Source organism: Phoxinus phoxinus (genome assembly GCF_949152265.1).
Source record: "Phoxinus phoxinus genome assembly, chromosome: 7".
NCBI lineage: Eukaryota > Metazoa > Chordata > Actinopteri > Cypriniformes > Leuciscidae > Phoxinus > Phoxinus phoxinus.
The window spans coordinates 5,538,253-5,610,341 of NC_136882.1; the positions used below are offsets into that span (position 1 = coordinate 5,538,253).

At 39.9% G+C, this 72,089-nt stretch overlaps 1 protein-coding gene across 1 annotated transcript; it reads left to right on the top strand.

The window, feature by feature from the left end:
• Positions 1 to 16,361: 16,361 nt before the first annotated feature.
• Positions 16,362 to 54,199, top strand: adam23b (ADAM metallopeptidase domain 23b). The gene is made up of 25 exons (XM_079619898.1): positions 16,362 to 16,613; positions 17,466 to 17,662; positions 21,044 to 21,120; positions 28,379 to 28,442; positions 33,166 to 33,248; positions 33,493 to 33,556; positions 34,583 to 34,652; positions 35,673 to 35,719; positions 37,521 to 37,586; positions 38,148 to 38,216; positions 38,393 to 38,559; positions 38,643 to 38,727; positions 41,159 to 41,246; positions 41,336 to 41,387; positions 44,026 to 44,125; positions 44,615 to 44,686; positions 44,810 to 44,896; positions 47,148 to 47,228; positions 47,319 to 47,369; positions 49,458 to 49,521; positions 50,019 to 50,124; positions 50,559 to 50,678; positions 51,207 to 51,375; positions 51,503 to 51,614; positions 53,912 to 54,199. The coding sequence occupies exons 1-25, from the start codon at positions 16,532 to 16,534 to the stop codon at positions 54,004 to 54,006; spliced, it is 2,268 nt and encodes a 755-aa protein (XP_079476024.1). The 5' UTR covers positions 16,362 to 16,531; the 3' UTR covers positions 54,007 to 54,199.
• The last annotated feature ends 17,890 nt before the right edge of the window (positions 54,200 to 72,089 follow it).

The following is a 72,089-nucleotide window of genomic DNA, read 5'->3' on the forward strand; positions in this document are numbered from 1 at the left end:
TGTTCCAGTGAAGGCCCGCTCAGCTTGTGACTTAAGTCTGTTGTAGCCCTGAAACCCATCTGTTCGTCACTCACCACTGTGAGTCTGGCACCAGCGCCAGAAGGAAGTGAGCCCCGACCGTCTACTCACCTGGGATACCCACCTGTTCGTCACTCACCGCTGTGAGTCTGGCACCAGCGCCAGAAGGAAGTGAGCCCCGACCGTCTACTCACCTGGGATACCCACCTGTTCGTCACTCACCACTGTGAGTCTGGCACCAGCGCCAGAAGGAGGTGAGCTCCGACCGTCTACTCACCTGGGATACTCACCTGTTCGTCACTTACCGTTGTGAGTCTGGCACCAGCGCCAGAAGGAAGCGAGCCCTGTCCTACCTACTCACCTGTGATACCTACCTGTCCATAGACTTACCACGGTGTTGCCTCGGATTCCTGGGAAAGGAAAGAAGAAGATTTTAGATTAGGATTTTCAAATTGCTTTTAAACATTAAATAAAGTTGTTATTCTTTTATTCTTGTCTCCGGCCTCCTCCTTTGACACGCTCCTCAGGGTGATCCTGGTCTAGGGGTGGGTGCAGTCTGGCTTGGCCCACCTCGACCTGTGACAGGTTCACTCCTCCCGAAATTACGTTGTGAACTTCAGTAAGTTATAACGCCACTTCAACGATGCAGAAATGGTTGTTCCAAGAAAACTTGAAACATTTTCAATGACCTGATCATTAATAGTTAATGGCCTAATAGCATCTTTTCTCCACCGAAAATCCTTTTTTTCTTTTTTTTTACCTTCAATTTCAAATTATGGATGTAACTCCATTCAATCTATGCTGATACCTCCTTTCTGTAGTCAGATTCATTACTGTCTGTTATCAAGCCAATTATTGTAGTATCATCTGCAAACGTAAACATTTTAACTGATTCACTGTGCGAGACAATCATTAGCATACATGGAATATAATACTGGTGACAATACACAGCCTTGTGGAGCTTTTCGTTCTACGGATCGAAATATTGTTCATTTTTAATACTTGTGATCTATTCTACATTACATCCAGAATCCAAAGAGCAAGAGAGTGAGGAACCCCCAATTTCTCTAATTTAACAAAGAGTTTAGCTGGAACAATTGTAATAAATGCAGATTTATAGTCCACAAAATAGCCGTAGCATAAGTGCAGGAGTCTCAAGGTGCTGCAAAATTGAGTGAAGACACAGAGCAACAGCATCAGCCGACCTGTTAGCCTTATAGGCCAATTGATGAGAGTCCAGACAAGTGGTTGAAATACAATTTTTAAATACCAATCGCTCAAATATGGAGTTTTTATATACTCCCCCCCCCCTCTTATGTTTTGCCTTCAACGGTTTCCACTGTATTCAAAATATCTGTTTTACCGTTTTTTTTCTTTCTTTCTTTCCTATTTCATTGTGCTGGTAATGCATTTTGCATGTATTTATGTAAGTCAGATGCTCTTGTGAAGTCATTTAAAAGTATAAAATTAGTGCCGCTATAATTTAGTCAGTCACATATTTTCTACTTGATTTTGAACTTGATTTAATATTACTCAAATAAAAGTATAAGTGCATACTTGTTAGTATACTTTTAAGTATTTGAAGTCAAAGTGCATGTGGATCAGCCAATCAAAGAATACGCTTCTTTTTAAGAGATATTTATTCTTGCATGTAACAAGGAACCAAAGACTTTTCAGGGAAGGTGAAACGTAATATTTAGGGGCCAAGCACTGAAGGTGCGGGCACCTATTGTATCTGTTCCGGTTCTTATTAGGGGCCAAGCACTGAAGGTGCGGGCACCTATTGTATCTGTTCCGGTTCTTCTTCTTCTTCTTTTTCTTCCGACTGGGCGTCTATGGCAGCCCATAGAAGCGTATGCGGGAAAGTTGTTTTGGTTTGACATTCTGACAGAGGACATTCCCAACATCAAATACACCAATTTTGGTGTTTCTAACTCATTCCCTCTAGCGCCACCACCTGTCCAAAGTTTCAGAAATTGTATGCTAATAACTTTTGAACCGTAAGGCCTATCAACAAAATTCTTTTTTCCTCTGATTCCTGAGCTCACGACGATTCGATTGCACCCTATGACGTCATTTTCCGTCATAATAGTTTTCCCGCCATTTTGAATTTTCCAAAAAACCTACTTTTTCGAACTCCTCCTAGGCCGTTGCTCCGAATTTCACGAAAATTGAACCAGATCAACTCCAGACCATGACGACAAAAAATTATGGAATTCAAGTTGATTCGAATTACCGTTCTCGAATACCGCGCAAATAAATTTTACGTAGCGCTTGCAAAAACAGACGTAAGGCCGTATCTCCACAACGCTTTATCGGATTCAGACCAAATTTGGTACATGTCATCACAAGCATGACCTGAGGCTACATGCTGCGTTTCGGCGCAGCGCCACCTACTGGTCCGGAGATAAGAAGAATTTATATTTTTGCTTATAACTTCTGAACGGTTTGTCCAAAAATCACAAAAGTGGTCTCGTTAGATTCAGGGCATCGTGCTGAGTCGACTGATATCCAATTTTCCCATATCGGCCATTTTGGCTGTCGGCCATTTTGAATTATGTGCTAAAATGCTGTATTTTATGAACGCATGAACGTATCGTTACGAAACTCAGTATGGGTCATCAGTACAACGCCCTAAAAGTACTCAAAAATTTATGAGACAGCGCCACCTTTTGGTCAAAAGTTATAATGAAATTTCCAAAAATTCTAATAACTTTTGAATAAATTTGCCTATAGTAATGACACTGATCTCAATAGATTCCTTGGGTTATGCTGAAAACATAGATATCAATTTTGCCATAGTCAATCAAAGTTCCTGTCCGCCATCTTTATTTTCTTTTAAAACCTACTTTTTCGAACTCCTCCTAGACCGAACGTCCGATTTTCACCAAAATCGGATCGTGTCATCTCCAGACTGTGCCGAGTAAAAGTTATGGATTTCGTGTCGATAGACGAAACCGTTTTCGTATACCGCAGTGGCAAAGTTGAGGCATGATGCCAAAATGACTATTCAGGCTTTATATCTGCAATGCCTTGACATATTGACACCAAACTTTGTATGTGTCATTGTCACTTCACTCTGACCACATCACATCAGTTTCGTAACTGCGCCACCTATTGGTCGAAAGTGATAATCATATTTTTAGTTATTGTATGTGATTTTTCAACCATTTTGCCAAAATTCATCTTCAAATGTCTTTAATTGCTCCTTGCTGCAGTGGGTCTCACACTCCCAGCCACTTTGGCATGTCTTGTCGTCTTGCTTGCGCTTGGCCCCGGTGATTGCTGCTTGCAGCTATATTTAGGGGCCAAGCACTGAAGGTGCGGGCACCTATTGTATCTGTTCCCGTTCTTATTAGGGGCCAAGCACTGAAGGTGCGGGCACCTATTGTATCTGTTCCCGTTCTTATTAGGGGCCAAGCACTGAAGGTGCGGGCACCTATTGTATCTGTTCCCGTTCTTATTCTGCTTCTTTTTCTTTTTCTTTTTCTTTTTCTTTTTCTTTTTTTTCTTCCGACTGGGCGTCTATGGCAGCCTATAGAACCGTTTGCGGGAAACTTATGAAAATTGGCAGAGTGATAGAGGACAGGCTGAACTATCACCATAGCAAATTTGGAGTCTCCAACTTATTCCCTCTAGCGCCACCAGCTGTCCAAAGTTTCACTCATGTTTATGCTAATAACTTTTGAACCACAAGGGCTAGAAACAAAATTCTTTTTTCCTCTGATTCCTGAGCTCATGGCGATTTGATTGCACCCTATGACGTCATTTTCCGTCATAATAGTTTTTCCGCCATTTTGAATTTTCTGAAAAACCTACTTTTTCGAACTCCTCCTAGGCCGTTGCTCCGAATTTCACGAAAATTGAACCAGATCATCTCCAGACCTTGACGACCAAAAGTTATGGAATTCAAGTTGATTCGAATTACCGTTCTCGAATACCGCGCAAATAAATTTTACGTAGCGCTTGCGAAAACAGACGTAAGGCCGTATCTCCACAACGCTTTATCGGATTCAGGCCAAATTTGGTACATGTCATCACAAGCATGACCTGAGGCTACATGCTGCGTTTCGGCGCAGCGCCACCTACTGGTCCGGAGATATGAAGAATTTATGTTTTTGCTTATAACTTCTGAACGGTTTGTCCAAAAATCACAAAAGTGGTCTCGTTAGATTCAAGGCGTCGTGCTGAGTTGACTGATATCCAATTTTCCCATATCGGCCATTTTGGCTGTCGGCCATTTTGAATTATGTGCTAAAATGCTGTATTTTATGAACGCATGAACGTATCGTTACGAAACTCAGTATGGGTCATCAGTACAACGCCCTAAAGGTACTCAAAAATTTATGAGACAGCGCCACCTTTTGGTCAAAAGTTATAATGAAATTTCCAAAAATGCTAATAACTTTTGAATAAATTTGCCTATAGTAATGACACTGATCTCAATAGATTCCTTGGGTTATGCTGAAAACATAGATACCAATTTTGCCATAGTCAGTCAAACTTCCTGTCCGCCATCTTTATTTTCTTTTAAAACCTACTTTTTCGAACTCCTCCTAGACCGAAGGTCCGATTTTCACCAAAATCGGTTTGTGTCATCTCCAGACCGTGCCGAGTAAAAGTTATGGATTTCGTGTCGATAGACAAAACCGTTTTTGTATACCGAAGATGCAAAGTTGAGGCATGATGCCAAAATGACTATTCAGGCTTTATATCTGCAATGCCTTGACATATTGACACCAAACTTTGTATGTGTCATTGTCACTTCACTCTGACCACATCACATCAGTTTCGTAATTGCGCCACCTATTGGTCGAAAGTGATAATCATATTTTTAGTTATTGTATGTGATTTTTCAACCATTTTGCCAAAATTCATCTTTAACCCTCTACCGCACACATTATGCTAGACCTATAAAAAAAAATATTTGACTCTTTTTCTTTTCTTAGAATGGCTTAACTTGAAGTGCTGTAGATTTTTTTTTTGGAAAAAATATTATTCTAAGGTACTTTATGATATGTTGCCATATGGCAACAACATACAATAGTGGAAATGACTTAGAATAAGTGTAAATTTACTTATAGTTAATATTTTTGTTGTTTGTGTTGATTCAATTTGTGCTATAATAAGTTTTAACACAGTACTTATAAACAACACCTTATACATACTTTCCAACAAATGATCATTCCAACTGATTCTATTTATTCCATTCTTTTTAACTGAATAATGCTTTATATTCTTTGAATTTCATAATTTTTTTTATTAATATTATTCAATTGCAAATGTATACAGTTAGTAACAAATATAATAATGTTCATCATGTATCATACAACATTGACATAAAAACATTTACATAAAAACATTGCAGTTCATGGAAATTCAACATTCCATCCTGGAACGGCTTCTTTTGGAATGGTGGGCACTGGGCAGCTCTAACCTCTTCTTGATCTAATGAAACATAAGCAAACATGCATTAATGTTATGTGAAAAACATGTAGAAATCTACGGATGATTTGATTTCTGGACTTATTCTTTGACCTGACCCATAACTCTGTCTCTTTGTCACTTTCTGCACAAGTACAAACCTACACACGCACACACACACACATGTCTGGTTCACTATCTTTGTGGGGACTCGTAATTGTTTTTATACTGTACAAACTGTATATTCTCTCCTCTTACACTAACCCTAGCCCTAAACCTACCCATCTCACACACACATATATCTGTATATCTGATATATCTGTATTCATACTGTATCTAATCAAAAGTAAAAATGCCATGTAAATTAGATGATTTTTTTCCATAATACAAATGCCTAGGCAGTCCTTAACATATGACTAATAAACATTATATCACTGGCATTAATATTGTTATTGTTACAGCTTAACAGATTGCAGCTGACCTTTCTGGCTAGCTAAACTAATGCAATAATGTCATTCCACTATCGCACATGTTGCCGCTTGGCAACACAGACATTTGATCGATTTACCAAAAACTAATTTCATAAAAACTTTTTTGAGTGGTGAATATGTCATCATAACTTACCTGAGGTGAAGTTTCCGTTTTTTGTGTGTTTGTGATATGGGCTGGTCCTTGTTTCTGAATGACGTTTAAATTTGCTTTCAGAAACTACCGACAAGAGACGCAGTCTGTCATAAATCGCGCCAGAAAAAAAACCTGCATGTCATGTGACTTAACCAAAGCACATCATTGGCTAAACTAAGGTCTTCTCATTCCAACAAAAAACACGAGAATGTTTTCTTAAAGAGACAGTGGCAAGGAAATGAACAGAAAGAGTACGTTGCCATATGGCAACACCATGCGGTAGAGGGTTAAATGTCTTCAATTGCTCCTTGCTGCAGTTGGTCACACACTCCCAGCCACTTTGGCATGTCTTGTCGTCTTGCTTGCGCTTGGCCCCGTAATGGCTGCTTGCAGCTATATTTAGGGGCCAAGCACTGAAAGTGCGGAGGCACCTATTGTTTTTGTTGGCGTTCTTATTATTATTCTTCCGTTTCTTCTTCTTCTTCCGCCATTGAAGTCTATGGCAGCCCTATGAACCGCTTGCGGGAAAGTTGATTTTATTTGACATTCTGATAGAGGACAGTCCCAACATTAAATACACCAATTTTGGTGTCTCCAACTCATTCCCTCTAGCGCCACCAACAGTCCAAAGTTTCACTCATGTCTATGCTGATAACTTTTGAACCGTAAGGGCTAGAATCAAAATTCTTTTTTCCTCTGATTCCTGAGCTCACGACGATTCGATTGCACCCTATGACGTCATTTTCCGTCATAATAGTTTTCCCGCCATTTTGAATTTTCCAAAAAACCTACTTTTTCGAACTCCTCCTAGGCCGTTGCTCCGAATTTCACGAAAATTGAACCAGATCAACTCCAGACCATGACGACAAAAAGTTATGGAATTCAAGTTGATTCGAATTACCGTTCTCGAATACCGCGCAAATAAATTTTACGTAGCGCTTGCAAAAACAGACGTAAGGCCGTATCTCCACAACGCTTTATCGGATTCAGACCAAATTTGGTACATGTCATCACAAGCATGACCTGAGGCTACATGCTGCGTTTCGGCGCAGCGCCACCTACTGGTCCGGAGATATGAAGAATTTATATTTTTGCTTATAACTTCTGAACGGTTTGTCCAAAAATCACAAAAGTGGTCTCGTTAGATTCAGGGCATCGTGCTGAGTCGACTGATATCCAATTTTCCCATATCGGCCATTTTGGCTGTCGGCCATTTTGAATTATGTGCTAAAATGCTGTATTTTATGAACGCATGAACGTATCGTTACGAAACTCAGTATGGGTCATCAGTACAACGCCCTAAAAGTACTCAAAAATGTATGAGACAGCGCCACCTTTTGGTCAAAAGTTATAATGAAATTTCCAAAAATGCTAATAACTTTTGAATAAATTTGCCTATAGTAATGACACTGATCTCAATAGATTCCTTGGGTTATGCTGAAAACATAGATACCAATTTTGCCATAGTCAATCAAAGTTCCTGTCCGCCATCTTTATTTTCTTTTAAAACCTACTTTTTTGAACTCCTCCTAGACCGAACGTCCGATTTTCACCAAAATCGGATCGTGTCATCTCCAGACTGTGCCTAGTAAAAGTTATGGATTTCGTGTCGATAGACAAAACCGTTTTCGTATACCGCAGTGGCAAAGTTGAGGCATGATGCCAAAATGACTATTCAGGCTTTATATCTGCAATGCCTTGACATATTGACACCAAACTTTGTATGTGTCATTGTCACTTCACTCTGACCACATCACATCAGTTTCGTAACTGCGCCACCTATTGGTCGAAAGTGATAATCATATTTTTAGTTATTGTATGTGATTTTTCAACCATTTTGCCAAAATTCATCTTCAAATGTCTTTAATTGCTCCTTGCTGCAGTGGGTCTCACACTCCCAGCCACTTTGGCATGTCTTGTCGTCTTGCTTGCGCTTGGCCCCGGTGATTGCTGCTTGCAGCTATATTTCTTCTTCTTTTTCTTTTTTTTCTTCCGACTGGGCGTCTATGGCAGCCTATAGAACCGTTTGCGGGAAACTTATACAAATTGGCACAGTGATAGAGGACAGCCTGAACTATCACCATAGCAAATTTGGAGTCTCCAACTCATTCCCTCTAGCGCCACCAGCTGTCCAAAGTTTCACTCATGTTTATGCTAATAACTTTTGAACCACAAGGGCTAGAAACAAAATTCTTTTTTCCTCTGATTCCTGAGCTCATGACGATTCGACTGCACCCTATGACGTCATTTTCCGTCATAATGGTTTTCCCGCCATTTTGAATTTTCCGAAAAATCTACTTTTTCAAACTCCTCCTAGGCCGTTGCTCCGAATTTCACGAAAAATTAACCAGATCATCTCCAGACCTTGACGACCAAAAGTTATGGAATTCAAGTTGATTCGAATTACCGTTCTCGAATACCGCGCAAATAAATTTTACGTAGCGCTTGCGAAAACAGACGTAAGGCCGTATCTCCACAACGCTTTATCGGATTCAGACCAAATTTGGTACATGTCATCACAAGCATGACCTGAGGCTACATGCTGCGTTTCGGCGCAGCGCCACCTACTGGTCCGGAGATATGAAGAATTTATATTTTTGCTTATAACTTCTGAACGGTTTGTCCAAAAATCACAAAAGTGGTCTCGTTAGATTCAGGGCGTCATGCTGAGTTGACTGATATCCAATTTTCCCATATCGGCCATTTTGGCTGTCGGCCATTTTGAATTATGTGCTAAAATGCTGTATTTTATGAACGCATGAACGTATCGTTACGAAACTCAGTATGGGTCATCAGTACAACGCCCTTAAGGTACTCAAAAATTTATGAGACAGCGCCACCTTTTGGTCAAAAGTTATAATGAAATTTCCAAAAATGCTAATAACTTTTGAAATAATTTGCCTATAGTAATGACACTGATCTCAATAGATTCCTTGGGTTATGCTGAAAACATAGATACCAATTTTGCCATAGTCAGCCAAACTTCCTGTCCGCCATCTTTATTTTCTTTTAAAACCTACTTTTTCGAACTCCTCCTAGACCGAATGTCCGATTTTCACCAAAATCGGATCGTGTCATCTCCAGGCCGTGCCGAGTAAAAGTTATGGATTTCGTGTCGATAGACGAAACCGTTTTCGTATACCGCAGTGGCAAAGTTGAGGCATGATGCCAAAATGACTATTCAGGCTTTATATCTGCAATGCCTTGACGTATTGACACCAAACTTTGTAAGTGTCATTGTCACTTCACTCTGACCACATCACATCATTTTCGTAACTGCGCCACCTATTGGTCGAAAGTGATAATCATATTTTTAGTTATTGTATGTGATTTTTCAACCATTTTGCCAAAATTCATCTTTAAATGTCTTCAATTGCTCCTTGCTGCAGTTGGTCTCTCACTTCCAGCCACTTTGGCATGTCTTGTCGTCTTGCTTGCGCTTGGCCCCGGTGATTGCTGCTTGCAGCTATATTTCTTCTTTTTCTTTTTTTTCTTTTTCTTCCGACTGGGCGTCTATGGCAGCCTATAGAACCGTTTGCGGGAAACTTATGAAAATTGGCACAGTGATAGCGGACAGCCGGAACTATCACCATAGCAAATTTGGAGTCTCCAACTCATTCCCTCTAGCGCCACCAGCTGTCCAAAGTTTCACTCATGTTTATGCTAATAACTTTTGAACCACAAGGGCTAGAAACAAAATTCTTTTTTCCTCTGATTCCTGAGCTCATGACGATTCGACTGCACCCTATGACGTCATTTTCCGTCATAATAGTTTTCCCGCCATTTTGAATTTTCCGAAAAACCTACTTTTTCGAACTCCTCCTAGGCCGTTGCTCCGAATTTCACGAAAAATTAACCAGATCATCTCCAGACCTTGACAACCAAAAGTTATGGAATTCAAGTTGATTCGAATTACCGTTCTCGAATACCGCGCAAATAAATTTTACGTAGCGCTTGCGAAAACAGACGTAAGGCCGTATCTCCACAACGCTTTGTCGGATTCAGACCAAATTTGGTACATGTCATCACAAGCATGACCTGAGGCTACATGCTGCGTTTCGGCGCAGCGCCACCTACTGGTCCGGAGATATGAAGAATTTATGTTTTTGCTTATAACTTCTGAACGGTTTGTCCAAAAATCACAAAAGTGGTCTCGTTAGATTCAGGGCGTCGTGCTGAGTTGACTGATATCCAATTTTCCCATATCGGCCATTTTGGCTGTCGGCCATTTTGAATTATGTGCTAAAATGCTGTATTTTATGAACGCATGAACGTATCGTTACGAAACTCAGTATGGGTCATCAGTACAACGCCCTAAAGGTACTCAAAAATTTATGAGACAGCGCCACCTTTTGGTCCAAAGTTATAATGAAATTTCCAAAAATGCTAATAACTTTTGAAAAAATTTGCCTATAGTAATGACACTGATCTCAATAGATTCCTTGGGTTATGCTGAAAACATAGATACCAATTTTGCCATAGTCAGCCAAACTTCCTGTCCGCCATCTTTATTTTCTTTTAAAACCTACTTTTTCGAACTCCTCCTAGACCGAACGTCCGATTTTCACCAAAATCGGATCGTGTCATCTCCAGACCGTGCCGAGTAAAAGTTATGGATTTCGTGTCGATAGACGAAACCGTTTTCGTATACCGCAGTGGCAAAGTTGAGGCATGATGCCAAAATGACTATTCAGGCTTTATATCTGCAATGCCTTGACATATTGACACCAAACTTTGTATGTGTCATTGTCACTTCACTCTGACCACATCACATCAGTTTCGTAACTGCGCCACCTATTGGTCGAAAGTGATAATCATATTTTTAGTTATTGTATGTGATTTTTCAACCATTTTGCCAAAATTCATCTTCAAATGTCTTTAATTGCTCCTTGCTGCAGTTTGTCTCACACTTTCAGCCATGTAGGCATATCTCGTCATCTGCTTTTGCGCTTGGCCCCGTAATGGCTGCTTGCAGCTATATTTTTTAATTGTTATTTTTGTTTATGTTTTGGAGTAAAATCAAACTTTTCTCCAAATGAAAAAATTCTAATAAAATACTTGGCTATTGCCCACCAGTATATGTAATAGGCCACTGGTCTGTAATCATCTAAGCTGCTCATTTTCAGCTTTTTTGGCACTGGAATAATAACAGCTGATTTAAAACATGCTGGAACTCTGCATACTCCTAGACCAGATGAATATATTGGTATACACTGGGGCAAGGGCGTAGGCACTGACATGTCCTGCTGTCTTCCTGCAGTTCTGCCTCCTCAGCAGGATCCCGACTTCATCTTCTTCTGTTGTAAAAGGAGGAGTCATCGAGCTGCAGGAGCATTAGCTGACCGAACTCCATTGTATTAAATCAACTATAACACATTAAGATCTTCGGGTAATGTAATGTCATCCGAGATAACTGTAGCTTTTACCTTATAGCATGTGATCTACTCCAGACTTTTCCAGTGTCTTTGGTCTCCAACTTATTTTCCAAGTCACACTTGAATTGAACTTTTGCCTTTTTAACTGCTTGTTCAAAGTCACTTCTGGGGATTTTATAAAGCTCTGTATCCCACTCTTACTGTAAATGCCCTGTGCTTCTCTCTCCATAACATTTTAATTCCCTTATTGAACAATGGCTTATTGTTATTATCTATGGTGACTGACTTGGATAGTTCACACGCCATCTCACAAAAACATATATATGAGGTAACCACCTCTGTATACTCCCTAAACACAGACCAACCGGTGATCTCTAAACAGCCCATTAAAGTCTTTATTTCATCTGCAGACCATTTTCTAACATTTCTCCTTATTGGTAAAATACATTTAGAAATCTGGCACATTTACATGATGGACGTAAGTGCTCATGTAATTTATTGTCCCTTTAAAAAATAAATAAATATATATATATAAAAAAGAATAAACAAAAATAAACACACACACACACACACACACACACACACACACACACACACACACACACACACACACACACACACACACACACACACACACACACACACACACACACACACACACACTCACACACACACACACTCACACACACACACACACACACACACACACACACACACACACACACACACACACACACACACACACACACACACACACACACACAGTATAGTATATATAACATATACTAAGTATACTTCGGGAATTGTATATTATACATTCACTATATTTATCTTACAACCTACACTCAAAAAAATTATATGTTGGCTTTTAATTAACTTTTTTATGTCAACAGGTCACACATAACTGGATTAAGTTAAACAAACATGATTTGTTCATATGACTTCAACATCATGGAATTAAGTAATTTTAAGCGACCCAATTTAAGTAATCTCAAAGTTAATTTTTCATGATTCAAGTATTTATTGTTTTCATTTATCTATTAATCTTTCATTTATTTTAGTTACACATAACTAAATTGATAAGACTATAGCTGGCTATTTGCTAGCAGGAGCACATATTAGCATCTTTAATGCTAAGATTTACATGCTCCTTCAACCAAAGCAGTATCAAATCAGTCACAGTCAAACACAATGCTCTTCTCCACAATGATAGCCCACTGTAATTTAAATGGTTCTAATAATTCCAATGTAATTGAACATTAATTAAACACAATTACACACCATCAAATCTTCCCCTTTTCTCATTTTCTCAAAAATAAATAACATAAAATAACACTTAATTTGACCATTTATTCTCTCTTGATTCAACCATGTGCAAAGCATGCTGGGAACTAACAAGCACCGCCCAGCTTCAGTTAATGCAACACAAATCATTCATGTAATCCAACACAAACGGATTAAGTATACTTAAATTTTACATATATTTAAGCAGATTGAACACAATCAAATTAAGTTAGGGCAAAATGGCAGCTGGCGTCGCACTATACCGCCACCCTCTGGATGTAATAATTTTTTACTTAACATAAATGGTTTGTGTTTAGACAACGCGTTAGGATTTTGTACTGTTAAGTTGACATAATTTCATGGACCTTAATAGAAAAAAAATTTGAAGTCAACAAACACAATTATTATAAGTAAACTAAATATAAATATATTATGTAAAGTGCACAACCTTCCTAGTTCATTTTGTTGAGTGTAAGATTAGACATTTTAAACATCTGATAAAAGGATACTTCAGCTTGTCACGGGTATGCAGAGATGAGGAGAGTTAAGGATCTATTAGCAAGCTGGCTTTATTTCACTGGTTCACAAAGATAATGCAAACAATGATGACATTGGAAACAGGAAACACAGACAATGACCAACAAACAAAGACTGAAACACAGTGGTTTATATACACAGGCTAACAAGAAGATAACAAGACACAGGTGAGACTGATTAAACACTATGAAGACTAACAAGGGTAACTAAGGAAACAAAGGCAAACAGGAACTGAACACAGGCACAGCAAGACGGGGGGAAAAATCAAAATAAAAGTCAAGGTTCGTGACACAGGTATATGCGATTATATTTTATAGATAGATGTCACAATCATTATATTTATGGTGAATAAAGGTAAAGGGGACACTTTTCGAAAATTTGCCATTAGCAATATAAATATAATGCAACAAAATTTGATAACATAATTAATTACAATAACATTAACTTAAATGTATTCATAAACCCCAATTTGACATTGTCCAAACTTCGACACCTTAGTTTATTGTCAAAGTGGGACACACTTTTTTCTAGATTTACAGTTAGATTTACCGTTTTAATTTCCTCCTCGAGTAACATCTTCCCTCTGCTAGTCTTCCCTCTTCTTCCCTCTCCCTGTTGTGTTTGTTCCGTGCCACTGGATTCAGAAGTAAATGGATTATTATCAGTGTAGTGAATGAGTCATCATGCCAACAGAACTAGCAAACAAGCTCAACACATGGTTTCAATCTTCTAGGCTGCACTTTAATGTGAGTGTTAGGGTTGGTGTGTTTATGAAGGGAAAATCCCCCATTAAAATGACTTAAGAAAATTATTTTAGGAAAATCTTATCCACTATTGCATCCCCAACCACAAACTTCCCATCACATTTGACTGTTCAATAACCTTAACATGATTTTCTTCAGAGGACTTTGTCATTATGTTGGGTTATAAATAGTCAACTGGTATGACACCACCTTGAACTGCTCTCACTGAAGAAGCCCTTTTCATCCCATACTTGTTAGGATAAATCAATTTAAGAGGGCTTGAGCCCCCCCTATATTTCCACCTTAAATATTTGCAATTAAATTCGTGATCGTCTCAGTCCCCTTTAAAACTCACAGGAAACCGACGGCAGGCTTCGGCTCATCCCCGTATTTTAGTCCGTGTCATTCAGCGTGTTCTTCAATCCGCAGCAGCGCCAGCGTCAAAAGAAGAGGACAATGTGTATGCATTTATTCATAGATTGTTATTCATCTGCATCTGTGTAATTCTTTGCCATAAGTGCACTTCCATCCACTGTCAAATCTGGGCTTATTTATTTCATTATTTCTTTATTTTACGAAATTCCTTTCATCTAAATTGCATGAGACTTTGTGACTTTTCCTACTCATGCTATACTTCATACTTCCGTGCATTAAATATGCTCAAATTTTTTATAATATTTATTTTATAATAAATCCAAAAGCAAAACACACGAAAAGAACTATAAAAGGGAGTGGAAATGGCAACTGAGCAAATGAGTGGTCCTCTGCAGCCATCTACTGGTTATAGTGGTCCTTCATGCACACTAAAGCATGGCACATTTTCCATGTTATTTCCATATATGAAAATGATAAATGTAGATCTTCTTTAAAGTAATTTTTTTACAGCACAAATGAAGAGTAAATAAATAAATAATAGTGTTTAAAACATTACGTGTGCTGAAAAAATATTTAACAAATATGTTACCAACATATTGCCAATCTAGACAGTTACAGAAAGCCTGACATTTCCCCCAAAAGCTCAAAGTGTAAATCAACATGGCAATAATGTGGATTTGAAAACAGTTTTGTACAGTATGTAGTCGCTCAGTGATTTATACAGGACTTGTATCCGATATCTGTGTTTACATTATTTCCCGGCCAATATGATTTTTGGTGATCGTTTTACTATCCACATGGTAGACCCTGGTTTTGAATGGCTGTGCTATTAAAATGATTTATATAATTCATGTCGGGTGGTCTTGATTATTTTCCAACATGGACAATATAACAGCTGTCATGACTCACTAATGTTTTTTTGATGGAACAGATATAGTCCGGAAATAATTTTCGCTTATCTACAACTCAGATCTAGAATTCTGAAGTGAAAGAAAGTCAAGAGAGAGAGAGAGAGAGAGAGAGAGAGAGAGAGAGAGAGAGAGAGAGAGAGAGAGAGAGAGAGAGAGAGAGAGAGAGAGTGAGAGAGTGAGAGAGAGAGAGAGAGAGAGAGAGAGAGAGAGAGAGAGAGAGAGAGAGAGAGAGAGAGTGAGTGAGTGAGTGAGTGAGTAATAGTGGAGCTTGTTGGTTTAATTACAGTGAAATGATCACCTCATTGCTGAGAAATATAATGTAGCTTTCAGTTGCAAAGCTGTTTTATTTATAAAAGTCACGGGCAGAGGTTGAAAAACAGCTCCTGAATGTTTCTGTGTTCGCGCAATTTCTTTTCTTTGCAAAGATAAATATAAACTTCCCACCTCAATAAAAAGCCGTGTGCGAGCGCATACAGACACGTCTGCCTCAATACAACATTAAAAAGATATCTTTGTGAATAAATGTGTCGTTCTCTCCTTGTGGTTGCTTGAAATTCAAAGGGAAATGGGATATATGTGTTGAGACGTGGGTTGGATGTACAGATATCGGATATGTGTGTTTAGACGAGGGTTGGATGTACAGATATCGGATATCAGTGTATCAGTGTTTGCTGTATGCTAGTCTGAACCCCTCCACCTCCCCAGCTCCACCTGCCTACATTTATGTGTGTCTATGCAGCAGCATATCTTATGCTAGTCCACCAAGACCAAATTTATTAACATTGCCATATGCTAAAACTATTCTGAGAGCTGTCATGATTGAAATAAAATTATAGATATATAGCTTCTAATACTGCCAAATAGGCCTATAAAAGATCTTATACCTATAATATACCATAGAAGTAATATATTTTTTAATGAAATGTGTAAAAGACATGTATAATCTTGTTTTTTTACCATACCTGTAGTATGCATGCATATTTAAAATATAATCATATGCAAATAAGTGTGGGCAGATCAGCTGGTATAGAGGGCAGGGGATCATGTGGGCGGATGCACGGCACCTGCGCGCGGGCGGGAGCATCATTATCTGAAGCGTGCTCGCGGAGATCTCGCGCTGGCCACCGCCTTCACGCTCTGCACCATCAGGACCATCAGGACCATCAAGGACGATGAGCCCCTAGCGAGTCACCGCATCCACACGTTAATCTCGCGCGATTCCATAGACCAACTATGAATCATGTGTGTGCTAGTACTGTCAAATCTGCTCGCGTGCATCCTCGCTTCTCGTCTCCAGCCGTTCGTGGCGTCAGCGTCAGCCGGTACGTACTTCACCGTAACCGAATCACTCCGGTGAACTTGCAGGGCGAATCCTGGTAGTTGTAATGTGTTTTATAAAGGAATGCGATGTGCTTTCGCGAGTGTCCGGGTTTGGGATGTGTTCAGGGAGTTGTGCTTCTGCAAGGGCATCGTGTGTGTGTGTGTGTGTGTGTGTGTGTGTGTGTGTGTGTGTGTGTGTGTGTGTGTGTGAATGCGCAGGACAGCAGGGAGCAAAGTGTCCTGACTGAGAGAGACAGACATGTATACAGCTTCAGTGTGTCTCTGAGACTTGCTATGCTCTGGCTCACAGAGGAGACTGCAGAAGTTGAAATGCATCTATTTCTCTTTAGAGCCTCAATCTCTTCAGTGCCTCGATTGACACATTGCTTATCTTGCAGTCCTGCGCATTTTATCTTGGGAAATACACTTTAGAAATCTCACATTGTGGTTTTAGTTCTCAGAGGGAATTTCATGAAATTCAGGAATGCTTAGAGAGGGATCCCAATAAAAGTCTTCAATGGTGTAACTTATTCACTGGGCCTGCATGGGGAAAAGGCAAGGCACGCGTATCATGTCCTGCCTCTTAGCAATGCATTTTTTTTCAAACAATAATAACGGCATAATGTAAGAATTACATATTAGTCTAAATAGATCCATCTTTTCCTGATTATCTTGTGACGCATGTGTTGTAGTCTGCATACGGCACTCCTGACACCAAAGCCTTCCTGCAAATTCCTCACTGATTTCTTTGAGGTTCAGTGTCAGATTGGCCTAGTTTAGATGTGTTAGTGTCGTGCTCACCGGACGTGGAAGCGGTTTCAGTCGTGTGTGTGTGTGTGTGTGTGTGTTGTCAGTGTTGGAGGCTGAGATCCCCAGGGAAGCGGTGTCAGATGATACTACAGCGGGACAGACACACAATGCCAGCGTCCCGCAGGAGTCACAGCGGACACTCACATACCCCTCGCGCCTCATCTACTACCTGAACGAAGATTCGGAGAGCACCTACCATGACCTGAACACCCGCAGTAAGATCCCGGACACACACAGACAGGTGAGAGCAGCTTCACTGAGCTGAACACCCGCAGTAAGATCTCTGACACACACAGACAGGTGAGAGCATGACCTGAACACCCGCAGTAAGATCCCCGACACACACAGACAGGTGAGAGCATGACCTGAACACCCGCAGTAAGATCCCAGACACACACAGACAGGTGAGAGCAGCTTCACTGAGCTGAACACCCGCAGTAAGATCCCAGACACACACAGACAGGTGAGAGCAGCTTCACTGAGCTGAACACCCGCAGTAAGATCCCAGACACACACAGACAGGTGAGAGCATGACCTGAACACCCGCAGTAAGATCCCCGACACACACAGACAGGTGAGAGCATGACCTGAACACCCGCAGTAAGATCCCGGACACACACAGACAGGTGAGAGCATGACCTGAACACCCGCAGTAAGATCCCGGACACACACAGACAGGTGAGAGCATGACCTGGACACCCGCAGTAAGATCCCGGACACACACAGACAGGTGAGAGCAGCTTCACTGAGCTGAACACCCGCAGTAAGATCCCCGACACACACAGACAGGTGAGAGCATGACCTGAACACCCGCAGTAAGATCCCCGACACACACAGACAGGTGAGAGCATGACCTGAACACCCGCAGTAAGATCCCCGACACACACAGACAGGTGAGAGCATGACCTGAACACCCGCAGTAAGATCCCAGACACACACAGACAGGTGAGAGCAGCTTCACTGAGCTGAACACCCGCAGTAAGATCCCGGACACACACAGACAGGTGAGAGCACCTACCATGACCTGAACACCCGCAGTAAGATCCCGGACACACACAGACAGGTGAGAGCAGCTTCACTGACCTGAACACCCGCAGTAAGATCTCTGACACACACAGACAGGTGAGAGCATGACCTGAACACCTGCAGTAAGATCCCTGACACACACAGACAGGTGAGAGCATGACCTGAACACCCGCAGTAAGATCCCGGACACACACAGACAGGTGAGAGCACCTACCATGACCTGAACACCCGCAGTAAGATCTCTGACACACACAGACAGGTGAGAGCACCTACCATGACCTGAACACCCGCAGTAAGATCCCAGACACACACAGACAGGTGAGAGCATGACCTGAACACCCGCAGTAAGATCTCTGACACACACAGACAGGTGAGAGCATGACCTGAACACCCGCAGTAAGATCCCGGACACACACAGACAGGTGAGAGCAGCTTCACTGAGCTGAACACCCGCAGTAAGATCTCTGACACACACAGACAGGTGAGAGCAGCTTCACTGAGCTGAACACCCGCAGTAAGATCCCCGACACACACAGACAGGTGAGAGCATGACCTGAACACCCGCAGTAAGATCCCCGACACACACAGACAGGTGAGAGCAGCTTCACCGAGCTGGACAGAATATGATACACCAGTGTATGTCCATAGATATGTGTGCGGATCTAAATAAGACACTGCTGAGGCAGGATAGGGGACTTGATGTGTTTGGTTAGGATCACACTTTGGTATTATCACATCATCTTATCTTTTTACTTCTTCTCATGGACCTTCAGACCCAAGTAAACGAACGCATTCATTCGTCAGGCATAACATAATGCTTCCAGCACAATCAAACTCTGTGCATCGCTGAACACTGACTCATGCATTATTGAACCCCGCTTGAGAGAACACAACAGGAGTGTTTTAAGATAGACACATTCCCTCTTTCATCTAGCCGTGATCTGTGACATTCATACACTGAGCAATGAAGCATTTCTTTACATTAAACGCATAATACAACAAGAGTTATCTAGGAAGGTGGTCAGATTTTTTTAATTGAAAACACAGAATATTTAAAGTGCAGTGGTCCAGTCCATATATGAATGAAATTTCCGGTGCCGTTATATATGCATAATAAAGTGGGACAGTCCCATTATACCATTATAAATGTAGCGCTGAAGAACTATATACTCTTCATACTACTTTTATTAACTGCATTTAGTAATTATAAATGCCATCCGTTATTCATTACATTTAGTCAAACTAATGCTCATTGAATAATGACTGCGCCGCAACACAAACTTGTGTGAGCTTATAAAGTTGTAATGCAACTTATTTAAAGTACACTTTCATGACTGTTTCTTTACACACTTAAGTGCACTCTGTAAAACTGTTGAATTAAAAGTTTTACTTTAAAATCAATTTTAAATCATTATGTTTGAATAATCTTCTGTTGTGCTTTTAAGAATTACACTTAATTGAATGTGTAAAGGTCACGTAAAGCACTTAGTAATGTGTAATTAGAAATATCTTTTAATACACGAGATTCAAGTTTCAATAGAAATTAAATGAAAGTATGTTTTATTTAACCATAAATGCTTGTCAGTACATTAATCTGCACACTTTACCCATGTTTCAAAGACAATAGAAGTAATTATGATATTATATATAAATATGTGCTTAAGTCCGTCTGAAGTGGCTCAAAAAGCACCATAAAGTCATTTAATAAATAATTAAGCTATAATACATTTTTATTTAATTGCAATTAACACACAATTAAGTGTCCAAAATTTTTACATTTAGTGAATTCTTTTAAAATATATTATTTCCCTGATAAAAGTATTCTAACGTGTACACACACACACACCCTTTATTTGAAAATATTTCTTTAATATAAATAAGGCTAGAAATTCATCCCAAAACAATAAAAATATTACACATTTGATAAAAGACACTGCATCATTTAATTACTTTTTCTTAATTATTAACTTACTGGAAGCAAAACCAAAAGATACGTTCAAAACAACATCACATTATGCAACATTTGAGCTGAAAATAGACAGTACAACTGAGTCACATTTGTGACCCTGGACCACAAAACCAGTCACATGGGTCAATTTCTTTTTCAGATTTATACCTCATCTGAAAATCTGGGGTGAAAATCAACAAAATCTAAACATTGAGAAAATCTCCTTTAAAGTTGTGCATTTATGTTCACGATTGTGCTGCCTTCACTCACAAAAATACATGTTTTATATATTTACGGTAGGACATTTACTAAATATCTTCATGGAACATGATCTTAATATCCTCATGATTTTTGGCATAAAAGAAAAATCTATAATTTTGACCCACAATGTATAGTTGGCTATTGCCACAGATATACCCGTGCGGCTCCAGACTGGTTCTGTGATCCAGGCTCACATTTCACGAGCCCTGATAAGAAGACATGTTTGTGGTTATTACTATGATAATGACATCGCTCAGACATTGCTTTAGAATTGCTTAACAATGTTTTGATTGTTCCATAGAAATGAGTTCCTATGACAGCTCGACTTTGGTCACTGTAGCATCCAGCCGACTCTAAATGTGGACTGTGTTTTTCTTCCTTCAACAGGAGGTTCATCTCGCTCAGGCTTCATTCCAACTTCAGGCCTTTGGATCCCAATTCATTCTGGACCTCACACTAAACAAGTGAGCATTGCTAAGTGTAATCCGTATAAGAGTAACTTGTGCAGACTCTCATCGGCCACACACACACACACACACACACACACACACACACACACACACACACACACACACACACACACACACACACACACACACACACACAGACACACACACACACACACACAGACACACACACACACGCGTCTCTCATGAGTGTTGATGTGCCAGACTATTGATGTGTTGTGTCTCTGTGAAACGAACACATGCACTTATGGGAATGCAGGTCCTCTCTTTATTGTTACTGGAAGCAAAGTTTGTGTGATGGGATCCACTTCCATTCAGCTTCAGGGATTTACACTGGAAATAACTCCATATCCTTTTGTCCCCTCCACATAAAGTGGTATTGAGCGCCTGAATGGTTATTGCAGGTTTTGTAACCAAACCACTACATAACTACACCCTTCTGTCATCACACAACATCTCCACAGCCAGACATTCATCTGCAGGGAATGTGTTTGTGTGTGTGTGTGTGGTTAACACATGCACGCTCACAGACACGGCGTCCCTCCTGGACAACAAGTGTGCACGAGTGGCACTGAATATTGCGCTTGTGCAACTTCAAATCTTAAAAGTATATATTTTTTAAAGTACTTGCCGATAATATAACATTAATGAAATAAAAGGCCACTTTAGTGTACTTAAAGAGAGCACACTTTCATAACTGTTTATTAACACACTTAATACACTTTTTAAAAGTGCCCTTTGTAATACCTACAGGTGAAACTGGAAAAATTTAAATATGGTGCTTTATTTCAGTAATTCAACTTAAAAGGTGAAACTAATATATTATATAGACTCATTACATGCAAAGTGAGATATTTCAAGCCTTTATTTGTTATAATTGTGATGATTATGGCTCACAGATTATGAAAACCCCAAATTCAAAATGAGAATATTGTAAAAAGGTTTTCATAAGCTGTACGCCATAATCATCACAATTATAACAAATAAAGGCTTGAAATGTCTCACTTTGCATGTAATGAGTCTATATAGTATATTAGTTTCGCCTTTTAAGTTGAATTACTGAAATAAATGAACTTTTGCACCATATTCTAGTTTTTCCAGTTTCTCCTGTAAAGTGTACTTCTTTTTCACAAGGGATTGTTCTGCATCAATGAATTCTCTGATTGTGATTATTAGTATTTAGTGCTTACTATTGCTCAAAATGAGGGTTAGGGGTTTCTGAATATTAATAATTAATAATTCGTTACATTTATATAGTACTTTTTCTGAGACCTCAAAGTGCTTTACATAGAAGTGGGGAATCTCCTCAACAACCACCAATGTGCAGTACCACCTGGATGATGCGACGGCAGCCATGTTGCGCCAGAACGCCACCACACACCGGCTTACTGGTGGAGAGGAGACAGAGTGATGAAGCCAATTAGTATATATATAGGAGGATGATTAGGAGGCCATGATGGACAGAGGCCACTGGGCAAATTTTGGCCTGGATGCCGGGGTTACACCCCTACTCTTTCAAAAGACATCCTGGGATTTTTAATGACCACAGAGAGTCAGGACCTCAGTTTAACGTCTCATCCGAAGGACGGCGCTCTTTGACAGTATAGTGTCCCCGTCACTACACTGGGACGTTAGGACCCGCACAGACCACAGGGTGAGCGCCCCCTGCTGGCCTCACTAACACCTCTACCAGCAGCAACCTGGTTTTTCCCAGGAGTCTCCCATCCAGGTACTAACCGGGCTCAGCCCTGCTTAGCATCAGTGAGCAACCAGTCTTGGGCTTCAGGGGGATATGGCTGCTGGCTACTGGCAATGAATATTAAACTTCACTGTCTAACTTTAGCCACTCCATTTGTGTTTAGGACTTCAATGATTTCTCAAACCGTGTCGTTTGCTGATGACAAGAACTATTACTTTCCTAAGCAATCTAACTTTGCATTTTTGCCTGCTGCAGAATGATAAATCCCTGAGTGCCCGAGTCAAAACAACTAGCTGAAAGTTATAGTCATGGCTCCGTTTCTACACCGTACGCTTGAGTTGATTGAAGAGGCGATCTTGACACGAGAGGCTAAAAATACTGTAATTGTAAAAGAGAAGTGTCAGTCTGTCAGACGCTTTGATTGATATGCGGTTTACCCTGCAGACTCACGGTCTCTCTCACAATGCCTGTGTGTGTGTGTGTACTGTGCACATGTGGCCAGTGTTACGGTTTGCGATAGTTTTGATCTAAATATAGCCGTCCCACAGCATGCAGTGACTGTAGATCAGAGGCTCTCACTGCACCTGTACAAACATCACTCCTCGCATCCCTCCGTCTCTGAAGTAAAACTTTTCACTTGATATTATTACAAAGTGCACTTTTAAAAAATGTACAGGGTTACACTTTATTTTGATGTTCCACTTTAGACATTCAACTAGCTATAAATAACTTTGCAACTATAAGTCAACTAACTCTCATTAGAGTATAAGTAGACTGTTAAGTTAAGGTTAGTAGAATAAGTTGACATATAGTTGTAAAGTTACTTATAGTCAGTAGAATGTCTGTTGAGGAGCATTAAAATAAAGTGTTAGCAGATATTAAGCAGACAGTCTACTAATACTCTAATGAGAGTTAGCTGACATGTTGTTGCAAAGTTACTTCTAGTTTAGTAGAATGATGAATCACTGTTTCCACAAAACTATGAAGCAGCACAACTATTTTCAACTTTGATAATAATCAGAAATGTTCTTGAGCAGCAAATCAGCGTATTAGAACGATTCCTGAAGGATCATGTGACAAACAGCTCTAGGTCCCACTTTATGTGAATTATTTAAGTAGCTACTATGTTCTAACTTTTAAATTATTAATTTGATACAATGCACTTATTGTGTACATGCTTTTAAATTTTACTTAGATGTTTTAAAAATACCTGTATGTAAAATAGAGCTGTATATAATTTCTGTAATTACATCTATAACTAGATTAAAAAGTTTGTCAAGACAGCTGGACTTAAACTTTGATGTTGGCTTGAGAAAGCCTGACCAGAAAGTTTGAGGAAGAAAGTTTTAAAAGCTTGAAGTTTGAAGGATTTCAGTTTGAAGATATATAGGCCTACTGTAGATAGGTTTATACTAGCAACTTGCTAGTGTTTAACACATTGCTAGCATGTTACTAACATGATTTACCACTTTACTAACAAATTTGACTAATGCTAACATCTTCCTAGCATGAATTTTAGCCTGCAATGCTAACATGTTTTAGCATGTTGTTAGCATTATTTAACACACTGTTAGCATGAATTAACACATTGCTATCATGTTTTAACATATTGCTAACTTGTTTCTAGCATCAGATAACACAGACATTAGCATGTTGTTAGCACGAATTAGCAAATTGCTACCATGTGTTTGCATGTTTCTAACATTAATTAGCACATTGCTAACATGTTATAACATGTTTCTAGCATGAATTAACACATTTCTAACATGTTTTAGGAATTTTCGAAAACATTTTACCAGGTTGCTACTAGCATGTTTCTAGCATTAATTAGTACATTACCATGTTTTAGCCTTTTTTTTGTTGTTGCATGAATAAGCATGTTGCTAGCATGTTTTAACACATGGCTAACATGTTTTAGCATGGTGTCCTAGGCTAGTTGTTAAGCATTGATATAGTGACAGAAAGCTTAAATACTCTTTATATAATAGTTTAATATGAGAGTTATTGTATAAAAGTTTTGAACCCGTCAAGTCTTTAGGAATATGGAATTGTTCGAAAGCATTTCCAAAGTCAGATACATTAGAAAATATATAGGAATGTGAGTCAGAACATTCTAAATGTCTCACCCAAGTTTGGTAGTTCTAGCTTGAAATCTGTATGAGAAACTTTGGTTTCAGGAGAAGAATAATCATTTCGTCCTCAAGCCAACATAATTACACTGTTGACCCTGTCTTATATCTAAATACATGGTAGCCTACTGGTCAGATGTTGATTCCAGATGTTGTTCCAGGGAAATAAATATTTTCCTTTGTAATAATTCATGACAATCTAACAATTCCTCTTGGCGGCTAAGATCACCTAGATAGTTGATCACTGTTTTATCTACAGTTGTAAGTAATTTAGCCTCTCTAAAATCTTGCCAACTGTTAATGAACAAATTTAATGTCAGTTAATGTTAATGTATAAAAGGTTACGGCAAAAATAGCACATAACAAGTGAGTACGTTGAGATTGTGTTATTGTTGAGTTACTTTATCAGTTCATGATGGATTAGTTTGGAAAACTGTGTCACACTGGGTTAATAGCATTGTTATATCAAGGCCATACACATACACGTACACAGTAGAGATAATGATGTAGTTCAGTTTCTATCACAATGTGTCCTGATATTCCCTCACATATGCACGCGCACTAGCCTAACCCCCAATAATGCTAATATTATAATATTCTGATCTGAGCCTTCAGATGCTGCTACAGCCCTGTTTGCCCCTGAGGAAACCTGACTGTGTGTTTGAGTAATTTCCACAAGGTTACAGGAGAACGCCATTCTGGCAGAAAGTGGCCTCTCTTGAAGTGAGCAGTCAGCTGAGAATGAGACAGCTAGTGGTTTGTCAGCTAGAGTGTGTGTTTGTGTGTTCTGCCTCGCTGACTCAAGTCCAGGCTTGTGATGATTAAAGGGCGTTGAAGGTCAATCAGTGTCACCTCCTGACACACAACACACACACTAAACACGGCCTACCTTCGTTTTACACAAAAACAAACAGAGATGAAAGTGTTAGTCTCAGCCTAAAGCACCTCTTAGATTCGTCTGTTTTGACACAGCACATCAGTTGTGCGATGACAAGGCAGACAGCTACAGTATGTGATCCTGAGTGTGGCCAAAGAGTTCCTTTCAAGGAAAGTCTATTCACACAGCGGACATATTTGCAACACCTCCGCACAGCTATGTGCCAATTTAAATGGGGAATTAGTAAACTTTGGGTACACAACTAGTTTTAATAGCTAAGTTCTTCTTTTGTATTGTAACTAGGGCCGGGACTCGATTAAAAAAATTAATCTAATTAATTAGAGGCTTTGTAATTAATTAATCGAAATTAATCGCATATAAATATTTGACCTGAGAACAGTGAGAAGTAATTTTTTTCACATGGATTTTTAGTATACCATTGAATATTGACTGAATACATAAGCTTAAGCAACAAAATATTGTTTATTTTTGTTCAACCAAGTCCAGCAGACCAGTGCTATTTTTGCCATTAAGTGTAACAATAGCCGTTCCGAATTCCTTGTTGCACAGCTTGCACACAACCATGCTCTTATCGACGCTTCCATCCGTTCGTTTTTTATAACAAAATGTCCCATCCACGGGGCCGACCAAAGCGGTCTCGTCAGCTTCTTTGTTCATGTTCACTGTGGTTTGTTGTTGTCTGAAGTTATCAAGTTATGAATATGAACGCTATTGGTGCTCCAGTATAATCGGTCCGCCTAAACTCATCCAGTGAGAAACGTTCCGCGGTGCAAAAATAAGTGCGATTAAAATGCGTCAAAAAAAAATAATATTTTTTATCAAACTAAAATATAGTATTAATTTCATTAAACATGAAAAACTGTGTCAGTTTTAGCCTCTTTCTCTTTCAGTGCTTCACATCGCCACCTAGCCGCCTGGAGTGCACACTACATCGAATTTCACACACTTTTGCGTCACCATATGCACGTTATTTTTTGTGTAATTAATTAATCTTAATTAACGCGTTAAAGTCCCAGCTCTAATTGTAACTACTCTGAACTATGCTGTTAGTTTACTGTCTACTGTATACTTCTAGCCCGCTTTTTATATATGAAAGTTCATGAAGTATTTTCTCGGTAAACTACAAATTTAATAGTTTTACTATTAATAGTTTGGCATGGCGGGACGTCATAGATGGGTGATGTCATGACCAGAAAGCTATTAAGTGCACCCGGCCCAAACAATATCAGCTTCTGTGCCTTCAGCAAGTGCTCTATGTGAAATTGTCTCTATTTATTGTTTGTTTGTCACAAGCACTATATATTTCAAGATATGTGTGCTGTGGCAAGCTGGTCCTCTCCACACACATTTGTGGGGTTTTTTTTAACCTAGACTTGGGCTCTATACTAGGGTCCCAGGTGCTCATATCTTAGTTGTGCTCGCCATGATTTCACACTAGACAGTCACTTGTCAGTACGTCGTTGTGGGTATTTCATTTCCATAACGTCGCTACTATGACGCAGCGTGAGTTCCTTCGAAAGGGAACGTCTCCGGTTACGACTGTAACGAGACACTGTGTTGCCCTACCGTACGTCCTCCTCCTGTTATCTACTTGCTTCGACATATCAGAAGCTGACATTTTTTAGTGCGGGTGCACTTTATAGCTTCCTGGTCCCGCTATGATTTCACATGTGGTTCATGACTCAATCACACAGAGGTGTTCCCATAGCGTCACTAATGTTACACAGTGTCTTGTTCACTTCTCAGGGAACAATGGTTAGAGTCGTAACCTGAGACATTTCATTTAGGTAAAACTTAACATCATACTTCTAGGGTTCCTATTTAGATTTTTTCCTATTTTTTCTATTTTTATACTTAAAATAATAAACCATAAACTGTACTTGAATTAGAATTTGTTAACTCCTATATTTACACTGCCTATAAGTTATGCCAAATTATTAATGTATTACATAAAGAGGCTTGCTCTATTTGCTAGTTAAATACAAACTAAAAATGTTAAATACAACTACAAGAAAAGTATACTTTGAATACTTATTTATCATTTTCTTAAGCATATCTCAATCACAAGATTAAGTACAATTATAGGCTAAAGATACAGATGTTTCTGAATAGGCTACTTGTCAGTATAAGACAATCATTTTTGTTAAGTATATCTCTGATAAATACAAGACTATCTTCTATACTGTGTTATTTTTTGTTTAAAATAAGTATACTAATAGCACTTGAATACTTCTGTGTATAGGTATGTTACAGATGTCAAGTTTCAGAAAATATGCAGAAAACATGTGTTGCACATGAGTGTATGTTGAACTGAGTGTATTGAAGTTTCAGCTGAATTATAGGCTCTGGTTCAACAAAATTGGATTCAGATACTTTCCTTTCAAAGCAAATACTCTTCAGCCGAAGGTGGCTGAGAAAACAGTCCCTATGTGTAAACCTGAGCCAAAATACCAGTCTTCTGATGTCCAGAATAAACAGAGGATCATAAGTTCGTACCAGTTCATATTTGTGTGTGTTTGTGTGTTCCAGTGACCTGCTGTCCTCAGACTATGTGGAGATACACTATGAGGAAGGGAAGCCCATCCTCGAGAAGGTATAAACTAGGCATTTTCTATTTATTGTTTGTCACTTCACTCTGAATTGTATAGCCGATTTTCCCCTGTTGGGTCAAACTGTTCTCGTTGCTTAACCTTTCAATTCCGTGCTGATCCGGTCCAGCTGCTACGGAAATGGTTTCATTTTACATTGTGGGTCTGATAAAGAAACTCTTTGGAATGTAATACAAATGCGTCAGTCGATGCTTTGGTAATGCAAGAGTTTATAGATGGTATGAGATGTAAATAGCAACTGTGTTATGAAGGACGATCAGATATTTCTTTTAATTTGATCATTAACTTGTGTTTAGTTTGTTAGCCAACTGTTCTGAGAATTCCAGGCTATGAACGGTTTGTAATCGAGCCGTGCCAAACAAAGCTCGAGTGGAAATATGACTGGAATGTAACTGGACTGTGGAAAAGCGGCTTAAAGAATAGTTAGTCATACAATCGCAATTGGAATCAGTGTAATAATAATAATAGCCATAAAATTTCATTTGAAAACCTTTCCGCTGAACCTCAATCACAGAGTATCGTAACTACAATTGGGAAAACAATCCCAGTTCATTTGGTTTCGTACTTAAAATGTATACTGTGTAAAAGTTTGTTGTTTTCGGTGTGCCCTGTAATAAATCCTCTTTTGTTTTTCCTGTTGATAATATCAGTAGTAAATCACTGGGACTCAAATGAGAACGTGCCAATGGAATAAACTTATAATTACTTCCTGACATTCAAATGTATTAAATGAAGCTGCCGCGAACTGGCTTGGCATGATCATTCACATTCAAGAGGCTGGATGCAGATGGATGATGAAATCACATTTAATAAACACAAGGAACAATAAAAAGAAACACCAGCGAGATTGCGACATTAACACAAGACAATGAACAGACAAGAGGCTAAATAAAGGACAAGTGTTGGTGATTAGTTCACATGGTAACAAACAAGGATATCTAACAAGATGGCAACAAGGGCTGTGTCCGAAATCGCCCCAATATCCTTAAATGGGGAACTATTTTAGTGAACATCCATTTGTAGTGGTGTCTGATATTATAGTGGACTTTATCGAGTGCACTCATTCAATCTCACAATGCACCACAATAGCGAGTGTAAAGGTGATGATACACAGGGCAACTTTATGAGAGAGAGAGAGAGAGAGAGAGAGAGAGAGAGAGTGTGAGCGAGTGAGTGAGTGAGTGAGTGAGTGAGTGAGTGATTGAGTGAGAGAGAGAGAGAGAGAGAGAGTGTGAGTGAGTGAGTGAGTGAGTGAGTGAGTGAGTGAGAGAGAGAGTGAGTGAGTGAGTGAGAGAGAGAGAGAGATGCTGATAAGTGCTGATTCCGGTAAATCAAGACTTCACTGCTGAATCAGCACGGCTTGTTCACCTGTGGGTCACATTACCAGCAAACCTTACGCCACAAGAGCTAAGCAGAGAGAGGCTTCTGCTCTGGCACCAGTCACTGTGGCCTTCCTCGAAGAATCACGTTTATAGTAGATACGAACATCAAACTGTACATTTGCATTCATTTGTACACAGATACCCACCATACAGGAAAATATATACAAATCCGATCGTCACTTCCCACGCTATATGCAAATTTATGTCAGTGAAATTAACAGATAATCGAAAACAATCAGCTTATTCCAAGATCAAAGAATACAGTAGGGGAGAGATAAAAAAAAAAAAAAACATTTTTGGAAGGAAAAGACTAAATATAAATCAGTACATAAAATGCTCAACTTTAAAGATGAAGAGAAACAGTGAGTGATTGTGTGTTGGCTTGATGAAGAGATACTGATCTACTTCTCTGTGACGGGCCATATTGCTTGTACACAGATATATATCTTGAATTATAGGAAAGGTGCTGACCGCTAATATAACTTCTCCTCTATCCAGGGCCGGAGTGGGGCCACTTTTTTCAGCCCGGGAGATTCAGGCCCAAGACCGGCCCACTTTTTCCATGGTGGCAGTTTTCCAAATTAGCATTTTTTTCACATTGGATAAATGAAGCAACAGTTCAGCTCTTACTATTGTGTAGTTTGTATTAATACCATGGTTCAACAAATAATGTAAAGGTTAAATAATAATTCACAGAAGAAGTTAACAAAAAATATTCCACTATTCCAGAAGAATAGGTTGATAAATTAACAAAAGCAGAAAGAAAGAAAGAAAGAAAGAAAGAAAGAAAGCATTTGAAATGTATCCCACTCTTCCACAAAGAGGCATATTGAACTAATGTTTACAGTTCTGCTGCTCAGAAGCAACAACAAATAATGAAGAGGTCATTTTACTGCATACACAGATCAAGTTTTGTTATCAATATTAAATTGCATAATATTTGCAAAGTCTATGAATCGCCATGACATGTATTGAGTGATACAAAAAGGCAAATATTTTAATTATCTTTTATATTTTGCTTGTGAATAGGTTGACAACGATACAACGGTATTAGCCGAATAATTACGTTGCAGCGTAATTGCTAATCATTACTAGGCCTATCTCTCTTTACCTGCTTGCCACTTGTGTTTGTCCTCTTGAAAATAAATCTGTAAGCTTGGCACATTTGGCAGCATCCTCCTCCAATGCCTTTCTTTTTTTCAACCTGGCTTTTTCAGCCCCTCCTGGCCTCTTCCTCCCATCCATCCTCCCTGACGCGTACCGTTACGGTAGGGCCGGCCCCGCTATCGGTACCTGAGAAAACGTTGGTTTTGGAAAAGACGCGCTATATGGACCCAACCAACTATAGGGGAGGGGAGAACTGCCTCACATGGTACAACCCAAGCAGAGGATGCGCGCTGCGGTGTCCGAATGCAGAACGCGTGTAGCCTAATATTGTAACTAACGTGACAAATGTTAAAAAAAAAATAATAATTATCGACCAAAAGTGAAGCGGCCCACCGGGAATTCTCCCGATTACCCACCCCGGGCCTGCCTCTATCTTGCTGCAGACACTCTTGTCTCCAGGATGTAGCGACGGATCACGTGACTTCACTCTTATTGAGTGTCGCTCCTGAAAGTCGCTTGTCATGTCAGAGTTAAGGTGTGTTTGAGCTGAAGCAGCGCTGTGCAGACCAATCGGTGTGTATGACACAAAGTCCCGCAAGAGCGATTTGAAAGCATACAAAGCTTTATTTGAGGTAATCACGAACACAGCATATCTCAATGCTGGACACACATATATCTTGACGCCAATGGCCAAGCCACGGTCACTCAGTGACATGATCCTGTTCATTTCAGTGGAGAGCTGGCAGTATTCATTGACCTCTGGCGACAGAATGTAAACAATGCGACAAAGTTGAGATATGTTTAACTTGATGCAAATGAAGAGTGAACTCAATGGAGCGCACGACCGCACCTGTTCCTTCACTACATCCTGTACATTCAGTGATCAAAAACATTCTCTATGATTAACCTGACCTCATACTCGCCATGCTGGCAACACCGAGCTTCAATGGTTTTGTGAGCACAGATTGACCAGCGATTGCACTTTTGCCCCAATAGCCGCGACGGCAAAGAGCACTCGCTGTTTCTCGTTCATCTTTAATATTAAAGTCCCCCTGTGGTGAAAATCAAGCTTTTATATATCTATGTGGTGTTTTTAATCTGCTTTAAGACACACCATGTGTAAGTTCATAAGTGGACAGCATTGCTGAGTATTTTCTGCTTAAAACTGCAGTGAACCAAAGACAGTCTCAAAAACACGGTTTGAAATCGCTGGTGTTTCTGACGTCACACACTACCTTGTAACCAATCAGATCAACGTGTGATCGTCAACCAGTGGATCTCTGAGTGAGTGAGTGAGTGGAGGCGGGGCTCATTTGCATATTACTAAACTAAGCAAGGGTGTAGAGTTACATTTGAGCTATTTTAAGGCATGACAAAATATTTTTTTCAAGGGGTGATCAAAGCTGAGTTTTAAGGGATACAATTATTGACTACAGTGGGACTTTAAGCATTTTAAGTATTGATTCTATTTATATTTAGTCTTTTCCCTCCAAAATGCTTGTTTTATAGCAGCTAGAGAACCTATTCATTGTGTACAACATCCGTGACTGTCATTGCAGCCGAGCTCTCATACTTTAACATATTTGGAAGGAGTAAAATGTACATATGTGACCCTGGACCACAAAACCAGTCACGTGGGTAAATTTTTTGAAATTGAGATTTATATGGTTGATGTATGGTTTGTTAGGATATGACAATATTTGGCATTTGATTTGAACATCTGGGATCTGAGGGTGCAAAAAAATCTAAACATTGAGAAAATCTCCTTTAAAGTTGTGCATTTATGTTCACGATTGTGCTGCATACACTCACAAAAATACATGTTTTAGATATTTACGGTAGGACATTTACAAAATATCTTCATGGAACATGATCTTAATATCCTAATGATTTTTGGCATAAAAGAAAAATCTGTAATTTTGACCCACAATGTATTGTTGGCTATTGCCACAGATATATACCCGTGCGACTCCAGACTGGTTTTGTGATCCAGGCTCACATATGGCTTTAACAACCGGATGCATTTACACTTGTCCAGTTTCATCTCGTCTCAGATCTCCTCCTGAAGTGGTTTGAGTGATCAGATTTATATCTCGAATGCATTTCTGAAGGCATTTACACCTGGTCTCTTCACGATCGGATAGCTGTCCAATCAGAGAAAACACATGAAGTGACCAGGTGTAAACGTGTCCTAAGGCCTCAATGTGTGTGTTGTCAGGGTGGAGAGCACTGTTACTACCACGGCCAGATCAGAGGGAATGACGACTCGCACGCCGCTCTGTCCACGTGTAACGGTTTACAGTGAGTCCAACTCGATCCAACACTTAAATCATGTCTCAATACTGACTTATTCAGCTGTGTCTGTATTTATTCCCAATTTCATGTTCATTTGAGTAATGTATGTTTATGCTACAAATTATGTTCCTATAACTCATTGTACTGTGGTTTGTAATGTGTCTGTATGTTTTCCACATTTCTAAGTTGCTTTGGATAAAAGCAGACAAATGAATCAAAATAATTGTGTCTCTCTCTCTCTGGCACCCAGTGGCATGTTTGATGATGGACTCCATGTGTACACAATTGAGCCACTCAATCAGACTCACTCTATTGTAAGTTTTCTTTTATAAATATCATATTCATACACTTTAAGACCAACTTTTATGTAATTCAAGCACATTATCTCATTCTATTATTATTATGTGGTGATGAATAAATAGTAAATTCATAGAGTTAGACGTGATGTTCCTGAAAGAAATTAATACTTTTATTTAGCAGCGATGCATTAAATTGATCAAAAATGACAGTAAATATATTTATAATGTTGCAAAAGATTTCTATTTAAAATAAATGCTGTTCAAACTTTCTGTTTATCAAGGAATCCTGAAAAAAAGACACTGTATTGCATTTTCCACACAAGTGATTATAAGAAAAGCAGATTCTTGATGCTGCTGAAAATTCAGCTTTGATCACAGGAATAAATTACAGTTAATATATATATTCACAAAGAAAACAACTATTTTAAATTGTAATAATATTTCACAATAACATACTAATATTACTGTATTTTTGATCAAATAAATGTGACATCTTTGGGAAACTTGATAAAAATGTTGAAAAAAATGAAAATAAGAATTTCCTGTAAGCATATAAATAAAGCCTAATTTTCCATTAGAATACTTATTGAACATTATTCTTATAATAATTTGGTATGACTTGTGGACAGTCATATTTAGTTTCTGCAAGTTTCAAAAGATTATTTTAATCATATGAAGTCTCCAGTAAGAATATGTACAAATGTGCTATTGGCAAGGAAAATGGTTGTATAATATTTTTTGATCAGTAGAGACGTCGTTCTGTTACTACAGCTTTAGTGTAGATATTTCCTCTGCACATCAACTCTAAACACTTTAATACACACTGCATACACACTCTTCTTACACACAGTGATCTCAAATACATCTCTGAACTTTAATTTTAAAACAAACAATCTTCTAAAAAACAAAAACAATCAAAAACCCAACTGCACAATTCACTATAAACACTTATCAAAAGCACAAGGCTATTTAAACGTTGATACGTGCATCTTTGGATGAACCTGGTGAGGTTCGGCTCACACTGTGTGTTTGTTTCATCAGGAGGGAACAGCGAGACCACACGTCTTACACAGAACCAATCTCCTGAAGCAAACCCCTACAGGAGATGAAGGTATAGCACACTGCACATCTAAGGGAATCGTTCAAAATCAAAATACTAAAATCTTTGAGGGGAAAAAAGTATTTAATGTGCACTTGTAATGTACTTCAAATCTTAAATATATATATTTTTAAAGACTGGAATGAAATGAAAGGCCATTTAAGTGCAGATATTGTCGAGACTGTTTCATAACACACTTAAGTAGACCTCTAAAAAGTGCACTTTGCAATAATGTTTAACTAAAAGTTTAAAGTATATTTTAATTTAAATGCATCTAAATCATAATGTTTTAATAATCTTTTGCTATGCTTTAAAGAAGTATACATTCTACACTTTCTACTACACTTTGAGTGTCCCTTAAAGGAGTAGTTCACCCCAAAATGAAAATTTCAGAATAATTTACTCACCCCAATGCCATCCAAGATATCCATGTCTTTCTTTCCTCAGTGGGAGAGAAAGTATGTTTTTTGAGGAAAACATTTCTGGATTTTTCGTCTAACAATGGGCTTCATTGGTTACCATCGTTTTGAAGTCCAAATCAATGCAGTTTCAAACGGCTGTACGAGATCACAGCTGAAGAAGAGGTTGTTATCTAGCGAAACGATAGGTCATAAAAAAAAATAAAAAAAAAATAGACTTTTTACCTTCAATAGTTCGGATTGAGCTGATCAACAACCGGAAAGGGAACTACGTCATCACGTTGAAAGGTCACGGCGGCGGCGGCGGAAGTACCGCCCCACTGTTTGTGTGGAGTATGAACTACTCCTTTAACAATTAAAACATTAAATCATGTTACATAACTCTCCGCTGAGAGCACTGAATGTTCAGATTGTCTCAGTTAGTCTACATCTTGTTTGGAGAAGAGATAATGTGCGCTTTGTGTCACTGAAAACAATGATACACTCTTGTTAGAAGATTTTTGTTTTGGGAAGGAATCTAAGAATTTAATCACTTAAGAGCATAACAAACAAAGGAAGAGCTGATGAACAAACGTGTGTGTTTGTGTGTGTGTGTGTGTGTGTGTGTGTGCAGGCATGGAGGAGGATTTGTCTTGGCTTCGACGGAGGAAAAAGCGAGCTGTAAGAGTTTGAGCTGATGGACACAGGCCACAAAGGGATCCAGAACAAAACACTTTCAATGCAAACCAGCACACATCCCATAATGTCAAACAGATAGACTCAGACTCAGCCTTAGAACTGGCACTTAACACTAAGGTTACATCCCAATCTGCATAAAGTCCATACTAGATCATATTCATGCATTTCAAACATTAGTAAAGTAAAAGCATTTTGACACTGGCGTCTGGATGGGAGACTTTTAAACACATGAACAAAACATTAAGTAGCTAATTATGAATAAATTATGCCATTTGTGTATCAAAATGCTGACTGTTATGCTAATGAAACAATATTTGATGCAATTTTATGAACTAGTATAGAAGTATTTCCCAATAATGGTGTGCTTCTGAAAATTAATTATTCAAAATGTATGAAATGTCAGCAGGTGCATCAGTGTAGCTACTTTCTATTGTTATTAATTAAAAGAAAAAAAAAATTACCTGTGATGACGCAATTTTTAAAATCCTATTAAAAATCCTATTTTTAAAGAAAATGTTAGGGTGGTGCAGAGACAACAGGGACACAAGAGCAGATCAATTGAAAATAGAATTTATTGTCCAAAAGGTTGAAGCAAAACAAAACAAAACAAAACATAAAATAATTGGTAGCCGAGCCACCAAGTAAGAGGACGAGGCAGAGTCGAAATCCAATGGACAGGCTGGGGTCAAAACCAGTAGCGGACCAACAGTTTCAAGGAAGAAGCCAAGGCAATAGTCCAGGACAAAAGCAGGGGGTCAAAAACCAGGAGAACAAGCTGAGTCGAGATAGGGAACAGGAACTAGGCAAATAAACAACAAAACAGGATTAAATAATCAGACAAGTCTTTAAAGGTTTAGAAGCAACCAAGACAAGACTTTCAGGCAAGGGGACAGTGGAGAAACTGACCGACACCAAGACACACGGACAGAGAACCAAAGAAAGAGAGAAGCATAAGTAGTGGAGAAAACCAGTGCAGAAATGGGAAACGTGTGTGAGTAATGAGAGTGAGAGCACTGTTTAGACTGGGATTCAGCGGTGATGGTAGAGTGACAATCAAGACACAAGACAAACACAGCAGAAAGGCTGAAGATCAAACCAGAGTCCTGACAGAAATAAATTAATACTTTTATTCTGCAAGGATGCATTAAATTGACCAAAAGATACAGTAAAGGTTAATAATGTTACAAAGATTTCTAATTAACTTCAACAACTTGATGAATTTCTGTTCATCAAAGAATCCTGAAAACATATTTTTATCTTGCTTTCCACAACAATCTGAAGTAGCGCAACAGTTTTCAACATTGATAATAATCAGAAATGTTTCTTGGTAATCAGATCATCATATCAGAACGCTTTCTGAATGATCATGGAATAACAGGAATAAATTACATTTTAACAGAAAACAGCTTTAAATTGTAATAATATTTCACAATTTTGCTCAAATACTGTATTTTTTATCAAAATAAATGCAGCCTTGGTGAGCAGAAGAGACTTCTTTTAAAAATATGAAATAATCTTATCAACCCCAAACTTTTGAAATGCACTTTCCCATCACCAGACTTGCATGCTTTATCTAGGCAAAAAGGGAGTTTATTTTTGAGGCCAAAAATGTAATGATGTTGTTGCAGAAGTATGTAAATTGGGATCCATCCAGAAACTTGATCCAGAACAGGCACATTCCTATATTCATAAATGTAACAGCAGCACATTATGAGAGTTTGAAAGTGTTTATAGGACCCTGTTCTTGAGGAAGCGGAGCCATGCTTGTGTTTTCCTCCTCTAGATCCCGAGGAACCTGTTCGAGGAGATGAAGTACATCGAGCTGATGATCGTCATCGACCACAACCTGGTGTGTTTAAATGCTGTTTGAATATTATAGTATGTGAGTGTCTTTGGCACATGATTTCCGTTGTGAAGAAGTGCAATTTAGCAGCACTTAAAAATGATATGATCAATAAGCCATGCCAACATATGTTTTTCCATGTTCCACTTTAACTCATCAAAATAATTTGACCAATTTTAACTTACGTTTTTAACTAGTTACGCAAGATTCAATTAGGCAAGATTAAAACAAACATAATAGTTGAAATGACTTGAACAGCCAATTTGATTGTACTTTAAAGTAAAACTTATTTTGACATTATTACAAAGTGCACTTTTTAAAAACGTTTTAAAGTCTCTAGGTACCATTACGTGGCCTTTTATTTGATTAATATAATAAGTACAGTTTAAAAAAAAAAACGTGTTAATGTTGTTTATATGTCTATGTGGTGTTTTTAATCTGCTTTAAGACAAACCATGTGCAAATTCATAAGTATTTTCTGCTTAAAACTGCAGTGAACCAAAGAGTTTGAGTGTTTGTGTGATGTTTTTATAATCAGGTTATAACTATATCCATATTATCCCACAGTTTAGGAGACTGGGGACCAAGCAGCGCACACTCAACTTTGCCAAATCTGTGGTCAACCTGGTGGATGCTGTGAGTCTTTGAATTATTGATCACTTTTCAGTGAATAGTTTGTTTTAACAACCCATAGAGCTGACTTTCAGAAACCCATGATGGTCCGGGACCCGTAGAGATGAGAAATGCCAATTCCGATTTAAATCAAGTATAGATATTAAATGGAAAGATGTTGCTCTTTCTCTCTGTTGAAGAGTTTTAAAGATCACCTGTACACGCGTGTGGTGCTGGTCGGCCTAGAGATCTGGACGGACAAGGATCACATTCCCATCAGTGTGATTCCATTCGATATGCTGCGAAACTTCTCCAAATACCGACAGCAGCACATCCGGAAGCACGCAGATGCGGTGCATCTGTTCTCGTGAGTTCACATATATGTGCATGACCGCGTACACACGTGCAGAAATGACGTGTGCGTAACGGAGCGTCGGTGTGTGTCTGCAGGAACGTGACGTTTCACTATCCTCGCGGCTGCGCGGCGTATTTTGGCGGGATGTGTTCTGTGAGTCACGGCGTGGGAGTCGTCGAGGTGAGTGAAGCACGTGTAGATTGACAGCAAACATCCACAATGAAGAGCTGAACTCATCGAAGACTGTATCAAAGTGAAGTTTTCTTCATAGTAGCGAATATTACAGCCGATTTTACACACCGATCTTACTCTAGTTTGCAAACTAGGGTACAAAATAATTATTTCAATGTTTTTGAATTCAGTTTTTTATGCCCACTAAGGCTGCATTTATTTGATACAGTAAATACAGTAAAAACACTAATATTCAGAAACGACTATTTAAAATAGTTTTTTTTATCTGAATATATGTTAAAGTGTAATTTATTCCTGTGATCAAAGCTGAATTTTCAGCATCATTACTCCAGTCTTCAGTGTCACGATCCTTCAGAAATCACTCTAATATGATGATCTGATGATCAAGAAGCATTTATGATTATTATCAATGTTGAAAACAGTCGTGCTGATTCATATTTCTGTGGAAACTGATTATAGAAACTGAAATAGAAGGTTCAAAAGAACTGCATTTATTTGAAATGGAAATCTTTTGTTCCGGGAGTATGGGGTCCGGGGTCCTTTGCTAAGGGCTGTCCGGTCCCTATACGACCGGAGCAGGAGCTTGGTTCGCATTGCCGGCAGTAAGTCAGACTTCTTCCCGGTGCATGTTGGACTTCGGCAGGGCTGCCCTTTGTCGCCGGTTCTGTTCATAATATTTATGGACAGAATTTCTAGGCGCAGCCAGGGGCCGGAGGGTGTCAGGTTCGGGGACCACACGATTTCGTCTCTGCTCTTTGCGGATGATGTTGTCGTGTTGGCCCCTACAGACCAGGACCTTCAGCATGCACTGGGACGGTTTGCAGCCGAGTGTGAAGCGGCTGGGATGAGAATCAGCACCTCCAAATCCGAGGCCATGGTCCTCAGTCGGAAAAGGGCGGCTTGCTCACTTCAGGTTGGTGGAGAGTTCCTGCCTCAAGTGGAGGAGTTCAAGTATCTTGGGGTCTTGTTCACGAGTGAGGGAAGGATGGAACGGGAGATTGACAGACGGATCGGTGCAGCTTCCGCAGTAATGCGGTCGATGTACCGGTCTGTCGTGGTGAAGAAAGAGCTGAGCCGCAAGGCGAAGCTCTCGATTTACCGGTCAATCTACGTTCCTACTCTCACCTATGGTCATGAGCTTTGGGTCATGACCAAAAGGACAAGATCCCGGATACAGGCGGCCGAAATGAGCTTTCTCCGCAGGGTGGCTGGGCGATCCCTTAGAGATAGGGTGAGGAGCTCGGTCACTCGGGAGGAGCTCAGAGTAGAGCCGCTGCTCCTCCACATCGAGAGGGGTCAGCTGAGGTGGCTTGGGCATCTGTTCCGGATGCCTCCTGGACGCCTTCCCGGGAAGGTGTTCCGGGCACGTCCCACCGGGAGGAGACCCCGGGGAAGACCTAGGACACGCTGGAGAGACTATGTCTCTCGGCTGGCCTGGGAACGCCTCGGTGTCCCCCCGGAAGAGCTAGAGGAAGTGGCTAGGGAAAGGGAAGTCTGGGCATCTCTGCTTAGACTGCTGCCCCCGCGACCCGGCCCCGGATAAGCGGAAGAAGATGGATGGATGGATGGAAATCTTTTGTAACATTATGTGTCAAAATGTGTCTCTTTACTGTAACTTTTGACCAATTGAATGCATCCTTGTTGATTAAAAGGATTGATTTGTTTTGATTAGGACAAAATGTCCCCACATAGGTGGCAATATCCAAAATCCTTGTCATTGTGGGACATTCCTTGGTCAGCTTATAAATCATACTAAGTGATAGTTTTGAAAATGTAAAAATGCAGAAAGTGTTATGTGATGGGTAGGTTTAGTTGTCACGATCACCAGTGAGAGTGATTACCACCATCACGGACTCCATTACCCATAATCCTTTGCCCAGACTAATCAGCCATGATTACACCCACCTGTGTGTCATTACCTTGTTTAGCTCACTCTATATAAGCCTGGTTTTCGCATTCATTCCCTGCAAAGTCTTGTCTAGTGTAACACTGCAATTTTGGGCATTCTCCTGGTTTATGACCTGTGCCTGTTTTTGACTATGATTGTGGGTGACCCTTTCATTAAAACTCTTTTTGGATCCTCAGCCTTTGTGTCTCGGAGCAGTTTCGTTACATTAGTATAAGGGGAGAGAATATACAATAATAATTTTATACTTTATACAGTATAAAAATAATTATATGAAAACCCAACACGTCTCCAACACTGTTGCCTTTGGCTTGCTCAGTTGGGGATATTCAATTGAATTAATCAGTGAATATTACTATTGATTAGCATTACCAAACATGGACCTTTTATTATTATTTTAATTTAATACTGTGAAGCTGCTTTGATACAATCTGTATTGTGAAAAGCGCTATACAAATATTCTTGACTTGACTTGACTCTCTCTCTCTCTGTGTGTGTGTGTGTGTGCGGCAGTATGGCTCTACGCGGACATTGGCGCTTGTGCTGTCCCAGAGTTTGGCTCAGAATCTTGGCATTCAGTGGGATACAACATCAATAAAAAGTACACATTCATAATCTTGCTCAATTTACTTTGATACTGAGAGATAAAATATTGAGCGTTAACTCACTGTGTGTGTTCTGTTTTATCAGATGACTGTGGGTGCATGAACTCCTGGCTAGGCTGTATCATGGAGGACAATGGGTGAGATACTCCACACAAACACATTTTGTGATATATGACAAGTCTCCATAATCCATATACAATGTACTCATTAAACTCCTGTGATATGTTTAGATCATTTAGACAGAGCTGTTCTGACATCACTTTATAAACAGTCACTGTCATGTACTACACACAAACACCATCAAAACATACAATAATTCAACAATCAAAGTGCCCCTATTATGCTATTTTAAAGGCTCTACATTTTGTTTTGGAGTCTCCTGCAACTCCAACTCCTGCCACAGGTTTTCATTTCAAAGTCAAGAAACACTTTTTTTCATAATACACTTTGTTCTTTTCTAACTGTCTCTGAAACAGTTTGATAAAGGATTCAGTCTCTCTAAACCCCTCTGTCAAAGAGTCTACTCTGCTCTGATTGGTCAGATGACCCAGTCTGTTGTGATTGGTCTACTCTGCTCTGATTGGTCAGATGGCCTAGTCTGTTGTGATTGGTCTACTCTGCTCTGATTGGTCAGATGGCCCAGTCTATTGTGATTGGTCTACTCTGCTCTGATTGGTCAGATGGTCCAGTCTGTTGTGATTGGTCTACTCTGCTCTGATTGGTCAGATGGCTCAGTCTGTTGTGATTGGTCTGCTCTGATTGGTCAGATGGCCCAGTCTATTGTGATTGGTCTGCTCTGATTGGTCAGATGGCCCAGTCTATTGTGATTGGTCTGCTCTGCTCTGCTCTGATTGGTCAGATGGCCTAGTCTGTTGTGATTTGTCTACTCTGCTCTGATTGGTCAGATGGCCCAGTATGTTGTGATTGGTCTACTCTGCTCTGATTGGTCAGATGGCCCAGTCTGTTGTGATTTGTCTACTCTGCTCTGATTGGTCAGATGGCCCAGTCTGTTGTGATTTGTCTACTCTGCTCTGATTGGTCAGATGGCTCAGTATGTTGTGATTGGTCTACTCTGCTCTGATTGGTCAGATGGCCCAGTATGTTGTGATTGGTCTACTCTGCTCTGATTGGTCAGATGGCCCAGTCTGTTGTGATTTGTCTACTCTGCTCTGATTGGTCAGATGGCCTAGTCTGTTGTGATTGGTCTGCTCTGATTTGTCAGATGGCCCAGTCTATTGTGATTGGTCTGCTCTAGGGATGTTAACCGATGACCGTTTGACCGATGGTTGACCGTATCAACGTTAACCGATCAAAGTTGTTGGTAGTCGGTAAAAAAGAAAAGAAAAAAAAAGTGATCTCTAAATTAGTCTATTATAGACAGTGGACTAAACACTACTACAGTTAGCCGTCACATTCCAAGATCTTTTTGTGTGAAGTGAACAAATCCCTCTCACTCAATTTTTCATAACTCGCCCGTTTGTAGGCTACTTAATAAACCAATAAAAACATTTGGCGCGAGGTCACAGCGTTTGGGTTCGCGCGCTCACAAGGTTTGCGAAAAGTAAAGACTACAGGCTAACACACTCGAGGTCAGAGCCAGGGCAGACGACAGGAGGAAACGTGCAGAGAAGAGTAGTGTGTGGGACCATTTCACCGAAAAGAATGACACAGATGTAAGTTGCAACTTGTGTGATACAGTGCTTAAATATGAAAATACATTACATCTACATTTCAGTGGTAACAGATAAGGCGATGATCATCATCTTTCTTTATTATTGTTAGCACTACCTCAAACTAAAGCGGCGTCTCTTCGGTTCGGAGCTGTCATTTTCTGAAATGAGCCGCGGCAATGTTTCAAATGAGCTTCTAACGCTAGACAAACGCCTTTATTTTCAACGCGATCACCTTGTACCCAAACCATTTCGAAACTAAGTCCTCCGATTACATACAAGCTCCTCGGCGCCGCGTTTGCGGGACTCATGTTTCCCGCTGTTGGGGATTTTAAAAAAGTCACGTGAGTGGAAGGGCTGCGCCGGTTCTCTGCGAGCGGCAGAGAAGATGCGACAGTTGCGAAATTGCAGGCGCGGCTTGAAATGGCTGTTATTTCAAATAGCGTAGCATATTTTAAACTACCGGTAATCGGTTAACCGGTTTCAACCGGCTAATGAGGCTCGGTGGTCGGTCAAGAATTTTTTTAGTTTTCGCCATCCCTAGTCTACTCTGCTCTGATTGGTCAGATGGCTCAGTCTATTGTGATTGGTCTGCTCTGCTCTGATTGGTCAGATAGTCCAGTCTATTGTGATTGGTCTGCTCTGCTCTGATTGGTCTGAATGGATCTTCTCCACATGAACAACACAAATCAAACTCTTCCAGTCTCAGATAAACTACAGAGTTTGAGGGTCAAAGTTGACATTTTTCACCAGCAACCAATGAAGATCATAGACTGCCATTATGCAAATGTGCAAATACAAATACAAACCTTTACATCTTTAAAACTTTGAAGCCCTTTTTCATCCACACACAGATATATCACAAACTGCATGTAAGGTAGTATTCGAAAAAGCATAATAGGGCACTTTAAGACATACACTCATTAATATCAACTCACATGTTACCACACACATGCACACAATCTATAAAACCACACAATTATTGTTATTGTGTATAATAAATTCAATTATTTCCTATTCATTTAATAAATGTTTTCAAATAACATGCATGTCACTGGGAGTAAATTGTTGCAAATCCGTTCTTCCTCTATTCATCTCTACTCAGGGTTCAGCTCACACGGATTTTCTCGAAGTGCAGTATCACGGGTTTTAAAGAGTTCCTGTTGAGGGGAGGGGGATCCTGCCTCTTTAACAAACCCACCAAGGTCAGGCTTTATTAACATCATCAGAATATATCCATAAATAAGAAACAGCATGAGAAAGTATGAGGAGACAGGCTGCATATGGTGAGGTATTCTGGAGAGGTTAAAGCAGAAACTGTAGTTTACACTGGACACGTCTTTCACTCTTCCATTTGTCCTGTTGAGTCCAGACTCAAGCGCATGGAGTGTCAGAAACTGAATGTGCATCTGTACACTGTATCACTGTAGACAGTGTCAGTCATTATAATGGCTTCGGTTTGCTTTTGACTGCGAAGCGACACTCTACGTCAACTTATCCTACTTACCTGTGCAGTCTACTACAGTCTACTGAGAAACTAACTGATAGTTGACACTTGCAAAGTAAAGTGTGACTTTTAAGATTTGAAGTACATTACAAGTGCAGTTTCAATAACAATGAAAGAGAATCCCAAAAATGATGAAACTTCTACCATCATCTACTCACCCTCATGTCGTTTGCATGTATGTCTGCAGCTGTTTGAAGAGACAGAGTGTGGAAATGGATATGTAGAAGTGGGAGAGGAGTGTGACTGTGGACCAAGAGAAGTGAGTTTACGTGAGACTCTAGACAACACATATACGGTGCATTATTTAAGCTCACTACAGTGTCACAGCAGTATTCAGCTGTTATATGCGTGTCTTCTCTCTGTGTGTGTGTGTGTGTCATAGAAGTGCATTGAAGAGTGCTGTAAAAAGTGTTCTCTGTCTAACGGTGCACACTGCAGCGACGGACCCTGCTGCAACAAAACATGTCTGGTGAGAGTCAGTCACACAGTACACTGTAAAAAATGATCAGCTGACTTTAACTTAAAAAAGTGAGGGAACCCGTTGCCTTAAAATCATTAAGTAAATACATTTCATGTAATTGAAAAAATTAAGTTGTGAACTTAACAATTCCAGATAACTACTTCAATTACGCATGTGTCACCATTCTGTTCAGTTTAGGGTACGTTTACATGACAACGATACGATTAAAACGGAGAAGTTTTTCCTTTGAGTTTTCCGCGCACAGACAGTTTCAAAACGATCCCCATCCACACGGATCCACAAAAATTATTAAAAACGCTGTATTCTGATGCCAGGCCACTACACTATAGACCAGTGGTTCCCAAACCTGTCCTGACGCACCCCCAACACTGCACGTTTTCTTTGTCTCCCTAATCAAACACACCTGATTCACCTCATCAGCTCATTAACCCATGTGATAATGAGCTGATGAGTTGAATTAGGTGTGTTTGATTAGGGAGACAAAGAAAACGTGCAGTGTTGGGTTTGGGAACCACTGCTATAGACTGAACATGTACCGGTAATACGCATGTGCATGACGTAGGGCTTGCACAGACTAGTCGAGAGTTCGACTACTTCAACCACTAGTCGGCGCTGTCGGAAACGATCGACTACTCGAGCGTGCATTTACCATAAATTATTAAAAATGGCGAACGTCACCAACACACACCACATCAGATGTCTGGAAGTATTTCATCAAGGATGACAAACAGTAATTTGCCAACTCTGTAAGGGGCCGTTCACATCTCGCGTCTAAAAAATGCGTGGAAAGCGTGGCCGCGCGGTGTCTGGTTCTTTCCACTAGCACTTCTGCCGACCCGTAGCGTCTGTCGTTGCTATGCAACCATAAACTGTGCTCATGATGACGAGGAAGTATCAGCACAGGATTAATTGATTTCTAGCCCTTGCATTAGCTTTACTGCTAGATATATGTATGGAGATGAGAAATAAAAAGCGATGATCAGCTGTTCGGCCGAGCTTTCGATGATGTTATGGAAAGGCCGAAGCTGATCGGTTGGTTTTTATCACATGACCTGCGGTGCGCTTGCGGCATTCTGAAAAGTTGAGATGTTTTCATCTCGCCGCGGCAGTGGAAAAATGAAAAAAACATAGGAAAAAAACGAGCGCAACGTGCGACCGCGTCGCTTCCATTATGAGCGTGCTTGCCGCGCGCCTACATTTGAAATAACAAACTTGAGCGCGCAAAAGACACAATGTGTGAACGGCCCCTAAAAGCGGACATTGCGTCTGAAATGAAAGGCAAGAAAGGCTATTTATTTGGCTTTACACTGTTACATGAAAATTAAAATATGTAATGTCATAATTATGTTTTGAGAGTTTACTTATGTAATTGTTGCATTAGGCTATGAATTAATAAACATTTATTGATAAGAACTATTTCATGTCTTTGCAGTAGCATGAGCCACGAGTAGTCGAGTAACTCCAGTATTGTTTTGATAAGAAATCGACTTGCAGAAATCAGTAGTCGTGCAACCCCTAGCATGACGTCATCCTCTTCAGAGATTCGCGTTTTTGTTGTTTACACTGAGACCGTTTTCAAAAACTTGCGTTTTCAGGCACCCAAAACGTTGTTGTCGTGTAAACGAAAGACCAGATCAAATTTGATACGTTTTTAGTTGAAACCGGCGTCATGTAAACACCCCGTTAGTTCAGCTTTCATTGACTTTCAGTTTGTTGTCATCGGTCATGTGTGTTTGTTCTGATTAACGTCACTCATCATCAGTCTCCGTGGTTACTGTCATTATTAGTTCATCCGTGTCAGCTGTGTTAGTTTAATCATCTTGTTTGAGTTTGTGTAGCTCACCTTATCCTGCACTCTTTGTCCGGTATCGTTAACACTATGGTGTGTGTTTGTATTTTTTGTGTGGATCGCTCCCGGTTGGATTATTATAAGTAAAGTTACTCGTTTGAATCTTCATCTTCTGTGTCTGTGTCCTGTTACAGAAGGAAGCTTATTTACTTAATACGGTAATGTTAAGGCAACGGGTTTAACACTACTGTTAAAATTATAATCAAGCATCTTCACATGTGCGTTTGTATGTTAGTCAACACGTCAAAATAAGTGTACTTCTTTAAAGCACGACAAATTATGATTAAAACATAATGACTTAAATAGCTATGCGTGCACATTCAATACAGTTACGCACAGGTAATCTTTCACAAGAGGTGTGTGTGAGCTCGATCTTTCTCTGTGTCTCAGTTCTACCCGCGAGGATACACCTGCCGCTATGCAGTGAATGACTGTGATATTTCAGAGACGTGCTCGGGAGACTCAGGGCTGGTCAGTGACGTATCAACACTACACCAAACACATATAACTGTCTGATTATGCATGCTTTTATTGAACCTTTCTTTGCATGTGTCTGTGCAGTGCCCTCCTAATCTACACAAGCAGGACGGTTACTTCTGCTCTCTCGAACAGGTACACACCACAAAAACATGGTTATTTATTAGGGGTTGGCCAATGAGGTTTGAAGTCAATCATTACATCCTTTAAAACTCATCTTTGATCACTAAAATTACATATTTAAAGCTAGGGTTGGTAATCCTGTTCAGAATTTTTTTTTTTTATACTGGGTGAAATGGTCCTTCCATTCTGATAGTAGTCAATACATTATGTGTTCAGAAAAAGGAATGAAACAAATCTGACCTCTGTAGCAGCTGTAGGACAGTAAAAACTCTGACCAATCACTGCCATTCGGTGCGAATGTAAAGAACCAATCAGATGCCTTCATGTCTCGTGCCCGAGCACCACTGCGTGCCTAGCAGTGATGCGCGGGTCAATATAAACAACCCGCACCCGACCGACGTTTTCAACTAACCCGCCCGCAACTCGGACCGCAAAAAAAAAGAAAGAAAATATTGTACCCGACCCGCGTTTTTTAAAGTAGCGAGTAAATGCTCATCGCGTCATGGGCCATAGACGGAGGAACTAGGGGTGCGCATTTTTCTGAATGCTGTATCATATAGCCCAGTGTTTTATAATAAAGGCTTGATTTATTCATTTATTTCGTTTCATTTTCTTAACTTAACTTATCCAGTCTAATCGACGTGTGCGTCTCTCCCCGGACTTTCCCAACAAAAACCCCCCCCGCCCCCTCTCAGCAAATAGGCTACATATTACTGAGCTATATGCGTTTAAAAGTAGCCTATTAAAATGGCACAATAGCATTGCTCAGTTCAACGCGTTGGGAAATCGGGCACTTTGTCCCGCGTCAGCTTTTATTCAAAAGTTAATTACGCGCTCAACATTCAAAAGGTAAATAAGGATTTCCCACTTTCATCTGCAGACTGCTCGTGCGTCATCCTCGCGCATTCAGCCAATAAAGTGTTGACCTATGTATTTCATAGAACATTGTGTCTAGTACTATATAAATTACAAAGGTAAACGACCCGACCGACCGCGACCCGAATATCATGAAAAATATTTTTGGATGACTCGTAACCGCAGGCACCCGCTCATTTTGGATCAACCCGCCCATCACTGGTAGGTACATGCAGCTGACTCCAAATGTGGATGCGCGTTCATGTTTGTGGGGGGGGGGCGTAGCTTTGGACGGAGCACTGACAGGAGGGGGCGGAGCTTAGAAGAGGTGCCACTTTCAAATCTGGCTAGCTCTCCAACATTACCTACTCTAGCTTTAAATGTTTTTTCCATGAAAAAAATAATTCATGCCTTCATCAATTCTTCAAATATCTTGAATGTAACTCGACACCCTTGCCTCATTTGGTATACGTGGTTCTATGAATATGCAAATGAGCCCTGATCTGATTGGTTACAAGGTAGTGTGTGACGTCAGAAACACCAGCGATGTCAAACCGTGTCTTTGAGACTGTCTTTGGTTCACTGCAGTTTTAAGCAGAAAATACTCAGCAATGCTGTCGACTTATGAACTTACACATGGTGTGTGTTAAAGCAGATTAAAAACACCACATAGACACATAAACAACATTAAAAGCTGGATTTTCACCACAGGGCGACTTTAAATGGGCAGTGACAGTATCAAGAAAGCAGGGTGACCAGATCTGGAATTTGTCGTAATCTTAAAGAGCTTCTGATATTCATTTCTTTACAAAACTCATTTTAATTAAGATTTTAAAATGACAAGTTTTCCTTGTATGTAGGATTTTGTTTTTACATCATACACCTATTTCCACTTTTATAGCTTGTTCTATTATAATTATATTGGTAATGTTAAAGTAGAAATGTATAAAATGAATAAGTTAATGAATTAAATGTAGATAAATAAATAAATTGAATGGTAGTAAAAAAAAGTATTACAAATAAATATAATGGTAGCGAATTGCATTCATTGCATTAAATTGATAATTAGGCTAAATAATATTTAAAAATGTTCATTAATTGAAGAGTCAGCATATTTTAGCAGAGCAGGCACTGACATCAGTCGATGCTATTGATCTTAAAAAGGCCAGTGATCGTCTGATCAATCTGTTTGATTGATATGTAGGTGTTTAACTATTGATTAGTGAGATTGTGTTGTGTTTGCAGGGCCGCTGCTACGCCGGGGAGTGCAAGACGAGAGACAGTCAGTGTAAATATGTGTGGGGTCAACGTGAGTGACCATTACCTGTCATCATCAAGATGTTTTTGGACATACAGATAAGAGTAATGCAAGCTGTAAAGGGTCTACTTTTATCTGTGTAAACTCACAATAACAACAAAACATTGTGCTTTTGTAAAATAACGGCGCTCTCTGTCGATACGGTCTCAGTGAACTTGAGCGCATCACATAAATGATCAGAAACTCAGTGTATACTCAGCGTCCACTGCTGAGACGACGAGTCAGCACATTCATAATCATTCAGTTAAATCAAGCTTTATGTGTTCATTTGTGCGCCGATTATCAATATGTATTTAATATATGCAATTAAAGGAACATTATTATGATTTATGTCTTATTAATATAAACGCTCGATTAGTCGACTAATGACTTAAATGGGTGATACTGTAGAGTAGATCTACATACAGTAAACTTCCATTAGTCAAACTAGCTTATCTATACTGAAGTTTATTCTCTTGTTTCTCTCCTTCTTCTTTGTGTTCGTACAGAGGCTGCGAGCTCTGAGAAGTTCTGTTATGAGAAGCTGAACACCGAGGGCTCAGAGAAGGGCAACTGTGGTCAAGATGGAGAGAAATGGATCCAGTGCAGTAAGCAGTGAGTTCAAAACCATTCAGCAATTCTGGCCCGAGACTGAAGATGCACTTCTCTCTGGGATATTCTGGTCTAGACATGGCTCGGGTGTTTTATTGTCCGCCAGGAGAAAATCGAATGCTTGCTTAGACAAGAAATAGCACAAACCTGCTCAACAAGCTCATGTCGTGAAGTGTCTCAAAAATACTTTGTAAAATATATTTAGCCTCTTTCCCATATCTCTCACACTTTTAGGGCTGGGTTTTGTTGGTAAATTTGAATATGCACATACAAAGATTTTTTTTTTTTATTCAAACTCAAAAGTCCTCTGCAATGGGAACACACACGATGCATTGTTTCAGATTTTTTGCAGATTTTCAGCAGGAATATGTGCTATTGGCGTGAATTTCAGTATAATGTTCCTCACAGAAGTGTCGCTGTGATCTCTATATTTGCAGTGATGTGTTTTGTGGGTATCTGTTGTGCGCTAACATGGGCCGAATCCCACGGATTGGAATTATGAAAGGAGAAGTAACTCCCACAAACTTCAACCATCAGGGCAGAGTGATCGACTGCAGGTGAGAAGCTCAGAGCAAATGCATGATCTATACGTTTTGCATCTATTTCAGAGCCAATTGCAATATGTGACCCTGGATCACAAACCCAGTCTCGAGTTGCACGGGTATACAGTATTTGTGGCAATAGCCAACAATATATTGTATGGGGCAAAATGTATACATTTTTCTTTTATGCCAAAAATAATTTGGATATTAAGTAAAGATCATGTTCCATGAAGATATTTTGTAAATTTCCTTAAGTAAATATATAAAACATGTATTTTTCTGTGTGAATGCAGCACAATCGTGAACATAAATGCACAACTTTAAAGGCGATAGTTGTTTTCAATAGTTGTATCTCGACCAAATATTGTCCTAACAAACCACACATCAATGGAAAGCTTATTTATTCAGCTTTCAGATTACGTATAAATCTCAATTAAAACAAATGTACCCATGTGACTGGTTTTGTGATCCAGTGTCACATATATCACAGTATTCATTACTGAGACGCTCTGATCTGAACACACACACACATTGTTTTCTCAGCGGTGGTCACGTCTTGCTGGACGATCAGACTGATCACGGTTATGTGGAGGATGGGACTCCATGTGGTCCGTCAATGATGTGTCTGGACAGGAAGTGTCTCTCTATTCAGGACCTGAACCTGAGCTCCTGTCCCACCGGACACAACGGACACATCTGTTCCAGCCATGGGGTGAGAACAATCCCGAACACACACTGAATACATGTACATTTTCCAAAACCAATTTCTCATGATACTTAGAGATAAATAATGTGATTTGTATTTTATGCATTGTTTTGGCGATTTAAAATTTAAACAGGTGTGCAATAATGAGGCGGCTTGTACATGTGACACAACGTGGGCGGGGACAGACTGTAGCATGCCTGACCCTCCAAAAGAGCCGGCCCCTAGTGAAGATGAGGAACCCAAGGGTTTGTTGCTTTGCTCCTACACAAACACACATGCGTACACATACACAAACAATGAGGCTCATTCATAAAACACCAGCAGCAGTGCTTAATTTGTAACGTGGGAGGTCCCGGAGCACATGGATCAGGTGGATCCGGCGACTCAAAATGCGGGTTGGAGAAAAAAAAAAAAAAAAAAAAAAAAAAAATTACACTGCCTAGTGCTTCTCAATTTTTTTTTCAATAATAATTTTATTTTTAGCCAAGAACCCCCTGACCGACCCCAATCATTTGAGATAGAAATAACTGATGTGCCATCATTATGAGATTTATTAAACAAATGAAAAACATTTGCAATAATAAACATTTGCAATAATAAACAATGTATCATTACCGATAACTGATCGTGCAGTTTAATTACCCCTTGACTGGCCCCAAACATGTTTGATAAAAGAAACAGGCTACAGTGTGTAGGCCTATATATATATGCTGTGTTACATTTTAGCTCAAAACAATTGTAATAAAATATAGGATCATAAGATGCGCAATATCGGGAAACATGATTTTTACCACTTAAGTTTTGTTTTGTAAATCGCCAGATTTCCAATATTTTTTTTAATTTGCTAAATCACCTTTCTTTAAAGTGAATTTCGTTTTGTATAAATTGTATCTTAATTTGAATAAATGTTTCATCAACCAATTGCATGTATTTAATCAATAAAAAGCAAATATAGCAATTAATAACCGTGACATTGAGGCGCCGGCGCGCCGCATTCACTTGCATTATATTGTTAACTGGAGCGCATCTCATCATAAATGAATGAAACTCAGCGTAGGCCTATGCCTCATACATTATCATTAAATATCTTTGCTGCATCCTGTCTAGAACAGACAAGGGCTTTCTCGCGGCTCGCATCAGCAGAGCATTGTATCGTCCATAGACCGCAAAACAATCAGCGGATGGTGGGCGGGTGCGGCTTTGAAAATTGAATGTCAAAAAACTTTGGTGCGGATGATGAGTTTTGTGATGCGGTTGCGGATGAAATAATACCCCATCTGTGCCTCTCTATCGATAACAACATTGAACACTACACAAATAGTATTTACATTTTTTTAATTTAGGTGATTAATTTTCCATAGTGACATAGTGACATTTTTAGGTGCCGGATCCAATAAAAAAGGTTCCGGATCCAACATCGGAGGTGCCGGAACATGTTCCGGCGTGTTCCGGCTCAAATTAAGCCCTGACCAGCAGAAGGGATTCCAGTTTAAATCGTTTTTCAATTTAGATTTTTTTTAGTTTTACAGTTTTAGTTTTAGTAAATAGTAAAAAAAAAAAAAATCAATTCTACTGAATCCAAACGTTTTAACTAATGTATTATTGTTTTAGTAGAATTATAAAATTTATTAGAAATAGTAATTTTAGTAATTTAGTTGTCTGTCCACTGTAGTGCATGTGTTTCATACAGATTAATACATGACACATTTCCTAAATCAGAATGTAAAAAATAGAGACAAGCGCCACCCAGTGGACAGGAAAGAATAAATCAGAGAGAGGGAAACTACACTTATATGTCTAAAAGTATTCATATGTCTAAATTTTCACAGGTGTTTTACCCATATTTTGAATTGCGCATTGCATTAAAGGAAATGTCTGTAAACGTAACAGATAATGTCCTGGCAGACCTATACTAGTACCTTTTTCTGGTTTTCTTCAGTTTTTTTTTTTTTTTTTTTTTTTTTTTTTCTTACAGTGAGGCAGGGCCATTACAGGCAAACATAGATATGCTAGCCTACAGTTTAAAGATTTGGGGCCATTAAGATTGTAAAATAAAAAAATAAAAAATTAATACTTTATTTAAATAATTCTTGCTGAATTAAAGAATTACAAATCTTCTCGACCCCAAACTTTTGAACTATGATCTGAACAAGCATAAACAGGAAGTCCAAAAGGTACGCTTGTTCAGAAATGGTGACAAAGACTTGATGAATAAAAGAATAACGTCTTTCTCGTTAAATGTAATTTAAATAAATGAATATTCAAATATTTGTTATTTATGAGCCAAAATATTAAAATACAATATTTTTTGAAAAATGCCCATGCCTAGTTTGTCCAACATGTGAAGTGACCAACCACAGTTTGATACGTTGCCGTTACATGCAGTGTTATTCGGGCTGACCGGAAGAATTGGAATAACAAACCGCAAACGTGGCATAAAATGCTGGATCTTTTTAAAACACCATCTGTTTTGCTGGAACAGATATTTTGAGTTCTAGCTAATCAAAGCTCATGTCCCGTTTCCCTACATTTGCCTAAACAGGTCCTAGTGCCACCAATCTCATCATTGGGTCCATCGCAGGGGCCATCCTGGTGGCAGCTATAGTCCTGGGTGGGACGGGCTGGGGGTTTAAGTAAGCACCAGACTGCATGTCTCTTCGCTCTAGGCAACACTATACCTGCGGCTTACGCTTATACGGTTTGGGTTTCTGCTGCAGATGCTGTACTAGGAGAGAAACGCTCTGCAGACGGAGTGAACAACTGAGAGCTAGGGCAAATAATGCAGAACTCTGAGCATTAGAACCTGGTTTAAATTTCAATGCAGCAGAACCTCAAACCAGCTTGTAGGGCCCAGCTGAAATCTTGACCTGCATGTTAAAATGACACACAACTTCACTGGCATTCATAGCAAAGCTAGGGAGACTGACTCTACATACTGCAGAAAATCTCTTGATTGATGTGGGGAATAGATTGTTTAGAATCAGCTGAAACTAACAGCTTTAAAGGGATAGTTCACTTTGAAATTAATTTTTGATATGTTTTAGCTTACCTCAAGGGCATCCAAGATGTAGGTGTCTTTGTTTCCACAGTATTTTCAATTTTGATATTTTTAGGTCAAACCGTTGTTGTCTGATGGTCATATCATGCAGGTCTATGGGGTCCACCTCAAAGATCATGCACAGAGAAGTCCAAATTAAACGTGATTTAATGACTCGTAAATGTAAGTACACATTGATGGCCTAAGACACGAAACGAGCGGTTTGTGTGAGAAAATGAACAGTATTTATATAGTTTTTACCTCTTGTAGCACAGCCACGTCCAAAGTGATCTGAGGGCGCGAGCGCATCCTGGTGTGTGACGTGTGCGCAGACTGGTGCATAGATGTATACACTAGATGAGAGACGTGATAAAGGGTGCACCCCACTGATCTATATAATGACATGTCATTCTATATAGATCAGTGGTGCACCCTCTGTAAAGCGCGCGCCACAGGAGCGCTGTTCACAGCTGAAATGCGCTCGTGCAAAAACAAACATCCCCGCCCCCACACGCACGTCAAATACACAGGAAATGATAATCGGCCTGTTCACATATTATATCGGCGGCCGATATATCGTGCACCCCTACCCCATAGACCTGCATGATATGACTGTCAGAGACAATCAGACAACAACGGTTTGACCTAAAAATATAAAAATTGAAAATACTGTGGAAACAAAGACACCTACATCTTGGATGCCCTTGAGGTAAGCTAAAACATATCAGACAATGATTTAATGAATTGTAAGAGATGTTCTATGCAATTAAATGTACAATTCAATTCAATTCAGCTACAGTATTCTACTGCTGAATAATTAGCAACTGTTTCTACGGACCTCTATGCATAACCCGTCCGCCATATTGAAACAGTCAAAGCCGGTCCATGAGCACTTGAAAGCAAGTTGATTGTGTGACTGCAACCTACAGTAGTTATTCACGTTCATCAGTATCCATAGCCGCAATAGTCTTTAACAGCTGATTTCCACAGGATTTAGTTTATCATTCATGTTAAAATTCTGCATATGGTAAATAAAAAGGAATATTGGTTAAAGCTCTTAAACATATTATTGATCATCAGAAAACCCTACAGCCAGATTGCTCTAAGCTTCTAATGAAAGCAGTGAATGCCTCAGGTTATGTATTGTAGTGGGGTAGAAGGTGAAGGACTACATATGCAACCCAGTTCCCTGAGAAGGGAACTAGACGGCACGTCATGCCTTGACGCTATTAGAACGCTTTGCGTGAGCTGGTTTCTAAAGCACATGCTTACAGGCCAACCGAGGATTGGCTGAACATGATTGCGTAGTGAAGCAGCGTGGTACGACGCAAAGCAGGGAACATATATAACTTTAAATGTTCCCTTTTGAGTGGAACTCAACACCGCATCATGGCTTGACGTTATTGAAACTTTAATATGAATGTCGTCACGCCACTGGACAATGCCTGCCCCACAAGGCTGTGTTTCTGCACAGACAGCTGTGAGCATGGGCTAATACCAGATCAACATTGAAGGACCTGGTACCCTGGGGTTGAATCCGAATCTAGAGTAAAATACCTGATGAATGCGTGCGGAGAGTACCATCCTGCCGCAACTCAAGCATCTTACAAAAGTGAGAGTCACCATGAAGTTCAGCATTTTTTTTTAAACTGACTCTAATGGCTCATATGGAGCTTCTGTTAACACTCCTATGACCAAGGCTAGGACCCAGGGCGCAACTCGCGACTGGCAGATAGGCCTCAGCCATCTGGAACTATTCAAGAACCGAGACCCCAGAGGATGCCTCCCAACAGAAACCCCTTTCAAAGGTTGGTGGCCACATATACCTTTATTGTAGACGGGGTCAAACCCGTTGACAGACATTCTTGAAGGAACTCCAGCACTGAACCGACCGTGCAGTTGACTGGGTCCAAGTGGTGCTGCTCGCACAATGAGATTAAAAGGTTTCAGATCTCCGGCCTGGGCTGGTAGATTGTCCCTTGCACTTGAGACAGAAGATCTTTCTGAACTGGAATCTCCCATGAAATGCTGTACAAGAGAGATATCAGGTCTGAGAACCATACTTGGGCCGGCCAGAACGGAGGCACAATGAGAAAGTGGACTTGGTATTGGCGCACCCTCGCTAGAAACCCCAGAAGCAGAGCCATTAAAAGGCCACGTCTGTACCATGACATCCAGCCCAGGAGGAGCTGAAGAGTTTGAGGGCAAACCAGAGGGGACAGTGGGTCAACTCCTTGGAGGCAAACAGGTTAACTTCCGCTCTGGCGTACCTCTGCCAGTGGAGTCACTCCACTTACAGCCACTGTAAGTGGAGTCATCATTTCCCGGACCTCAGCCCCTGTCCTGACAGGATATCTGCCCACAAGTTTGCATGCATGCCTGAAAAGGGAATATAAATGCAGGCCACCCTGCTGATTTATTTAAGAGACTACAGATGTGTTGTCTGTGTGGACTAACGTATGATAGCCCCTCAGGAGTGGGATGAAGTGTTTTGAGACCAAAAACACTGCCCTCATTTCTAGGCAATTTATGCACCAATGAAGATAAAGGTCCCCCCAAATCCCACTGGCTGGAGGACCATTGAGAACCGCACCCCATCCTGTGAGAGAGGCGTCCATTGTTAAAGTCTTGTGACTGCAACATGGCCCAAGAGCCTGGCTCTTGGTCAGGAACCGTGACTCCTTCCAAAGTCATAAAGCATGTAGCCCTTGGTATGTAACTCTTACAACCCTGAAGTGAAGGTTCAGAGGATGAAATCCCTTGCGTTTGAGCCAGAACTGAAACGGTCTTATGTGCAGTTGGCCTAGTAGAATGATGTTGGCCACTGCCGCCATGAGACCTAACAGGCTCTGAACTTGAAGAACTGAGAGCTCTTGACCTAGCTTGAGATCTTTAATAACATTTAGAATCGATTCAACACATGCAGGAGACAGACTTGCCTGTATTGTGGTAAAGTCCCAAACCACCCCAAGAAAAGTGAATCTCTGAGCTTGAGAAAGCACACTTTTTTATTGGCGTTCAATCATAACCAGACTTTTCCAAGTGGCCGTCAGCTCTTCCGATTGAGCCAGTATCAGCCAATCGTCTATTTAGTTCAGCACACGGATGCCTTGAAGTCTCAAATGAGCCAGAGCACCCCTTATGCACCTGGTGAATGTGTGTGGGGATAGAGCTAGGCCGAAGGGAATAACTTAATACTGGTATGCTCTGCCCTGAAAAAGTGAACCTGAGAAACTTCCTGTGTTCTGGCAGAATCTCGATGTGAAAGTAGGCATCCTTTAGATTTATTGTCACAAACCAGTCCTCGAACTGGATTTGCGACTTTTGGGTAAGCATCTTGAATCTATATGTCCAAAGAGTATATTTCAGCATATTGCATCCCTCCTCCTTTTTGGGCACATTAAAGAACCGGCTGTAGAACCATAAGTCCCTCTCTGGAAGGGGTACACTTTCTATGGCCCCTTTTGCCAAGAGAGACTGTAGTTCTTGTTTGATGAAAACATTCCTGACTCCCGACGTACCACTGTAGCTACAACGCCATTGAATCGAGGTGGACGGAAGGCAAACCAAATCCTGTACACTTTCCTGAGATATGTTTCAGCACCCACTGAGATATGTTTGTTGGTAGCTGCTACGCTACCACAAAGTCTGACAGAGGGATCCTTTTTTTGACAGCACTGGCCTGCTCGGCGCCCTGAATCAGCAAACTGGCAGGGACCAACTGGGCGGGCTAATTGATAATATCGCTCTTGATGACCTGTGCACAGACCTCCCCCAGAAGGTGACACTATCAGGGGCCAGCATGATTGTCAGGACTTATGTCTTTACCATCCTAGAGGATCCTGTCTCCCCCCAGGATGGCTGTGCATGAGTGCTTTCCTGGTCCCCTTTGTGACGGGAAATAGGGGCCGCCACGTTGTCATTCTGTTCTTCCACTTGCCCTGGCTGGTGGATGGTGTCGACTCCTGGATCTGGTGAGGGATTCATTCCCTGAATGCTGCTAGCAGTTTCCTAGACTCCTGGTATCTGTTGACTATGGTGTTGACAACATCACCGGAAAGGGCAGAAGACGAGATTGGGGTGTTCAGGAGAAAAGCCTTGTCTGTTTCCTTGATCCCCGTGAGGTTTAGCCACAGATGCTGCTCCCTAACAACCATAGCAGCCATTGAAGGGTTTTCTTAGTTGCACGGAGGGCGAGGTCTGTGGCTCTGGGCCGAAGTGACCCAACAAGGCTTCCTCCGAGGCCAAGATCAAGGAAATCCCTGTGAGGGTACTTCTTTAAAGTACGACAAAAGATTATTAAAACATAATGTAAACATAATGTTTAAAATGTAAATTTAATGTAAAATTTACACAGTCATGAAAGTATACTTGAAGTACACTTAAATTACTTTTATTTGAAAAATACTTTTGTGGTAATGTGGTATTTTTGAAAATTCATTGGTTTTTAATTTGACTGAGTATTGTCTGAAATGTTGATGTTCCAAGATGGCGGACGCGATGGCGTATCTAATGTGGTATCTAGAATAGAACATCTATGCATACAAAGTTGTTACTGGTCACCAACTTCCTACAATGAGCTTCATATTCACAATCAGTTTTAAAGGGCTATTTCACCTAAAAATGAAAATCCTGTCATAATTTACTCACCCTCTTGTCGTTCCAAATGTATGACTTTCTTTCCAGGGTGCTCTTTTCTACACAAGAAAAATTGTATATAATTGCAAAGTGATTTTGATTAGATTGCAATCCTTTATCTTATGATTGAGATGCATCATGAAATTTTAAATTGAGTCACATTTCAATCAGATCGGATTCAGTTAGCTGTCAAACGTAATGTAAAAGTAACTGGAGTTTGCACTATACCGATATTGCACTAAATTATACATCAGACTCGACATTCACAAAAATAGATCATTTGTGCATCCAGGTTTGGAGGGTTGGTAAATGATGCCTGAATTTTCCTTTTTGAGTGCACTGTTCCTTTAAGTGATGAAGTGTGTGGGTAAGTAGTGGAGAAGCGTGGCGAGACATCATGTTAACCCTTGCACTCTCTTTCAGTCTTGTGTAAACTCAACATGAGAGCAGGGCATCAGCCTTTGTGACATGACACATGCGCTTCACTTCCTGTCTCCTCGCGGAGCTGCTGGCTGGCAAACCCACCCGGTACAGACAGCTCTCACTGGCACTGGTCTGCATGACCACATCCAGAAACGCTGGCATTTCACTCTCGCACACAATTATCGCATCTGCATGGGGCTGTTCAGGAAATGCATCATTTTGGATGGCCGTTCACACTGACAGCGATTCACTACGTTCGCTGGAGGTTGCCAAATCACAGTAGTGCTAGTTGATGTTTCTACTCGACTGCAATGTGCGTCAACTGTAGGTGGATCATGTTTGATTTATTCCCTTTGATAGCCTGGTCAATGACATGGCGCAAATTTTTTTAATCTGGAATATATATTTATATCATAGAAAAAAACAGGAACTGACATCAGAGAACCCCTGCAGACCTTCATGACTGTGTGTCAATGAATACGTTTACATGTGCACTAATTAATCGCAGTAAGATGTTTACTGGACACGAGCAAACCTCTTCACTCCCATTTATGTGCAAATTTCATTATTCTGATTATTCACCAAGAATTACGGTTATTTTTTACAGCCATTATATACAAATCCCTATGCACATCATAAATAGTAAACTTTCATACAGTCAGTGTGTTACTGGTTACTGTTGTAATCTACTCGCATCAAATGCAAAACACATTTCTGTGGCCGTATTGGATTTTTTTCGGTGATGTGCCTAAAATGCTGTCATTTCTATGTTTTCGACCATCAATATACTGCATTATATTCACGTCGCGCAACGTGTTTGTCCCAAGCATATGCACACTTTGATCAGAGTTTAATATAGGCCTATGCCATTATAGTGTTTATTGTGATTAAAAATGGCATTAATTGCATTGAGGGTTGATATAAACATGCATCATATCTAGTAAAATATCACATAATTTGACTATTTATATTCATAATTTGGTAAGCTAATGTTATAAAATGGCATATGACGTGACCAAAAACAAAAAACAATAAATAATGATTATTTCAATGTGTGCTCTCACATGTATTCAAAATGCAAGGAAAATATTTTAGCACTTTGGTGACACTTTACAATAAGGTTATTAACGTTTTCATTTGCTCATATTCATTCATAATAGTTAATACAAAAATAAAAATTGCTGTCGTTAGTTCAAGTTAACTAATGTAGTGTCACCATTACTTTTTACTGGATGGCTAGAGCACATGACATATTAGAGTGATTCAATTAATAAAAAATAAAAAAAAACTGTATTGAACAACGTATTAAGGTTTTTATTACTATAAAACCAACATAGATACAAAGTGTACATTTCTACTACATTTTTAGAAAGTTTTTTTTCTTCTTTTCTTTATCTTGGACACACTGATTTGTCACTTCATTGTCACTCATGCCACCTCAGATCTCCAACTCGAACTGGTTTCTTGATCCCTGCAATGTGCTGTCAGTGTGAACGCCCTGAGGAGCGACACCCCTTCAGTAGATCACATGCACACTGAGTGTCTGTTCTTCTTGAAGCAGTGCATATCCACTGAAATAGTCCATTGCCAGTCTATCGCTCTTCATGTCCTTGTCTGCTGACATGAGGCTTGTATTGTTCTGCTTCAGTTCCACAATGTGTAAACTGTATACAAATGCACTACCTAAACAACACATTTCAGTGACCATGTGCAGTTAAACTAAAGAATTGAATTCTTCTTATTTGGATGCTGTGGAGCTGAAACAGAGTCTTGGTTATAATACATTTCAAAAACAGCAGTGTTTTGTTTCCCAATAACCTTTTTCTTCTTTCCTCTTCTTCCAAACAACAAGAAACGTCAAACGCAAAGGATATGATCCAAGTGCTTCTGCCATCTAGAAGGAACGCTCCAATCTCCGGAGCTTCTGTATTCTGGCATTATGAAAATATTATACATAATAGTGAAGAATTCATCCAACAATACCTTAGTTGTGTAGCTCCACCCCCTTTTATAAGCTCCACCCTCTCTCTCAGAGCCAATTTATTGACATATCCCCCTCTCCCCCAACAGCCAATCAGATCATTCTTACATTACAGAAGCATGACATCACAACAGCCTGGCCTTGGCACCTCTTGGAAGGTTTTGCATGGCTAACGCCCATATTCAGCAGAATACAGCATAACGACCTTACGTCAACACGATCTCAGACCCCCATCATTTCTTGATTGTTTATTTGACAGAAGTAATTGATAGCTGCATGGCTTAGCCTTAGAGAGACATGTTGAGTAGAAGTATGGGATGGACTTGATTCTACATATAAATGGCCAGAGAAATCTATAGGAATAGTTCATAGAAAAGAAATTCTGTCATTATCTAGTCACCTTCATGTTGTTCCAGAACGGTGTGCCTTTCTTTCTCTCTTCAGTGTGGCATTAAAGAAGATGTCAAGCAGAATATATTGGCAACTCTTTGTATACTATGAAAGTGAATGTTAAATAAGGTAATAAGCTCTAATAAGGTTAAAATAGCACAGTGAAAGCACCATAGTACACTCTGGCACAAGGCACAGCAGAACTACACGTTTACATTGAAGTAGGGCTGTAACGATTAATCGCGATTAATCGAAATCCAAAATAAAAGTTTGTGTTTACATAATATATGTGTGTGTATTGTGTATAATTATTTTGTATATATAAATACACACACATGCATGTATATATTTAATAAAAATGTGTAATTTATATATAAAATAGTTCTATTTATATATAATATAAATCATATAAAAATATATATGCAGTATATAAATGCAAATATTTCTCAAATATATACATGCATGTGTGTTTTTTTATATATACAAAATAATTATACACAACACACACACATATATTATGTAAACAAACTTTTATTTTGGATTTTGATTAATCGCGATTAATCGTTACAGCCCTACATTGAGGACACCAGACAGACAAAGAACTGAACGGGTTTAAATACATAAACCAAATGATGACAGAATTTTCATTTTTGGGTGAATTATCCCTTTAAGATGTTTTTTACGGAGCATGTTTAGTGCCCATTTATAGGAATGTTCATGACTAAATTGTTATACTTTTTTCTTTTTTCTTTTAAACATGAATATGTTAATATAAGTCAAGGTTGATTTCATATAAATCCTGTACATTTAATAGTGTGTGTATGTTGTAAGTTGTCTGTCATTGTGGGTGTTTTGCTCTGATATGGGGCTGTGCAGCTGAATGTAAGTGATCTGTAGATGCTGTACGTCACTGTCCACTTTGAACGAGGAGGAGAATCTAAGCCAAAGATCTAAGGAAAAAAGTGAGTTTCCAATGTAATACACAGCACTTTATAGTGATATTTCTCCCCCTGCTGGAGTGAGGTGTTATTATGGTAACTGATCACCTGAAATTCGGGATGCACCGATACGATACCAGTATCGATACTGCGCTCGTGTTCTCGTACTCGTAAAAATGCTCCGACACCACGCGTCGTGTGTACAGTGTTTGTGTCCAGACAAAGAAACACTGACAATAAAGAGTATAATGGGGATAAAACAGAAGGCTGTCTATGAGCTAAATTTATTTAATTAGTGAAATATTAAACAAAATGTTGGAACAACTTTATAGCTGTGGTGCGCGATTAAGTGGATTGAGCGTGCAGCGGCTTGCGAGCTTGTCGAGCTCATCCCTTATTCAGACATCAGTGAAAAGTTTGTCATTTGGTCGAATATGTGGAAGAAAGGAGAGAGAGAGAGAGAGAGCGCACTTTTGTTGCATGCTCTTGGTTGCTGATCGTTCACTCAGCACACATGCATCATTTGGATTAAAACTAAATCGTAAGTAAGGGATAATGTACAGCGAGGCGGTTGTTATAGCGAATACAACACCGACAGGTTGATCGGGACCCCGATGCGAAGCTGAGCCTGAAGGGGTTGTATTCGCTATAACAACCAACTCGCTATACATTATCCCGCTTTATTACATGGCTATCTACCAAATAAATAAATAATTTGACACAAAATATAGATTTAAAAAGGAGTTTATTCATTTAGAAAAGATTTATATGGCTTCCGCTAAAGAAAATTAGCCTTTGAAAATGTTTTTCATGGCAACGGTCTGTTATTCTTAGCAGCGCGGTCTGTTATCAAGAACTAATAGACCTCATTCTACATTAGAATTCAACCAAGCCAAATGTAAGTAAAACATTAAAGGTGCTATGTGTAGTTTTCAGCGGCATCTAGCGGTGATGTTTCAGATTGCAACCAATGCGTTTACAAGCGAGTGCTCGAGCTTTCTTTTGTTTTTTATTACTATGTGGAGTTTGTGTTGGAGTCTGTGTTGTGCTGGCCGTCAGTATTAGCAGACTCCATGTCATAAAGTTGCAGTGTCGTCGCTGTTGAGTGCACAGTCAGTAGACGAAGCGAGTGGCTCGGGAGCGCATGCAGGTCTCAGTCACGTCACTGGATTTCGTGGCAAATCTGACCCGGAGCATCACATAGAAATAGGAATACTTGCTTTCAGAGGTAATAGCAAAACCTGCCAAGTGGATCATTTTATTGTGAGATTACAACCCCTTCACACACAGGCAATAAAAAATGTATTCATTTTAGTAGAAAAACTCCATACAGCACCTTTAACTGTTACATGATTTATGTATATCGAGGTGTTCCCTACATAGAGAAGTGCAGGAATGACATCACTTTGTAGGCCAAAACGCGGTTAGCATTTTAGCACTTGCGGTTCCATCATCCCGAAGTCATTACGTTTTTTGAATGGGGATTTTGGTTAAATGGCTGAAATAAGGTCTGTGGGGAACACAAGCTCTCGTGTCTTGAAAAAGGCAGTTGCTAACGAGTGGTTTAAAGTCTGTCGAGGAGATTAAACATCATCACACTGAACAGATAAACTCAGTCTGCTTTTACAGCATTGTCATGTTTATAATTATGCTCTTAAAAACTATTCTAACTCAAACGTTCTGGGAAAATGTTTTTTGATAGAAAAGCTTAGTGATGGTGACGTTGCATGCGTGGGACCGTGGTGTAGTTCGTTTATAGCCTACCCTTTGCTTTTTACTTAGGCTTCAAAATTCATAAAATTTGTGTTTATCTGTGAAAATTATCTCGATGGATAAAACGTGAAAGTATCCTAAAGTTTTGTTGATCACAGAGCTTGTTTTTAGCCATAATAGCCTTTGGGAAAATCCTATTGTTGTTTTTTTAGAGGGAACCAGTGTGGTGCCAACTGCCGGTTGTACAAAGTGACGTCACACCTGCACTACTCTATTATTACGGGACGTTTGCAGGTCAAGAAGTTTCATGAACGCATACATCCGTGCCCTGAAACCAAGTGCGTGCCCTGAAAGCTCAGACAGCGCCCGAAATAAATTAACACAAAATTATGTAAAATGTCCGTCTTGGCGAGTTTTCTGGCAAACAATGGTCGGTTATATCTTAATGAACGTAAACAAAGAAAACGCATGTACAGTAGGACGGGCTAAAGGATCCGTGCATTCGGTCTTAAAGGGACAGCAGCCTAATAAACCTGCTGTTAATCAAACTACAGAAGACAAAATAATCACTCACTGCTGTTGACTGGATTACTTATGTAACTATATAAAGATTCATCTATATTTAATTTATACAGTGATGAATATGCAGATTTCACATTCGATTACTTTATTCAAATGATGTACATGAAAACTACTGTTAAACCTACCTGACACTTTAATTTCATTCTTTGTTCTATTGTATTTATTTGTGCTAATTGAAATTTGATCATTTGTTCTTATTTTTATTACTGACTGCATGTATTTAGTAATGTTTTAAATTTACATCAATTAGGCTAGTAGTTTTAGCCTGGTTCTACCAGACTCTCGTACATTTCATTTGCACAGAGAGTCTGGCTTCTCTCCATTGACAAGCCTTACCTTCCTTGAAGGCGGGTACTCTGTTGAAGTTTAAAACTATTGGATCTGAGTCACTCTGGATCTGCCATAACCAATCGCTAACGTTTGGTCGTGACGTATGACGACTCAAACTAGCGCACAACCTCAACGTCATCATTCTCAGCCACTCCCTCTGTTCGCTGATTGGACCGGTAAAAAATTGACCGGAGAAAACCCAAGAATATACCACAATCCCAGACGTAGTTCTGGAGGAAAATTAAAATTGAGCGGAAGTACGTAGGAGGGCGGAGCCAGGCTAAGTAGTGTTAGCTGTAGTATCAAAATTTGAATAGATAATATTTACTAAACAAATAAGCCAACTAATATGATTAATATTCTTTTGGTTTCTCTACACAATACATATTAAAAATACAAGTAGCGTATCGGCAAGTAGCAAAAAAATTGAAGTATCGTATCGCAACGGTTCCCAACTGTCACATACTGCTCTGAGACAAAAAGGTTGAGGAAGAGGATCCAAACGCAGTATTTATTGAACAGGGTAATCCAAAGAGGTAATACAGATAACAGGCAAGAGGTCATAAACACAAAGCAGTCCAAACAAACAAACAAAAAAGGCAGGGGACACAGGCAAAAAAAAAAATCCAAGAAACGGGCAAAGATCAAAAACCAAGAACACGGGAAGAACAGAGACAATGCTCGGAATTCCAGTAGAGACACTAAACAACTAACAAGATGTCGCAGGGAATGAATGTGAAAACCAGGCGTATATGGGGTGAGCTAAACAAGCTAAAGACATACAGGTGAATCTGATCATGGCTGATTAGTCTGGGCAAAGGATTATGGGAAATGTAGTTTGTGGATGTGTGGTGATTGTCCAGGTTGGAGTGCCCTCTGATGGTTATCCCGGGCACTCTCTCTGGTGATCGTTACACCAACAGGGTGGTCTCGGCCCACATGGGGGCCTCAGTGAGCTCTGTGGGGGTTGCGTCATATTTTGAGCAGTGAGCATTAAAGTCCCACTCCGATCATATTTTGAGCTATTTTTAAACATTCCCAGTGGTCTTTAAATTATGATTATGCCATTTTTAGCCAAAATCTCAAAACCTGTGCCGTTTTCTGGGACTTCGCTTCAGCAGAGCGGCAGTAGCTCATTAGCAATTCGCCTCTGCGTTGTGGGCGGAGCCGTTGGCACGGAGAAGCATTACAGTATTATATATACACGTTAATTATTATTATCCGAAGTTAATCAAAGTTATCACCGATCATTATTTCACTCCGAGACGTCGCGGTAAAAAACAGCTTGACTACGTCTCAATATTTCATCCCTCCCACAGTGATCAATCAGGACATATTTAGTATCAGTGGATTGCTCGGAATTTCGGGATTATTATGATGCTAATGTCACCGCTATATCTGAAAAACTGACTGACTCTCTCACGAGTGATGGGCTTGACACACGAGAGGACAAACGACTGCGACAGGCGAAACTCGTCGCCACCCGGCGTGTGCAAGTCTACTTGAACGAGCGCGGAATTTCACATGCACGAATGTCGCCTGTTGCTTGGCTGGAGGAGGCTGGCTGCCCTCTCTCTTTATGTAATGATGTAATTACTGACGGTATCAGTCTGTGCTCTCCAAACTTTAGTTTTGACGATTGATAGACGGTGAAAAGTGACTTATTTGTTACAGTATGTGTTCCAATTTGAGTATGAGCTCGTGGCCCCGCCCTGTGGAGTTACTACGTCATAACTCCAGTCTATTTTAAACGGCATTTTTGCGTCTGCTACTGATTCACAGACATTTGAATGTAGAAATACTCAGAAATACAACTTTGAGCTTATTTTTCTCAAGATATGTCCTCTAACATCAGAAAAATGCCACAAGAACATGTTAACACCTAGAAAAACATGATTTTCATCGGAGTGGGTCTTTAAAGCTGCAGTCCGTAACTTTTTTTTTGGTCAAAATTTACATAATGAGCGAGTACATCATGAATCCATTTTCCAAAACGTGTTTTTGTCTTATCCTGAATCACTAAGGTACACCTATAATAAGTGTTTTTATTAGCCTATATTAATAATTTTTTTCCTACACACCAGTGTGAATACTGATATTTTTGTAATTGCATTTCAAATAGGGCCAATTTATAGGCTACTCCTAGGCGTATGTTTTTTAATTACAAATGGCCTACTGATGTTTTTGTTATTGTATTTTTAATATTATAGGCTATTATTTGTGCATAAACATATCTGGTTATAGTAATAAACACTGTTTTTTTGAAAACAAAAAAAATTGTCAACCTTGCTGCAAGCTTACAAGAGCGATATTATCATTAAATGTGAAGGGGGGCCCTAAAATATATATTTTTTGGGGGGAAAAGGGGGTCTCAGACAATAAAAGGGGAACCACTGTCGTATCTGACTCGTTCTCGGGAAAAGTGGTATCGGTGCATCCCTACCTAAAATACATGCAATAACCCTGATCAGTCCTTTAAATATACCTTGTTTCATCTGCTTAACGTAATTATAATTGTACATCCAATCTGTTGGTCAAGACATATTATTCAAACCTTATTATATGGCCTTTCTCGTCCATCTCCCTCAGCTGTCAGTGCTGCTAACCCTACTGGAAATGATTGCTTTGCTGCATGAATTCACTATAGTGGGCATATTACTCCGTAAGTATGAAGTAAGCATGCCCAACTCCATAGGAATATGTATATTAAATACAGAAACTGTGCTGTGCTGTTTGTGCATGTCAGCTGCAAAACTTTTATTTACTGTACTATGCAAAAGAATTTGATGCACAAAGTAAAGGGTTAAAACAGTCAAATACCACATTAAAGTATCACAGTTGACCCTGTTTTTTTAGCCATGATATGATATGATGCTGAGCTTTACATATCAGGAAAAATAACATCTGTGTTGCTCATTATCCTTTAATAAAAAGGAATGAATGTATTTCCTTCTGTTAATAAAAAAATCATTCCCAGGTTACTTTTTCACATTTGAGGTTTCAGGTGCGATTTTGGACACTTGCCTTTTATATTTTCTCTGTTTTTCATCATCTCTGTTGCCTAATGTTCCTCCATTTACCTGCTACTGTTACTCTGAACTATAGAGAAAGTCATCAAAATAAACAATAAAATCATCAGTATTTTATACCTCTGCCTGTGGTTTCTCATGTTTATTTAATCTGGGATATTTTCCATGGTTTTAAGATGGTGAGCTGAAAATAATCCATCATTGGTTAATGATTTACTCAGGCATCCGGAATAACAGTAAACATGCTTTGTTCAAGATGAGCCAATCTTAAGGTATTTTCTTAAGGTTATTAAATATTACTCTGAGATTCTCAGAAACAAATGGCGTTTCAGCCCGCCAAAACAGACGGGGTTGACTGTCTATGTAAGTCGGCCCTGAATGACATATTGTCAGAATCTTTCGTCTGAGGTGTGGTGGCATCGACTCGTGTGCAAGCGTAGTAGCATGGCCAACACATCCTCACGCCCAACTCGTCACATATGGACGCTTGGTCAGGACTCCTTGGTGTCACTTTTTTTATGGGTACACCTACTCATCTTTCAACATGCAGGGTAGTTGGTAACATGCATATCTGCCAACATGCAGGTAGACGATTAGTTGACGTCATGGGAAAGCACACCGCAGCCTGTTGTCTGCTGTTTATGGGTCGGGAAGTGGGGACTACAATAAATAAAAATGAAAAGGAATATGAATAGACTACAATACATAATCTATGCCAGGGCTAGTCAAATGGTGGCCCCCAGATCATCTTTATCTGGCCCTCAAACTGGTTTTTGATGTTAAAAAACCCTCGCAGCACTGCGCAAATTTTTAGCCTTAGGCAACAGGATTCGGAGGCGAGTTTAACAACGCTCAACTGCAGGTAGAACAGCATTCAGAGGTGAGTTTAACAACACTCAACTGCAGGTAGAACAGCATTCAGAGGTGAGTTTAACAACACTCAACTGCAGGTAGAACAGCATTTAGAGGTGAGTTTAACAACACTCAACTGCAGGTAGAACAGCATTCAGAGGCGAGTTTAACAACACTCAACTGCAGGTAGAACAGCATTCAGAGGCGAGTTTAACAACACTCAACTGCAGGTAGAACAGCATTTAGAGGTGAGTTTAACAACACTCAACTGCAGGTAGAACAGCATTCAGAGGTGAGTTTAACAACACTCAACTGCAGGTAGAACAGCATTCAGAGGTGAGTTTAACAACGCTTAACTGCAGGTAGAACAGCATTCAGAGGTGAGTTTAACAACACTCAACTGCAGGTAGAACAGCATTCAGAGGCGAGTTTAACAACGCTCAACTGCAGGTAGAACAGCATTCAGAGGCGAGTTTAACAACACTCAACTGCAGGTAGAACAGCATTCAGAGGCGAGTTTAACAACGCTTAACTGCAGGTAGAACAGCATTCAGAGGTGAGTTTAACAACGCTCAACTGCAGGTAGAACAGCATTCAGAGGTGAGTTTAACAACACTCAACTGCAGGTAGAACAGCATTCAGAGGTGAGTTTAACAATGCTCAACTGCAGGTAGAACAGCATTCAGAGGTGAGTTTAACAACACTCAACTGCAGGTAGAACAGCATTCAGAGGCGAGTTTAACAACGCTCAACTGCAGGTAGAACAGCATTCAGGGGCAAGTTTAACAACACTCAACTGCAGGTAGAACAGCATTCAGGGGCAAGTTTAACAACACTCAACTGCAGGTAGAACAGCATTCAGAGGTGAGTTTAACAACACTCAACTGCAGGTAGAACAGCATTCAGAGGTGAGTTTAACAACACTCAACTGCAGGTAGAACAGCATTCAGAGGTGAGTTTAACAACGCTTAACTGCAGGTAGAACAGCATTCAGAGGTGAGTTTAACAACACTCAACTGCAGGTAGAACAGCATTCAGGGGCAAGTTTAACAACACTCAACTGCAGGTAGAACAGCATTCAGGGGCAAGTTTAACAACACTCAACTGCAGGTAGAACAGCATTCAGAGGTGAGTTTAACAACGCTCAACTGCAGGTAGAACAGCATTCAGAGGTGAGTTTAACAACACTCAACTGCAGGTAGAACAGCATTCAGAGGCGAGTTTAACAACACTCAACTGCAGGTAGAACAGCATTCAGAGGTGAGTTTAACAACACTCAACTGCAGGTAGAACAGCATTCAGAGGTGAGTTTAACAACACTCAACTGCAGGTAGAACAGCATTCAGAGGTGAGTTTAACAACGCTTAACTGCAGGTAGAACAGCATTCAGAGGTGAGTTTAACAACACTCAACTGCAGGTAGAACAGCATTCAGAGGTGAGTTTAACAACACTCAACTGCAGGTAGAACAGCATTCAGAGGTGAGTTTAACAACACTCAACTGCAGGTAGAACAGCATTCAGAGGCGAGTTTAACAACACTCAACTGCAGGTAGAACAGCATTCAGAGGCGAGTTTAACAACACTCAACTGCAGGTAGAACAGCATTCAGAGGCGAGTTTAACAACGCTTAACTGCAGGTAGAACAGCATTCAGAGGCGAGTTTAACAACGCTCAACTGCAGGTAGAACAGCATTCAGAGGCGAGTTTAACAACGCTCAACTGCAGGTAGAACAGCATTCAGAGGCGAGTTTAACAACGCTCAACTGCAGGTAGAACAGCATTCAGAGATGAGTTTAACAACGCTCAACTGCAGGTAGAACAGCATTCAGAGGCAAGTTTAACAACACTCAACTGCAGGTAGAACAGCATTCAGAGGTGAGTTTAACAACACTCAACTGCAGGTAGAACAGCATTCAGAGGCGAGTTTAACAACACTCAACTGCAGGTAGAACAGCATTCAGAGGCGAGTTTAACAACACTCAACTGCAGGTAGAACAGCATTCAGAGGCAAGTTTAACAACACTCAACTGCAGGTAGAACAGCATTCAGAGGTGAGTTTAACAACACTCAACTGCAGGTAGAACAGCATTCAGAGGCGAGTTTAACAACACTCAACTGCAGGTAGAACAGCATTCAGAGGCGAGTTTAACAACACTCAACTGCAGGTAGAACAGCATTCAGAGGCGAGTTTAACAACACTCAACTGCAGGTAGAACAGCATTCAGAGGCGAGTTTAACAACACTCAACTGCAGGTAGAACAGCATTCAGAGGCGAGTTTAACAACGCTCAACTGCAGGTAGAACAGCATTCAGAGGCAAGTTTAACAACACTCAACTGCAGGTAGAACAGCATTCAGAGGCGAGTTTAACAACGCTCAACTGCAGGTAGAACAGCATTCAGAGGCAAGTTTAACAACACTCAACTGCAGGTAGAACAGCATTCAGAGGTGAGTTTAACAACACTCAACTGCAGGTAGAACAGCATTCAGAGGTGAGTTTAACAACACTCAACTGCAGGTAGAACAGCATTCAGAGGCAAGTTTAACAACACTCAACTGCAGGTAGAACAGCATTCAGAGGTGAGTTTAACAACACTCAACTGCAGGTAGAACAGCATTCAGAGGCGAGTTTAACAACGCTCAACTGCAGGTAGAACAGCATTCAGAGGTGAGTTTAACAACACTCAACTGCAGGTAGAACAGCATTCAGAGGTGAGTTTAACAACGCTCAACTGCAGGTAGAACAGCATTCAGAGGTGAGTTTAACAACGCTCAACTGCAGGTAGAACAGCATTCAGAGGTGAGTT

Bases quoted from the DNA above. Each gene is read 5' to 3' on its own strand.
- adam23b (XM_079619898.1), top strand. From the start codon at position 16,532: ATGTGTGTGCTAGTACTGTCAAATCTGCTCGCGTGCATCCTCGCTTCT. The intron at 37,587-38,147 runs GTGTGTTTAAAT...ATTATCCCACAG, and splicing joins TCGTCATCGACCACAACCTG to TTTAGGAGACTGGGGACCAA. The intron at 38,560-38,642 runs GTGAGTTCACAT...GTGTGTCTGCAG, and splicing joins GATGCGGTGCATCTGTTCTC to GAACGTGACGTTTCACTATC.